This window comes from Eurosta solidaginis, chromosome X, assembly GCF_040869045.1.
Source record: "Eurosta solidaginis isolate ZX-2024a chromosome X, ASM4086904v1, whole genome shotgun sequence".
NCBI classification, from domain to species: Eukaryota; Metazoa; Arthropoda; class Insecta; order Diptera; family Tephritidae; genus Eurosta; species Eurosta solidaginis.
Window position 1 is genome coordinate 107019221 of NC_090324.1, and position 72089 is coordinate 107091309.

General features: G+C 38.7%; 3 pseudogenes; all 3 read right to left on the minus strand.

Annotated features, from left to right (window-relative positions):
- Positions 1 to 5894: 5894 nt before the first annotated feature.
- On the minus strand, positions 5895 to 7262 carry LOC137235072 (GPI transamidase component PIG-T-like; annotated as a pseudogene).
- Positions 7263 to 10842: 3580 nt separating this feature from the next.
- On the minus strand, positions 10843 to 29447 carry LOC137235504 (uncharacterized; annotated as a pseudogene).
- On the minus strand, positions 19473 to 20415 carry LOC137234323 (mitochondrial import inner membrane translocase subunit Tim23 pseudogene; annotated as a pseudogene).
- Positions 29448 to 72089: the final 42642 nt, after the last annotated feature.

Here is a 72089-nt window from a genome sequence, read left to right on the forward strand (position 1 = left end):
CACCATCTGCACAGGTAAAGGAATCATGTTCGATTAACTTAGGTCCGCTGCCTCAATTAACAGGGGACCTTCCGACTTGCCAAGTGAGCGCAACGACTCAGCAAGCGTTCCCTGATTTGATTCTGGCGGATAAGAGGTTCTTCATTAATGAACCAGTCGACCTCATACTTGGCGGCGATATTTATCCCCACATCGTACTAAACGGTATACGGAAGAACGTTCTAAATACGCTTCTCGCCCAAGAAACCGTCTTCGGTAGGATTTTAACCGGTCGTGCAGATGCACCTCACCCAACCAATACACGAGTATCCTTTTTTAACGAAATTAGCCTAGACAAGCAACTAACCGCTTTCTGGGAGATTGAAAACATACCAACAAAAAAGCCCTGACGGAAGACAATGCCTATTGCGAGGCACTATATAAAAACACAACGGAAAGGAATTCAGATGGAAGATATACCGTCGCCCTTCCATTCAAACAAAGCTTCCCTAAAACCGTCTGTTTGCGCCCATCTCTCAAGAGCGTCTGCTCTCAGTTCTATCGGAACGAAACACGCCTAGCCAAGACACCGGCCCTACAGACGGAATACAATAGGGTACTGACAGAATACGTCACGTTAGGGCACATGTCTAAGGTGCGCACCGTAGTACCACCACAATCATCTGATTGCTACTTCTTGCCGCATCATGCGGTTATCAAAGAGAAAAGTACAACGACTAAAGTGAGGGTCGTGTTCAACGCGTGGTGCCCGACATCCAATGGCACAAGCCTGAACGATGTTCTATACACCGGCCCAGTACTTCAATCCGACTTAACAATACTGCTCCTCCGATGGAGATTCTACAAGTACGTCTTCAACAGCGACATTGAGAAGATGTACAGGTAAATTTGGGTAAAGGAAAATCAAACCCAATACCAAATAATAGTTTTTCGACTCAAAGCAGAGGACCCTGTCAGCGTGTTTGAGCTCAACACGGTAACCTTTGGGGTAAACTGTGCCCCCCATCTAGCGATCAGAACCCTACATCAACTTGCTGATGACGTGGAGGCATCTCTGCCAACCGCAGCGCACATCTTGCGAAACAGTATGTACGTCGATGACGTCGTTGCAGGGGGGCATAGCATCGACGCAGCAATCGCGGCTCGCGATGAAATCACAGCTGCATTAAAGTCAGCAGGATTCCCTCTGCGAAAGTGCACCTCTAATTGCAGTAGGATACTACAGGGCATACCCAAACCTCATAGGCTTACGGAAGACTTTCTGGAGTTCGAGGACGCGAGCATGGTAAAAACCCTAGGCATCCGTTGGAACGCGCATTCCGACTATTTTTATTTCACAGCGAAACCAATCGAAAACCAGGACATCTTAACAAAGAGGCGATCCTATCTGCCATCGCCAAACTCTTCGACCCGTTAGGCTGGCTTGCTCCAGTTATCATCGTAGCCAAGATACTAATGCAGAACATTTGGTTGGAGGGGACGGATTGGGATGAACCGGTATCCGCAATCACTTTAGATCGGTGGCAAGCCTTTATGCAGGAGTACCCCACCATTAACCGGATTCGTATACCTCGGTGGGTGCACTTCACCCCAACCAACGATATAGAAATTCACGGCTTCTGTGACGCGTTCGAAAAAGCCTACGGGGCTAAGGTTTACGTGCGAGCTAAGATCAACGATAGGACATACGTGAGTCTACTCATGGCAAAAACGAGGGTGGCACCAGTAAAAACAATTTCACTACCATGATTGGAGTTATGCGGTGCTGTCTTGCTGGCGGAGACTTTAGAAAATGTGATGGAGAACCTGCACTTAGGCACATTTAACATTCACCTATGGACAGATTCGACCATCGTCCTAGCATGGATTCGAAAACCACCGTGTTCCTGGTCAACATTTGTAGCTCACAGGGTGACAAAAATCGTGGAGAAGGTAGGAACGAAAGCATGGCATCATGGCGAGTCCGCATCAAATCCAGCGGACTTAGCCAGCAGAGGACTTCCAGCCACGGACCTAGTCGACAACTCTTTGTGGTGGCAGGGACCTTCTTGGCTGAAAGAAGGCAAAGCGGAATGGCCATCTCAAGGCGAACAGGAGTACCACACAAACATCGAAGAAAAACGAGTACAAGTGCATGCAGGAACGAACCTCAACAATAGCGAAGATATTCTTGATCGGTTTTCCGATCTATCAAGAGCGTTGCGGGTAATCTCCTACATTATAAGATTCGCCAATAGAACCCATCCAAAAACTAAAACGTCCTTTAAAGCAGAGTCGCACCAGATTTCGCCTCACGAAATCAAGGCTACGACTAGCCGCCTCATCAGGATATCCCAAACAAACCACTATGCCGAAGAAATAAGCTCCCTGAGAACTAGGAAACCCATCGCGACCAAAAGCGAGATCCTCTCTCTAGACCCCTTTATCGACGAAGATAATGTCTTCGGGTGGGGGGTCGTCTCAACGCATCCAGGGACGTTCCCGTCGACGAGCGTCACCCGATAATCCTCTCTTATGCCTGCCGACTCACCCGTCTCCTACTCCAGTTTGTCCACACCATTTCCGTACATGGCGGAAACCAACTGATGCTGCGGCTCCTACGCACGCAATATTGGATACCTCGGGTCAAAAACATGATCCGATCCATCATCCACAACTGCAAGGCCTGTACGCTATTCCGCAAACGTTCCCCGACGCAACTTATGGGAATTCTCCCGGCGGAACGTACTACCTTTTCTCGGGCATTTACCAACACCGGGTGGATTTTGCCGGACCGTTTGACATCAAGTCTTACAGCGGACGAGGATGCCGCATGTCTAAAGGATACGTCTGCCTATTCGTCTTCTTTGCGACTAAGGCGATCCACTTGGAGGCGACTAGCGAACTCAGCACCGCCGCGTTTCTCGCAGCATTTAGCCGGTTTGTCACCAGACGAGGATGCCCGAAAAACCTCTATTCCGACAACGGGACGAACTTTGTCGGTGCGTCGAGGGCTCTCCGCTCAGAGCTCAAGGCATTCCTCGTTGATGCGCGCGACCAAACCCTCTCTAAATACGCCCACCAAACCCTGACATGGCATTTCATACCAGCAGCTGCTCCTCATATGGGCGGGCTGTGGGAAGCGGGAGTCAAGAGTTTCAAAACTCATTTCAAAAAGATCGTATCGGATCATAAATTTACTTTCGAGGAGTTTAGCACCCTCCTATGTAGGATTGAATCCTGTCTCAACTCCCGACCCCTAAGCCCATCTTCAAATGACCCGTCCAACCTGGAGCCACTTACCCCCGGGCACTTCCTAGTCGGGGGCCACCTACTAGCGCCACCCGAGATTGACGTCAGCGAGAATCGCGCTTCACTCGTCAATCGATGGGAAAAACTTAAGGCGCTGCATCAAACCTTCTGCAAACGGTGGAAAACGGATTATCTCACCGAATTGCAGAAGCGCGTTAAGTGGAAGCATCCACAATCAAATCTCAAACCGGGGGACCTAGTCGTCATTAAGGAGGATAATCTACCCCCCAACGAATGGGGAATAGGTCGGATATCCAATCTTCACTATGGCCCCGATAACCGAGTTCGAGTCGTCGAACTGGATACGGCAAGGGGACAAACGACCAGACCAATCACGAAATTGGTCCTGCTACCACCCTCCAGTGAGGGTGAGGGAGACTTGTAACTCCCAACCGTTATAACCAACCCCCCTAACCCAGCTCACCTTCACCCCGAACGAGGCCAACAACTCGCTCAACCCAGATCTCGTTCACCCCGAACGAGGCCAACACAATCCTAACGCAGATCCATTATCTGCCACAGAACACCAAATATCATTACCCAAAATGATTAAAAAACATTGAAATTTAAAAAGCACTTTGCGACTTTTTATGAAAGATTAAAATTTAATCACCAAAGGGCTTCCAAAATGATTCCAAATAGTGAGCGAAATCTGCTTCAACCACATTGTTTACGCAAGGGCCAATGTTCATCGAGTCATTGGCCAACAACAATAGCAACTCCCAAAAACCCCTAATGCACATAGGGATCTATACAATAGTCATCACGGGTGCAGACAATCCCAAATCTAAAAGGACTCAGCACCACCATGACCAACACACTCTCCCCTCTCATCCACTGTAACTACCCCTAAATGGTGAGCTATCAGCATTGAAAAGACAATTAAATACAAATTAAATAATATACCGAACATGTCACCTGGTAAGATGTGGTGAGCGATATGATCACTATACATATCAAAAGGGCAGACACTCACCTTCTCTTTAGTGAGCAATCGTATCTAATCATATAACAAGGGCAACGCTGCGAGACGATGTGTGGCTATGTCGAGCTAAAGAATTTAATGCCAAGTTTCAACCCGGTGACGCATGCATATTAACCGGGATGAAAGTCATATCAAATTGAGTTAGCCGTTAGCCAACGTTCTCGCACCGTACCTATAAATTGCCTCTTTCAGCTTTAGAAAATTTTTGTGGGCCAAAATCAAGGAAAATCATTGCTCTGGATTACATGCATAAAGTTTCGTGGTTTGGGAGCCAGACATTTTTCATTTAATACTCACCCTGAGTCTCCCTGTCAGGCTATATGGTTGCTGTAGGGAGAAATCGGTTCTGTCCCCCCCTGACAAAAGCCGCACAATCTACAACAGCGTCTTTTCCATTGACGTATTAATCCGCGTTCAACATCCCACCAACATTGTCAACGGTTATGAGCGTTTTGCCGATATAAACGTGATTAAGTGCTCAAAGGTATCACTGTCGCTCTTTACGTAGACGGAACCCGTATGCCAAAGCGTCAGCCTAACTAGTAAGAAGAAGGAGAAATGTTGTATTCATTATGGTTTGAGCTAATGGATTTTCGCAAAACCTACCTTGCCGAGTGCCTAGCCCAGAGATGCCACGCACAATTAACCTTTTTAAACTGACGTTGTCACTCCCAACACGGAGTTTCTTTGTACCTATCACTCGGCTTGTGATAGGAGATAAAACCTGGACATCTGTACGACCCATTGGTTTTCCTTGCAAAACTTTTCCCTTTCATGTAGCAATTTTTGGATCAGATACGCGGAGGAGTGGTAGAACCAAATCTGTACCGCGTAAGCCATACGCCGTGAAATAATATAACTTATGCGATACCCCGAATGCAGGTATTCCAGCTTTTTGCGCGCGTTCAATACCCATAGCATCGGGCTTATTCGATATAACTAATACCACATCGGCATGCACATCCTGCGATGTATCACGACAAGTGCTTGTAAATCGCTACCCGTACCAGATATGAGTACTGCAACACGTTTGCTTGGTTTATTTTGTAATTGTTTTACAAGTTGTAAACAACGTTTGAAACTTTTCACAACAACTTGCCTCGAAGGCAAAGCGCTTTCTTCAAAGAGGTTTTTGCAGTTGGACTTATCTAAACTCAGTCCTTTAAAAAGTAAAGCATATTCGATTGCGCTGCCACATCAGCTGGGGATTGGCGTGCATACGTTCACCAGTTGTATATAATTTCACCGATAACGTGCTGTAGGGTTGTGGTGGGTGTAATGTCCACCTCTACCCAATACATAACTACATAGAATTTAAGTAATATTACGTTGTATTGCAATGAATTGAGTAGCCTTTATAATTTTTAATTGCTGATGGCTTTGCTTCAGCGGCATTCGGCACTGGTGGACATAGCTCTCAACAAACTTCATATTTATCAAAATCACGTAAATTATACTTATATGTAGCAGCGGTGTTAGCATATAAGCCCATCATTACTTTACGCAACCTTTGCTGCGCTTTAGGCAAAAGCTTCGTATCTTCAGCATCCACCAATTCCCTGGCGATTAGTGACTGCTGCAACCGTCGTACAAGCTCAGTGGAGAATACGGCATTACCCTACCGGAAATGCACTTTAGCGAACGGCTTGACATGCTTGTGGCAATATATTAACACCGGCTTGATTCCATCGGGTGGATATTACAGCCACCCGGAATATATAATCAAAATCAAAAGATATTTGCACTGCACTTAGAGCAGGTATTCCAAAAACCAATTCTAAATGATATGGACGTACACGTTGAACACCTGGTATGTAATGTATTACATTTGTTTTTAAAATGTATTCCGCACCATTTTTAGTTTGCACACTCAACTTCAACCTATGCATATAGGAAGGTACAAACCACGGTATATTTTCTTGCAGGATGATAGGCAATGTTGACTAATGGGTCTTTGTAATTTGTGTTACTATTTGACCTCCTTCCTGTCCATGCCCAAGTATGTAACGATGCGCATAAAGTGGAGAAGGTTGTGCTAATCATACTGTTCACTTGATTTGCTTTCGGCTTATCCAAGCGATATTAAATTGTATATCAGTAGCACCTAAATTTTGTATATCGTATACGCCGTAAATTGTTTTACTACCACCACGCAAAGAGGTAATATTATATGCTGGTGCTAGTGTTAAATCATAAGGTTGATCATCGAGATGAACATAAATCTTACTACTTTTGCCAAACTGCAAGATCCATTCCAACCTTGTCCAAACAGACGTCTAGATTTGCCGTTGCAGTAAACTCAAAAATGCAATTGCTATTATAACCTTTACGCATTGTACGCATTCTTTATACCCAACGAGTGGTAATTTGTATTGTGAACATAGCCTGAATTAAGTAAAGGCGCAAATCCTAGTTTGCTATTGCATGGCAACAGTTTTTTCCATGGTGTCAAATTTTCTGTGCAAACGATTTCTCGAGGCAAGCTGGCATAACGTATAAATTGTGGTATTTTTTCTTTACTACCAGTTACAAATTGTGGTCGAAAACTAAATTTAGGCTCCACACTATTTGTTTTGTCAATATAATTTAAGGAGGCGCATAGTATTCCGGAGAAGGTGCTTGCAAGTTTTATCCATTGATCATCTATTATGGTTGATGTCAGATTTTTTCCCGCAAACCATGCTCTTACCTCTGCGCCCGGTGCTAAGTCCAATACTGGATATCATAAAGTTTCATATCTGCAAAGTCCTTGTGTCAAGTCGATATGTAACTCTCTAACATCGCATAAGGGCAAGGTTTCTGCAATGGGGCATGGTATGATTTGGGTGTAATGTAAATTATGTTTATCGCCATAATGCCAAAGGCTTGCAACCTGAAAATACGTATTAACATGTCCATTTGGCAGGGGCCGAATATAAAGTTCTTCATGAAAATCGTTCGACTCTGGCACAGCTTCAATAGACCAGATCAAAAGGATGATCAGATAAATAATTCCGAATATTCGTAGTATTTAAAAGCGTCCTTAGAAATTGACACAGCGAGTTAATGCCAATAAACCAAATCCGTATCAGAAAACGGAAGCTGTTCCTCTTAACACTCTTTAAGAAGCTATTACCAGCTGATGTATAGATGTGAGGTTGTGCTAATAATACTGTACGCTTGATTTGTAAATTTGTGCCGAACACCTTCTCCAACCCGGCGATTCCCATGGTAACAATCTGAAACGAAAAGAAAAAAATTATATTAATCTAGCTAGCCAGTAACTTAGAAAAAATCCACGTTTCTTGGAAATTCATTCTAAAATGTGTGTATACTCACTCCCATGAATGAATGACATTGTGAATGAACGAAACAAGGTTGCCACTCGTGACATTTGCTTTTGTCTTTTCTTACGCGGGATCCAACAAACTCGAGTGTTAGTTCCCGAACAACCTTACTTTCTTCCGACAAATGAAAATTTTGTTTTATTTTGACAATGTGGTGCATAAAAACACAATCAAAATCAACTTTCTTGTGAAAACAAAAGGCGAACCACTCGAGACCGAAATAATTTTCGCGGTTTATTTGCATTGTTCTCATTGTTAAAAAGGGTGGTGCAAATTAAAATGTAAAACATAAACAAAAAAACCATGGCACACTCAATAGTGGTCTCGCTTTCATGATAGAAATTGTTTTTTGTGTATTGAAGTTCCGATAAGTTTCGTCATATATGTGTGGATAATGTCATATATGCTTTCGATAATACAAACAAGGGAGAAATTAAAATTTGTAGTAAAGACTATAAAATTTATGTCGCGTCAGAACTCTTACACGAGCTTTCCCTAAATAAATACATGACATGACCATTATGTATCATTATACTGCAATGGGCAGCACCGCACAGCTGTCTCATTTCAACGATTGGAATGACAGCTCTACAAATTACCACTCTCGATAGTGTAGCCTATTTCCGCCAGGATGTGTTGAAATCAACAAACACACCACAATTTGTGATTCTCACACAACATGGCCCAAATCAACACAAAGAGTGTTCCCAGACAGCGAATAAAGGCCTCTTTACATCTGTCGCACATTTTATCAGCACGGCGTCATTTGACTAGTCATTTTACAGTCATTCATAGGTTATATTCATAGTCACATTTGCATGGGCGGGGGTAAGTTTTGTGACGAAATTTTTGTAGGGCAATTACAAGGAGCCGTGACAACACACGGGTTTACCGTGATATACCGTACATTAGCGCGTGTTGCCTGCCTCAGGCAAACACCAAAAAATATAGTTCGCCCTAAGTCTATACCCTGCAAAAACGCTCCACGTCATTTTACTAGTCATTTTACGGTCATTGTGACTTTCTGCAGCGGTTATATTCATAGTCACGTTTGCATGGGCGTGATGAACTTTTGTGACCAAATTTTCCGTTTCGTTCCTATTAATGTGATCGTGCATTCCGCTCCCACTTATAGGATGTGAGCATAGCACTGTGCTGCTCACACACGTCACAATGCTCGTCAAATGGCGGTAATTTTTCCGTCATTTCACTCTACATTTTCGAGCCATTTGACAATCAATTTTACTGCGGTTTTACCATTTATATAACCGCCATACAACGTGAATTTTACCTGCAGATTTACTTTACCTGGAGCAGCCATATGAATAAAATATGAACCAAAAAAATTGAATTTTCAGTATTTATTATTTTCAACATTATTATATATGTACATGAAATTGGAACTTATATTAATCCAGTTCATATAAAACAGAAGAACTTTAATAATAAATAAACTCGCTTAATTGGTTTTTGTTTTCCAATCTCTTCTAAGCGAGCAAAAAAATAATATTAAGCTTTAGACAAAACTCCAATTATTTGAATAATCTACAACTTAAAGCTTAGTAGAAATTCAGATCAAGAATATTCAAAGGTGTCGTGGATCCGATTGCTGTCGTAATTGAAGAACTTAAAAATGTACGACTATTAATTGAGTCAGACTTATTATTGTAACCCTTAGCAGGAGTATTGATTGGTTTCAAATCTAATTCCGACAGCAATCATATCACGACATCCCTTATTATATATGCACATGAAATTGTAACTTAAATTAATACAGTTCATATAAAGAAAAGTAAGTATTTTAATAATAAATAAACTCGCTTGATTGGTTTTCGTTTTCCAATTGAAATCTTTTCCAAGCGAACAGAAAATAATTTTAAGCTTTAGAAAAAACTCCAATAATTTGAATTAATTTAAATCTACAACTAAAAGCTAATTAGAAATTCAGATTAGATTTACTCTTTTTTTTTCAGATCAAGAATATTCAAAGGTGTCTTGGAATCCGACTGCTGTCGTAATTGAAGTTGAAAGTAATAAAATAAAGTAAAATATGAATTTAAAAATGTAGGACTAGTAATTGAGTCAGACTTATTATTGTTCTAATCATTCCAGCAATAATTCTGCAACCCTTAGCAGAAGTATTGATTGGTTTCAAATCTAATTCCAACAGCAATCGTATCACGACATCCCTTATTATATATGAACATGAAATTTTAACTTAAATTAATACAGTTCATATAAAGAAAAGTAAGTATTTTAATAATAAATAAACTCGCTTAATTGGTTTTCGTTTTCCAATTGAAATCTTTTCCAAGCGAACAGAAAATAATTTTAAGCTTCAGAAAAAACTCCAATTATTTGAATCAATTTAAATCTACAACTTAAAGCTAATTAGAAATTCAGATTAGATTTACTCTTTTTTTTTTCAGATCAAGAATATTCAAAGGTGTCGTGGAATCCGATTGCTGTCGTAATTGATGAACTTAAAAATGTACGACTAGTAATTGAGTCAGACTTATTATTGTTCTAAATCTAATCATTCAAGCAATAATTCTGCAACCCATAGCAGGAGTATTGATTGGTTTCAAATCTAATTCCGACAGCAATCGTATCACATCCCTTATTATATATGTACGTGATATTGCAACTTAAATTAATACAATTGATGTAAAGAAAAGTAAGTACTTTAATAATAACATAAACTCTCTTAATTGGTTTTTGTTTTCCAATTGAAATCTTTTCCTGTGCAAGCACATCACTAACCTGTGTTGGCAAAATATATGATTATACTGTCTTCGATAGATAGTCGGACGAGCCGTTACTCGGCGAAGTAGAGGTGACCGTTGTGTCGGTGGCAGCTGTTACAACAGCAGTTTCTAACTTTACCCCATCCGTACAGTGTGATGAATGCTTCACTGCCTTTTCCAATTGCTTGGCGCCAGCAATTTTCGCTGTTTGTAAAGCTTTAGCTGTAATGCAAATATATAGATGGGTTAAAGTGATTTTCGTATGGTATTCAACAACTCACCCTTTACCATCATCACAGCCTTCTCATCGATTTTGAATGTGTACTGTTTCAATATTCAGACCTAGTTCGTTTGGTGCAATATTTTCGATTTAATTATGTATACTATCCGTTAGGCAGACAATTAGGGGCGTTCGATTCATTCGTATACTGTGGGTATTTGAGCCGTAGACGCAATGGCAGATATTTTGATTCTTTTTGAAGTGTAACATTTATAAACAGCTGGGTTTCTCTGCTGTTACCATCACCACTAGAGAGCTATTGAAGAGACGCTCCGAGTCACGCTGTGGCCACCTTGTCACAGTTACTGATGGAGATAATGCGAAGCCATCTTTACCATCTAATAAGTAAATTGAACTGTAGAGGTAGAAACATTTTTTAAAATTTAATAAAATCAAAAAATGATAGTTGTGTCAAAATGGGGTAAATTATTGTATGTTAAAGTATAGCGAAGTTTGAATAGGTTTTATTCTTCATTCTTAGAAACATGTACGAAGGTACCTGATAAGATATTAAAAATCCTCAACGTTTTTTTTGCAATAACTTAAAAAAACTCATATTCTAACTTCTGCTTAACTTCTACATATCAATAGCTACCTTTACCACCAGGAGTCACTATTGCTTCTACGCCTATGCTATTGTTTCCTACACCGATGAGCTTTGTAATAATATAAACAGCTATCTCCCCAATCTCTCCAGTTTTGTCGCCTCGCGAAACCTGATATTGTAACCAACCAAATCATCTGTTTAGGCCACCAAGCTAAACCCAAGAATGAGCACTGCCAATAGTGACCCAGCCTAATGTAAACTATTTGTGTTTGCTTCTATCTACTTTCGCGCACTAACACCAACGCCTATATATATGTCCGTGCAGGCGTATGTGTACGTGTTGGTGCGCGACTTTCCAATTTAACTTTCCAATTTAACTTTCGTTCTATTACCCCTCAAAACCGCTTTTCGACGGAATTGAAGGGTGAACGCGTTTTACAAGAAAGAAACTCTTTCACTTCTTTTTTGGAAAGCTCCGCGATCACTGCAGCCATCAGCCCTGTTCTAGGTAAGATTTTCTTCTGTCTGCATACTTTAACATATATATATATATAATTAATTAAACTGGATTAGCTTTTGTATATATTGTGAGTTAGCTTTGAAAGTGCAAATAATTAAATTGTCAAATTCTTGAATTTTAATCTGCTGTGTGTTTTTTCCCGTTTTTTTATCTTTTTCCAACGAGCGCAAAAACCCCTTGGGAACTCACTTGAGCTATCGAAGCCCCAAGAGGTTTTTTCATGGTCCTACTACGCCGGAATAATTACAGACACAATTGAATACCAGCGACCGACTGGATAAACACAGCCCACCTGAGCGTTTCAAAAGTATTCATCAATAACCACACAAAAGCGTTTCAAAAGTTAGCAGTTGGCACCACCTGAGCGTTTCAAAAGTATTCATCAATAACCACACAAAAGCGTTTCAAAAGTTAGCAGTTGGCACCACCTGAGCGTTTCAAAAGTATTCATCAATAACCACACAAAAGCGTTTCAAAAGTTAGCAGTTGGCACCACCTGAGCGTTTCAAAAGCGACAAGCATTACACCAGCAAACAAAAACGAGCGGTCAAACAACACAAAGGTACGTGGTTTGAGTTCAATTTTTTTTGTTTGTTTTTTGCACAAGTAGGAATTTACTTATACTAACTTCTCGGCGTACCAATATCGCGATTTTATTAAATAAAAACCAGATAATTATACGTATGTGTGGCAGTTAAGTCACACAGATTTACTTAAAGTCTTTTGATTTAGTATTTTGTTTGCTGTAGCGCATATTTTCGAGTAATATTGCAGCCAGCTGCACAAATTCAACATAACCCCACTTTTTCACTGTAGTGTGGCAATTTCTTTGCAACAACACTTTAACGCACTTTATCACAAGTCACTGCCAATACTTTAGAAACACTAGACACTTAAGTGTAATAAATTGAACCAATTCATTAGGTTCTAACGTAAACCAGCGTTACTACCATTAAATCAAAGTCACTTAACCATATTTTCTTGTATACACAACACTAACACTGCGGTGAGTTGGGTGACAAGAGTGTTCGCATAAAAGCACAATCAGCTGAGGAAAAAAAAAAAAATAAAAAAAAAAAAAAATTATTAAAAATTTGCGTGTTTACCCCCTTGGCGGCAATCCATTATATTGGGCATATACCCACTAGCTACATCGTCCTATCTTAAGCTGAACGTGCCTTCGTGAACTACCCTATTAACAAGTTAGATCCATTTTGCCCTTAATCTCAGTACTGATACCATGTCGAAAGCGATGGAAAGTTACATCAGGATGGCTGATGAAGTCATAGAGTTTGAAGCTGACTTCAACTCCACACCCGACTCCGAACATACCAAGTATACTCTGGCTATCCAGCAAGAAGAGTTAAAGGCAAAGTGGAAAAAAGTAAAAACAGCCCATGATGAGATATTAGCTGGGGACACTCTAGAGGGAAAAAATATATCAGCTGTTAAGATAAAACACAAAAGTGCTTATGCAGTCTACTTGCGTTGCATGTCAAACATATCAACGCGACAGGCCACATTCAACAAACCCGACCCTAAGCCCGAAGAACAGCACGAAAGGGATACAAATATGCGTCTACCTCCGTGTGACACTGATGTGTTCAAGGGAGATTACTTATCCTGGCCTACATTCAGAGACCTCTTTACGGCCATATATATTTTAAATAAGCGACTCACTCCGGTAGAGAGATTGTACCACTTGATACAAAAGACCCAGGGTGAGGCTAAAGAGATAGTGCAAAAGTGCCCACTCACAAACGAAGGTTTCGGTATCGCGTGGCAAAATCTGGTAGACAGATACGAAAACAAACGCATACTAGTGAATACTCAGCTGAAGACATTGTTCAGCTTAGAGGCGGTTGAAAAGGAATGCGGCACTTCAATTAAAAAGCTGCAGCGAGACATCAACAACTGTATCGCATCCTTAAAGACACATCAAATCGACGTGTCCAATTGGGATGCGATTATAACTTATTTGTGCTCAACGAAATTACCAAAAAGCACACTAGCCTTATGGGAGCAAACGGTTCAAAATAAAACAGAAATATCCAAGTGGGAAGACATGGATAAATTTTTACAGAACCGTTTCCAGACACTTGAGACAGTCTCTGGCATAACTGAGGATAGCCTGGAAACCAAGAACCCGAAAACCCATAATGGTAGACAATCCACTGAAAACTCTCACAGAAAGCTAGGTGCTTTTAAGACGAGTGTAACCAAAGGTGCGTGCAAGATGTGTAAATCCACTGAGCACAAACTACAACATTGCCAACGGTTCCGCACATTGTCGGTTTCCGATAGAATCACCTTCATTAAAAACAAGAAAGGGTGTATTAACTGCCTATCCTCAGGACATACTGTGTCTAGGTGTTCAAGCTCCTACAATTGCGCCACCTGCAAGCAAAGACACAATACGCTCCTACATATTCAGGCAACGGACACCAACCAAAACGCAAACAACAATAATACCAACCCTGGCCCATCTGCCCAATCGCAACAGAGGCGCACCTATTCCAATAACCAAAGCACTGGAAATAACCAAAGCAATGGAAATAACCACTTCAAGGCCTGCTTTACAAACACAAGTAAAGGGGTTTTACTAGGTACGGCCCGCATCAATATATTCCACAACAACACCAACTTCTCCGCGCGGGCACTTATAGATTCGGGGTCAGAATGTACTTTCATAACTGAAAGACTTAAACGTCGCATAAACTTGCCATCTCAGCGGATGTCTGCACATGTGTCAGGCATCACCAATCAAGTGTCAGCACAAGTAAAGGAGGCGTGTCATATACAACTGCGGTCTCCAATTGATCCGACAATAAATATTGCTACCACCGCGCTTGTGCTGCCGCAATTAACTGGCAATCTACCAACATGCAAGGTGGATGCCATGGCCATGCAGGCCTTCCCGAACTTAATATTAGCTGACAAACGTTTTTTTGTCAATGAGCAAGTCGACCTGATATTAGGAGGCGACATTTATGCACAGGTGATGTTAGGGGGAATAAAGAAAGACGTGTTAGGAACACTGCTAGCCCAAGAGACGGTATTCGGCTGGATATTGACCGGCCAAACCGAAACAATCTCACCCAGCGAGAAATATGTGTCCTTTGTCAGTGAAGTGCAATTAGACAGAGAGCTACGATCATTTTGGGAAACAGAGGAAGTCCCCAAGGACAAAACGTACAACCATGATGACAAGTATTGTGAAGAATTGTATAAGAACACAACGATTCGAAATGATAAGGGTAAATATATTGTATCCTTGCCTTTTAAACAGGAATTTCCAGAATATAAACAATTAGGTCCCTCATTAAAAATTGCGTGTTCACAATTTTTCCGAATGGAAACGCGTTTAGCTAAAGACCCACCATTACAGTCAGAATACAACAGGGTCTTAGCAGAGTATGAAACCTTGGGGCATATGTCCCGGGTACCAACACACATCCCCGCTGAAGACTGTGATACCTATTTTTTACCACATCATGCCGTCAAAAAGGAAGAAAGCACAACAACCAAAGTGAGAGTGGTGTTCAATGCGTCATCATCAACTGCAAACGGAGTCAGCCTCAACGACATCCTCCATCCGGGGCCAGTTCTACAGAATGATTTAACCATTCTCATATTAAGGTGGCGTTTCTTCAAATATGTCTTCAATAGCGACATAGAAAAAATGTATAGACAGATTCTGGTACACGATGATCACACTAAGTATCAACGGATTGTATTCCGAACAGAAAGTACGCAGCCCATACAACTATATGAGTTGAAAACGGTCACCTTCGGAGTTAACTGTGCACCGTACCTGGCAATACGAACACTGCTCCAGTTAGCGGACGACGTGGAACACAGCTACCCTATAGCATCAGATATACTACGAAATGAAATGTACGTTGACGACGTGCTAGCAGGAGGCCACACTATTACCGACGCCATTAAAGCAAGGGATCACATAACTACAGCCCTGGGGACAGCAGGATTCTCCCTGAGGAAATGGACCGCCAATTCGAACAAACTACTTAAAGGCCTACCAAAGGCTCACCTCCTAAACGAAGATTTCCTAGACTTCGAGGATACCAGTATGGTTAAAGCACTTGGCATCAGGTGGAACGCCCACGCAGATACCTTTTACTTCAAAACGAAACCCATAGAGGAACAGTCTAGCTTTACAAAACGGAAAATTCTGTCGGCGATAGCAAAATTATTTGACCCATTAGGGTGGCTGGCACCATTCGTGGTTACCGCCAAAATGTTGATGCAAGGCATCTGGTTAGAGGGAACAGGATGGGATGAAACCGTGTCGCCAGTCTCGCTGGATCGGTGGCAAAGTTTCATTGAAAGTTACCAGCACATAGAAAAAATTAAGATCCCACGCTGGGTACACTTTTCACCAACAGCCACAGTGGAGATCCACGGATTCTGTGACGCGTCAGAAAAAGCATACGCAGCCACCGTCTACCTGCGCGTCAATATTAATGAGCAAATATTTGTAAGCCTGTTGTTAGCCAAATCAAGAGTCGCGCCGGTAAAAACTATCTCCTTACCAAGACTAGAACTTTGTGGAGCAGTTCTCCTTTCAGAAACCCTAGAGTCTATCAACAAGAACCTTAATTTAGGCAAACATAAAACCTTATTATGGACTGACTCAACTATTGTCTTAGCTTGGTTACGGAAACCTCCGTGTTCATGGTCAACCTTCGTGGCCCACCGTGTGACAAAGATAATAGACCAAGTTGGGAACACGGACTGGCGTCATGTGGACTCAGCGTCCAACCCTGCAGACTTAGCCAGTAGAGGGCTTTTAGCGCAAGAACTAGTGAACAATTCCTTGTGGTGGGAAGGCCAATCTTGGCTGCAGCAAGATGGCAAAGAATGGCCAAACCAGGAAATAAGCTACACCACAACCATGGAAGAAAAAAGGTTACAAGTCCACACAACCTCGCTTAACCGAAAAGACGAAGATATTGTAGACAGGTTTTCCGACCTTTCCCGGGCTTTAAGAGTTGTGTCCTATGTTCTACGGTTCTACAAAAGGACTCATCTGAAAACCTCCTTCAATGAAACATCACTGACGATTTCACCCATCGAGATTAAAGCAACGATGTGTCGACTGATCGTCAATGCTCAACGAAGCCATTATGCGGAGGAGTACAGAACACTCAAAGAAAAAGGCTCAATCAGGCCAAAGAGCGATTTACAACCCTTGCACCCATTTCTCGATGAGGACGAGACAATCAGAGTCGGGGGGCGGCTCGAGGCGTCCAAGGACCTCTCGTATAACGAACGCCACCCCATAATTCTGCCTTATCACAGTGGACTGTCTCGTCTCATCACACGATTTGTCCATAAAATCTCGTTACATGGGGGAAATCAGCTTGTGCTGCGCCTGATCCGCACACAGTACTGGATACCTCGCGTGAAAAATATGATACGATCAGAAATTCACAAGTGCAAGGTATGCGCAGTGCATAGGAAACAGGCGCAAACACAATTGATGGGCATTCTACCGACCGAGCGAACCACCTATACCCGGGCATTCACTAACACCGGGGTAGATTTTGCCGGCCCCTTTGAGATAAAGAATTATCAAGGGCGAGGCTGTCGCGTGTCCAAGGGATATGTCTGCCTCTTTGTGTGTTTCTCCACTAAGGCCATCCACTTGGAAGCGACTACCGATCTGAGCACCCGGTCATTCTTGGCGGCTTTTGCCAGATTCGTCGCGCGACGAGGCTGCCCGAAGAATGTGTATTCCGACAACGGAACCAATTTTGTCGGGGCATCCAGAGCCCTCAGGGCGGAGTTCAAAACCTTCATGGCTGACTCACGCGCCGAGGTAGTAACAACCTATACATACCAAAACCTGAACTGGTATTTTATTCCTGCGTCTGCTCCTCATATGGGGGGATTGTGGGAAGCTGGAGTGAAAAGTTTTAAATATCACTTCAAAAGGGTAGCATCAAACCTTAAATACACCTTTGAGGAATTCTCTACCCTGCTTTGCAGGATAGAATCCTGCCTCAACTCCCGCCCCCTAACGCCCTCTTCAAATCAACCGTCCGACATAGAACCATTAACCCCGGGGCACCTTTTAATAGGGGGACACCTATTAGCACCCCCGGAGCCAGACGCGAACGAAAACCCCGCATCAATTATTAATCGATGGCAGCGACTAAAGGCCCTACACCACACCTTTTGTCGACGGTGGAAGACGGAATACCTCGTCGAACTTCAAAAAAGGAATAAATGGCGCCAACCTAAAGCAAACATGAAGCTTGACGATCTAGTTGTCATAAAAGAAGACAACCTACAACCTAATGAGTGGAGGCTCGGGAGGGTTATCAATCTCCATCCGGGATCGGATGGACGAGTACGAGTAGTGGATCTTATGACAGCAAAGGGAAAGGTCACAAGACCCCTCACTAAACTAGTGCTACTCCCATCCAGCGAAGAGGATCAGGGATCCAGAGAGCAGTAACCGAACCCCCGAGCCAGACCCCAAACATACAACATACGAACACCATCCGCCCCCCCCTTTTTTTTTTCCCTTTTTCAAATATAAAACCAGAAACCCACACAAAAAAAAAAAAAAAAAAAAAAACCGTTCACTGCTCAAAGACAGCACCACAGTATAGACACTAAGCCATGTTTATCAATAACAAAAAAAATTGTAAATGAATTGTCAGACAAAATGAAGCCAAAGGCAATGTAACCACATTCAAATTTGGGGCCTTCTGCCGAAGATTGGAATTAGCCTTCATTCCCAACCATGGAAAAATTCTTGGGTCAAATTTGTCGTACTCAAATGAAATTTAGAGATACATTCTCAAACATTTGCTCTCCAATCTGTCACACTTGTGCAGGTAGATTTTGTCCATATGAAGTCAAGAAATTTCGAAGACGCTAGAATGCGTTCTGGACCTTCCACACTGGTGATTCTAGTTGTGGAAATAATTCAAGAATTTATGAAATGTTTGAGAATTTCAAAATTCCAGGCACCCATTTGAGGAAAAGAACAATTAGTGAAACCAAATTATATCACAAACACTAACCGAACCCTGAGTTTAAACAAATACCTTTATATCTCTATTGAATATTTTTATTCAAACCCTTAAACTACAACTTTACACACTATTGAGAACTTGGGAATCTGGTGGAAGGAAAACATACATGTGCCGCAAACGACCCCACCTGTAGGGGCTTGTAACATGCTTTCATCTACAGCAACCACTAATTTCCCAAACTACCTTTATGTAAGTTAAACTACTATAATAAATCTTAAATCACATACCCAAAATTCCTGCTCCGAATACGAAGTTTTTGGCATCTCCAAACTTGGCTGCAGGAATATTGTACTAAGCACGATCCCCTGTAAAACAAAAATATTATGTTTATCTAAAAAACTTCGTAACAATTAATGTACCTGCAAAAATTCAGAAGCACCCAACAATTCATAGGTATGAGCGCCGAAGTAATCACGTTGCGGTTGTAGCAAGTCTACGGGCAGTATCTCTGCACGATAGCCATCATAGAAGGAGAGCGCCGTGGATAAAGCTGGCACGGTAATACCTCACAGAAAAGCGTTAGTCACTACTTGACGCCAAGAATTCGTCACACTTCAATGGCCTTGTTGAAAAAGTCATCTGACAATACGTTTGAGAGCTGCGAATTGCGAGTAGATGCTGCTGTCGCACTGCCATGTACACTAGCTTTATGAAGCTTTAACTCGCTTTCACTGCGATATACAATCGAACATATATCACATACCAAGCAAAATGTATTCGGTGTTTGTTTGTTCAACTTAAATCATCACAATTTAATAACTAATAAAGGTAAAAAATAAAAATTACAAAACGAGCGCTACTTAGAACTTAGATTTGCTATGTAGTACGTTCGAGTGCGTTACATATAGAGCAATATAACGCAAATCCATTCCATCCAATCTGGACGAAAAAATTGGAGTTACATACTAAATACCTAAGTCACTACTACGCGCAACCAAGAAATTACCTTACATGCATACAAAATATTGTAGTCAAATCATTATATAATGTCTACCAGTCCAATTTTGCACAGCATTTTGTGTATGGAATTACAGGAATTTCAGACCCGAACCACCTGCATTCGTTCGCTTTAATTGGAAGAGGCAATAAAGCGTCGCAATGCCAAGCCCCACACCACCACCGATTGCACATTTCAGCAAACCAGCAGTCGATTTGTATAGTAAACCAGTCGCTGTGCCTGCAATGAGCGTATTGATATCATCATCTTCACCACGTACATTTTGCAATAGCACACGAAAATCTGAATACATAACAGCAAGTGTCCCCAGTGTATTTGCAGTGCATGAGCCTTGTTTCATTATATGGTTAAGCAATTGCGTCCGCTGAAGTTTGCCCGTCTGTTTTAATGCTGATGTTACTTGTAGGCCATTATATAATCCAGCAAGACCACCTACCCACGCACCAATCATTACTGAGCTTCCAATCTGTGAGAATGTCAATTCGAAACGTCCACGTTGGTTATTTGCACCCTCAGGAAATATAAATTCAGGTTGTTGCTGTTGATGGAAACGTGGGTCGTAGTTTAAATATGGTGATATTGGTGTGCCGAACGCTGTTGTTGCTGATGTCACACTCCATCGGTTTGGCCGTGTTTCATCTGCGGTAGATAGGCCCAGCGATAGTGGTTGACTTAAGTAGTCTTCGCTCATTATTACTTTTGCTGTGATTTATTTGCAGAACTATAACTTTTTATAAAAATGTAACCAATATTTGCCCTACTAAGTATTGAGTAGAATTTTCCCCGGACGGTTTCAACCAGACATATATCACATTCAAATTGTTTAGCAATCATTTAATCTTTTAATAATGGATTGTGTATTTTGAACATATGCACTTTTAGGCCCTCTTCATATGCAAATTCAGCATCACATAATTTACATTTAATAAATTGTACATTACGTATTTGAGGATCATTTATCATACGGAAACGATAAGATTTCCTTGAAGAGAAGCGACGCTGACAGAGACCACAACAGCACCAACCATACGCTGTGCAGAAGATGGTAAATCGTATCTGGAATTGGGCTGCAGTAGTCCACCCCCCACTGCCGTTAGTGTTAACAGCGTCGTGCCGCATTCACCACCACCTTTCACTGGAATGCATCTTACAACAAGTCTGGATGCGCGCCATCTTACGACGCGACATCCTTATGATCACTACCCCTTTCGGGAATCGCAGTCTGGCCGAGCCACACCACACCCTTGTCAACCATCATACCAACTACATTTAACACATTTATAGGTCTGCGGCAATTGATCGGGATGTTTCGATTCCATGTGACGTAGTACATTGTTATAATTGTTATATTGATCACATATGGGGCAAGCTTGTGGCATACGTGAGAAATATTTCGATTTTGGTTGATTTGAGGTGGTGGCTTATAGACTGCTGCGTGACTCATCTGTGGATGAAGCGCCACCCAAACCAGGTGTAGACTTTTTGCCCGGTGAATTATCTGTACTCATCGCGCTAATATTATGGGCCACCATATGTGTTGCTTGTTTGCCAAAACCAGCTAAATGCTTCTCATAAACATGATCTAAAAATTTTTGATGATTATCGAACGTTGCATTGTATTCTTGCGTTGCATATCGGCATGCTCGTCATAGACATGCGAACGGAATTCCAACTTAACCTTTATGTTGCTCCCAAACTATGCAGCTCGCCTGAAAGGAAAAAGAAAGAAAATTAATAATGTGCATAATAATTTCTAGTGATGCGTACCTCGTTTTTTCTTTCTCAATGACAGGAAATTCATTGAAGGGTAATACAATCCACTTACAATAACACAATGTACACTACAAAATCCATATGGTGTTGCCAGATGCTAAGGCGGCGCAAAATCGGGAAAAACGCAATCACATTTTTTTCCCCTTTTCCTTCTTCCCTTTTGGACCGTGTTTTACGGATTTTAACAAAGGTTATTAAAATGCTCCCACTCGGGGGGATGATAACTTAACCCCTTTTGAGGCAAAAAAAAAAAGGGGAAATTTATAACCTGAAAGAAATGATCTTCTCCAAAATATCCTACTACCACCCAGATCAAATACACCTGATTTCTTATAGTGGGGTTAATGTACAATGTATTTATCACACTTTAGAATAGTTTTGTTTTGATTACACTATACAAACATAAAGTTAGGAGCGGAAATGTATAGTCAGACGTAGGGGCGTATATGGGCGGAACGCCTCAACCGATGCCCCCCCCCCCCCCCCCCCCCCGAGGACGGCGGCAGGCCAAGTAACCGTCGTTTTACACAAATAGGGCTCGGCTTTATAACCAAAGGCAACCAGTGCCGGATCTCCGGGCGAGTATAGTACTCGAAGAAATAATTCTTCAGGATCCGCTCTTCCATCACCATGTCACCAAAAAAATTCAGACCAATCGCGTCACGAATGCCCCCCAATATCTTTCGCACCACCTGGGTGCAATCAGTCATCGCCTGAAAGAACTCAAGGGCCACGGGACAACGCGATAGATCAAGTGGAGTCGGATCCCGAAGAAAAATTCCCCAATCCGAGAAAGCCGGCCCCAGAACCTTGCCTGAGCACGTGCGCCGACCCCGACCGGCAGGTGTCCCTGCCCCTCGTGCAGGCTCCGCAGCTCCCTTCCTCCGTCCAACTCGTGGTACTGGCTTCACAATCTATAGAAAACAAATGAAAAATAAGAGAGTTTTAATCTATGCTTATCTCAGATTAAGGAATAAATAAAACTTACCTCTGTTTTCTTTGGCACGTTCGGCATCCTCGATGCTGCTTTAAAATGATTAATTACCCTGCAAAAACGCTCTCGTCATTCCACGTCATTTGACTAGTCATCTGACAGTCATAGGTTATTTTCATAATCACATTTGCTTGGGCGCGGGTAAGTTTTATGACCTAATTTTTTGTAGGGTGGCCACACAACCAAATACGTTCCACAAAGTCATCCCCGTGCGCCATCTGTCGGCAAAATACTGACAGCCGGCCGAAAGCTTACCGCGTGGCTACACTTAAAGCCAAATCTGTCAGATCGCACACGAAGCGCACCGTCATAGAGAAGTACTTGCCATTTTAAACAAATCGCGTGGACATAAAGATAATTTACATAAAAACCACGTTGTATACCGAATTTGTGTTCAAAATAAATCCAAAAAAAAAAAAAAAAAAAACAAAATCAAGGCTCTTGTGCAGCTAACTGCCTAAGTAATTGTAGCTTGTTGCCAACCTCTTGCGAATATCTTCTCGACACCCAACTCCCCTCACGCATGATGAAATCCCCTCAAATTCTAAACCCGGACCAATGACAATTACCCCTTTTCAGGTCCAGTATGACACGGTATACGACTCTACGCAGGAGGGCGGAACGCATGGCCCAGCGGTACCCGAAACCATGCCACCTGTGCGACAAGCGACACCCGATCCGGTTATGCCCGGTCTACCGAGCCAAATCGCCCGAGGAAAGGCAAAGAGAAGCCGCATTAGGACGGTACTGCGGCAATTGCCTGTCAGTAGCACACCGCACCGCCGACTGCACGAGCAAAGGACGTTGTCACCAGTGCCATGGGGACCACCACACCACGTTGCACCAGAGCTTCGACAATCCGGAGCCACAGGAAGTTGATACCAGGCCATGGAGCGTTCAGATGGATAGCGAGGACGAACATATTCTGTCTCTTCAAGCATCAGAAATAGGAACTGACAGCGGACCACGCGAGCTAGAGGAAGGAGAGTTGGACGAAGCTGGAGCGGAATCACGGCCTTTCCGCCCGGCCACCAGTAGGAAGGTGGAACCAAGGAAGTTCCGGCCCCCACTCGCACACGAACGCCGCAAAGATGGAGCGGAATCACGGACTTTCCGCCCATCAACTACACACCAACGTCACCAAAGAGCGAGGAAGCGGGGCTCAGATCGTCACAAGGGAATAGCGGAATCACGGACTTTCCGCAGCCCGAACCGGCGTCAACGCACACGAGGAGCGGAATCACGGACTTTCCGCCCCCGTCAAGGATACGAGTTAGAGAGAGTAGGTTCGCAGGGCCAGCTTGAACGACATTCTCGACGACTGCCAGCGGCCTTCAGAACTGGGCAAATTACGCGGGAGATCGTAGCACTACGGCCCTTTACATCGATATCGCCAACTGCCGTGATCAAAATCGAGGCGCGAGGGCGATTGCACCTGGTACGCGCACTCATCGACGCGTGCGCCACAACTTCAATAATTTCACGCGACCTGGCTCGACAGTTACACCTCGACGAGGAAAACTACGGATCACAACGAGGGTGCCTCTTGCGAATAAGGGGTAAACATGGGCAGAACCGTAGGCTCACGATTCACGCTACGATCGTTCCCAACTACGTCCGTGTGAGTCCAAGCGCGAATGTCGACCCCTCGGTCGCAACACCGTATACCCATATGAAGCTCGCCGATCCAACATTTTTTGTATCAAGTCCGGTTCGACTCGTGTTGGGAGCCGATATATATCCGGAGCTGATACTGCCGGGCACATTGCCATCTACGTTTGGCCCTTTTTTAGCGCAGAGCAGTATATTTGGCTGGCTCTTGTCTGGGGCATGCCGCTCCTAAATCTTCCTCAACCCTCGAACTAGCTTCACGTGCCATTCGTGTGAAGAGAGGTGCAAAAAATTGAACTCAACCACGTACTATTTCCTAACGTTTACTTTTTCTTACTACAGCTCCACGATTTACGGATGGAACCGAAATACCAATTACTGTATCAAGCAAAAGGTCGCCATGCCGCTGCCCTTATTGGGACATCCATGAATTTTGTGCATTTAAATATTAGTTAGTATTAAGTTGATCAGGGGAGATGGCCGCAGGGATGTTGCTTCTAGCAAGGGGGGCCGGCATGTTTAGGCCACCAAGCTAAACCCAAGAATGAGCACTGCCAATAGTGACCCAGCCTAATGTAAACTATTTGTGTTTGCTTCTATCTACTTTCGCGCACTAACACCAACGCCTATATATATGTCCGTGCAGGCGTATGTGTACGTGTTGGTGCGCGACTTTCCAATTTAACTTTCCAATTTAACTTTCGTTCTATTACCCCTCAAAACCGCTTTTCGACGGAATTGAAGGGTGAACGCGTTTTACAAGAAAGAAACTCTTTCACTTCTTTTTTGGAAAGCTCCGCGATCACTGCAGCCATCAGCCCTGTTCTAGGTAAGATTTTCTTCTGTTTGCATACTTTAACATATATATATATATAATTAATTAAACTGGATTAGCTTTTGTATATATTGTGAGTTAGCTTTGAAAGTGCAAATAATTAAATTGTCAAATTCTTGAATTTTAATCTGCTGTGTGTTTTTTCCCGTTTTTTTATCTTTTTCCAACGAGCGCAAAAACCCCTTGGGAACTCACTTGAGCTATCGAAGCCCCAAGAGGTTTTTTCATCATCGGTGATCTTATTTAAAACATGGCCGCGCCAAATGTCGACCATATGACATTACCCTACCGACTGTCTTACACGTTAAAATTTTGGGTGTGACTTTCGATCAGGATCTACATCTTCGAGAGCATGCACTAGCACGAATACTAGTAACGAAAATCCAGAGCTGTAACAAACATTTAATATAATTCGATAAATCGGCAGTACTTGGGGTAAATATAAATAGACGTTTGCATGGTACGCGTCTCCGATATGGTCGACAAGCATAAAGGTTACTCACTGGAAGAAAATAAAAAAAAATGCTGCCCCACAAACAGACGTCGGACCTTTATGCTAGGAATTGCCCGGTGAATCTATTACTCAAAGAACAGTACCAAAAACTAGCGGAAGATCGCGTAGTCCCCAGAGAAAAGCGAGTCACTCTAGCTCAACTTCGTTCTGGATACTGTAACAGGTTAAACTCTTACCTATTCAGAATCAACCCCGACATACAAAATGTATGCCCCGCTTGCAATGTGTCCCCACATGACACCAACCATCTCTTTAATTGTAATGTGGAACCAACGCCTCTAACACCCCTTTCCTTATGGTCCACCCCTGTTAAAAACAGCAAGTTTCCTTGAACTCCCGTTAGACGATATTGATGACAATTTGTGATTAGTCAGACCTATTGGATGGGGCCAAGCACTGTTACAACAACAACAACAACCAGTGCTAAAGTTGATTTTATTTTAATTACTTGCAGTTGGGGTATGTCCTCATTCTCTACTGTGCTCAAAACTATCGCCTCCAAATGGCAATCCAATCAAGATGAGCTAAGTAACAGGCAAACATGTTATAGCGGCATGAAACCTTCAAGGCCATTCCGCCCTCTCACCCCAAAAGCTATGAGGTCGCCAGAGCTCCAGTTGTTAAAGAAACAAGCTGAACCATGCTTAGGGGAATTTGACAATTGGGTTGTAGTATCTATATATTGCGCTGGCAACCCCTTGAATCAATTTGGTATTTTAGTCGCCTCCTCCAACAGGCACACCTGCCGCGTCTATATTCTAAGCCCCCTAATGCACTGGGGATAATAGTGCTTGTTACCGGAGTGTACGCATCTATATCCGAAAAAGGATCATCTACATCGTTAACACTCCCTAAACCTTCGAGTGTCTTTATCGCTACAACATCAACATCTTTAATGAGATATGGTATGACTTCACAAGGTCTTTAGGATTATTCCAAAAAATTATTATAAAAATAAAAACTCTTGCCTGCATACCTTTAGTGCCTGTTACAACAGCTGTAGGTTTTCCATTGATAAACTTTTTAGCTGGCGAGCCACAGTTGCTTTTTGCTTTTTTCGGCGAATACGTAAATGTTTTTTCACGTTCCTGTAATGGTTTCACCACCATTTGGGTTTCATTTACGGTTGGTGATAGATTACCCAGTTTTGTTGTAGGTTCAGCGGCTTGCATATACTGCATACCTTTTTTCATCATGTACTCAACTTCTTCCATGGTATCATTGACGTGCAATGATTTTTCGGTACTCTCATTGATCAAACTACGATTTTCAAATGATTCTTCAAAGTCAATAGAACTTTTGTTATGGTAATTACTGAGCATGCTTTCCGCATTTCGTGCTATTGGCTCTATTCCAATTTCCTTCTGTTGTTGTTCTTTCTCCTCTTTAATAAAGACACTTTTGTTTAAATTTCCGCCCGTTTCATCTGATTCATCATCCGACAACTCGATTACTCCTAAAGAATCATCAAAGGACGCGCTGGAAGATAGTTTTTCACTGCCATGCATATTTTTATTATCATTCAGTCACAGTTGCATGCTCATTTGCTGGCGGCTCTAGTGTGTTACCTAGGTTTATCAATATTATACTTTTTTCCAGTTCATGCGATTCTTCGGAGGACTCGCTTTGGGTATAATGTGAAACTTTCCTGGGTGCACTTGCACCTGTGGTGTCATGTGCTGTTTCATAACAGCTTGTTGTCGCTGAAGTTTCACTGCCTTTTTGAGCGCTTTGAAAGCTTATGTGTGATGATACATCATCACCACCCAAAGAACTATTAGACTGATCTTCGCAATTTTCCTCTAGTATAGTAGATGGTCTGAGAAGTCTCACCATTTTCAAAGGTGAAGTTTGTAAAGTGGTATCGCCCACTATTGTGGAGTCCCACATTTTAGATGGCGCTTCAATATCTTCTAGGAGTGTTACTCAATACTTTTTAAAGTAGTTTCATTATCCAATTGATGCTGCTCCTGTACGCATAAGTCATGCAATAGACGTTGCAGTGATTGTGCTTCTTCATCTATTTCTTGTAGTTCTAAGATTATATTATTAAATTTATACCACGCAATCTTATCAATTTTCAATATGTTGTATATTCGCTTACCTTGTTTACAAGGGATTTTAAAATAGTTTCCATCGGCGCTGCGCTTTTTAGCATCTTCTTTAACCATATCCTTGTTCTCGCTATGTATGTACTTAAATAGTGTGCTGTCAGGATCGGATGCTGTTTTATCACACATTTTTTCCAAAGCCATAAAACTTTCATCAGACGTACGTTGCTGTAGGCATTCGAATATAGTTTCGTCACAAGATGCCTTAGTTGAAAAATTATAAGGAATCCTCTTTTTAGTGTTTGCATTGTTGGATTTATTTTCATCCTCCATTTCAAATATTTTGTTCATTGCATTTCCGCTAACAGCAACGTTACTTTCGTGTTGATCCACATTCGCTACACGAGGAGCTACGCGTGCTTCTAGCAAAGTTTGTAGATCCTCCTCTAAATCCAAGCTAAAGCGTTGGCAAGATACCGGCTCTTTAGCAGGCGTTGTAGCCTTTCTAAATGTGTTCGTGAATCGAGAAAAAAATGTTGAAGATATTGTTTGTATTAATTTTTAATAATAGGTATATATTACCATGCTAAAGTGATTTATCTTTTTAAAAGTAAAGTAATAAAGTTCTACAAGCTAGTAGCTACTTTTTAGTCAAAGATTTGGAAAAATTTCAAATTCTTATATAGTAAGCCAATTTACTCTACAGTATTTAAAACATCCATCTCCATGCTCACTCGAATGGCTCATCATAAACAAGCATACAATTTTAATGATATATTTATAAGCGTTTACCGTTGCATGACAAGTAATTTCTTGACTTTTGCACGCCAAGCTTTATTTGCTTGAAATTTTTCCAATCCAGACATTTGTATTCAGGAAAATTGAAAAAGAGCAACAAACATCCAAGTTATATTTTGTTGAACCACAGCAGACAAGGCGCGGTAATCTTCCAGGGTTTTCGTCACGAAATATCTTTTCCAGATAAGCTTATACCACTTGAGCACGCTACGTTGTGTTATTATTTTATCCAATAGTTTATTAATGGTTGCCCCATCATTTGAAATTGTGGCCTTACCACTGGAATCAACAATATGCTTGTCCATATTACGTGAACCCAACGTAGTGCGTACAGCGTCCACAATTGAATGCGAGGTATTGATGTTGGATATGATGAATATTTTTTACATAAAAACTCATGTACCCAATACAAGTTCAGGCATACCGCCGATAACACACCTTTTAAACGACGTTGTGTGTCCAAATCACTTAGCGGTTTTTCTTCTATGATTTGCAGCAATTCTTCAACAAACGTTGGATCATGTATGGGATGCGACCAAAGTGGACCGCCCATCTATACTTGGGAATATAAGAAACAATTTGGTGTGAACAATTGGTGCCAGTTAACCCTCTGAAAAAGCGACTGACGTGCCTTTTTGAACGGACATAACCGTTTAAACGGTTAAGCACCAATTAAGTAAGAAGGAAATAATTTGATTTATTCGAGTTTAAATACTTAAGTGGGATAGTTGAAACTTACATGATGTTTATCACCGCAATGCGCACAATTTGTATTAACAGTTGGTATACCGAATTATACTTCCGCATTGCCTTTATCTGAGATCTTGCTTTTTACAATACCCATAGGCTGTAGCGTATAGGTATCACAACCAGTGCATTGAAATACCATTCATTGTTTGCTGTGTTCATAATATAAAGATATGGTAATTAATTGGATTGTGGTAAAAGGCCAAAATGCTGTATACCAACCTCATGCTATATTTACACTTCGCTTGACTACTATGCATACGCACAAATACGCGTATATAAAAATTGGCAGAAATGCTCAAAAGTGGCTCAATATATTTTCCATAACGATTAGAGTGCGTTTCAATGCAATGCAATAGTATACGCAATCCCATCTCATGGCAGCATTTCATACGCAAAGGCACAGAACTATTTTTGGCATTTCAGGCTTCAGGCGTATTGCCTGCCAGCACAGCCATACCATTCGCAGTTACAAGTAATGATCCCCCACTCGTCAGTGATTGTATAGCGCCATCCAGAAAGCGATTCGGACAACCATAAGGATTTAGGTCTATAACATCGAAACGCTTCTCATATGAAGTTGAAAGGTACATGAGAGTCCTATTGCGAATTTTATTATTGATTATTACAGTTAAATCACTAGCTATTGATTCGTATATCAAACCTACATTGCATCCCCTTCGCTTGGCACAATTAAATGTTCCACTCCATTGTGTCGCATATTTACGCTAATGGAATCTACTGCCACCTTAGATAGATCATTTGCAACAATTTCACGCAAGCCTGCTACTTCTTTTGCATAACTTATGCTACGTAAACCTGTTGCAGCAAGCGCTTCCAATATTCGCAGTCCATCGTCGTATTTTACACCACCAGCCGTGTATGGTTTCTTGTCATTAGCATTGCTTGCTTTCCTTTGTATTTTGTGGATTTTTATGCGCCGCCGCTTCCCGCTCTCTTATCAACCGCTTTGAGTAGAGCTGGGTCGTTTCGTTCTGAACTTGTTCAATTGAACGGGTCTCTCAACTGAACAAGTGAACTAGATCTTCGATTTCGGTTCTTTTTGTTCTTTAAGTTCATTTGTTCTTTTAGTTCGTTTTATCTAATGTTATTCTTTCTCTCTTCTCGTTCGCGAACATTGTAAATTCATACATACATACGCAGAAATTCACAGTGAGCACGAATGTCGATGATGCCACTTACACTAAAGATATGTGTGGTTAACTTTGTGTGTGGCACTGCCACAACAATATATGTATGGACTATTTATGAAAAACATGCTTTATAAGAAACTAATTATTACATTTATTAAACTTTAAAAGTTCATATTTACAATTTGTGTCTGTACTCTTTCAATTTCCTGGATCTTCCGAAATTTGTAACTTTTTTTGAAGTTAATTATACATATATATATTAACTTATTTATTCATTACTCATTTACTCATTGTGTAGGTAACACAAAGCATTGCTGCATACACACCCCCATCTATACTTGTTGGCTTTTTTCGCGGGTGCGAGCAGCAATCAAATTTGCTTGAAAAAAAAAGAACAGATGAACAAAGAGAACAACTTGTTCGTTCATCAGAAAAAGAACGAAAGATTCGAATCTCTGAAATGAACGAAAAAGCACAACTCTAGCTTTGAGTATACATTAAGTACTGAAATACTTAAATCACGATTAAATTCTTGTACTGGATTGTAGAATACGGCCCCGCCGGCAATAATTTCTGTAGTGCTTTCTTTGATCACACGTTCGGGTGCTTTGTCGTTCGTAGCGATCTGTTAATTCATAAAATTTAAGGCGATTTTGTTAATAATGCGAAACATATATTTACCTTATTTTCAGATATTTCCTCAACTTCCATTTTAGCTTTAAACTGCTGTGCATCCAAGTTTTTGTTATCAGCTGTTCGGTGGTGGCATACGCTGGCTGCTGCTTTCGTTGAACAGTGAAACGTGGAAATTGTTTCAACAGAGGAAATATTTAAGCATTAAAGATGCACAACACTGTTTTTTTATAAATCAACGATGATAGCCAGCCTTGGGAGGTTGTTGCTGCTGCTATCGTGGCCTTGCATTACCCGGTTGCTCTTGTGGTATATACCTTGGTATAACTGGATGTGGCGTCATTGCCCCACCTGGTCCAGTTGATGCGGACCACGAACAACAACCACCACGACCTACACTGTTTGGGTTCACTTTGCTGCTGCAAACACACCTCCGTCACAATAATTAATGGAGACCATGGAGGGGTATCTCAACAAGAGAGGCTATTTTATTGCACACATAGCCGTTTTTTTACACCGAATTTTCTAATCTTTTTTTTTTCAATTTTGGATAATAAATCTTAATGGTAACAAGAATTTTTTTCTTGTATGTATGTGGAAATCAAAATTTACTATTCTGCATTAGAATTGCTCACGATTATTTATACTATGCAATTACATATTTCACTTTCTTTCTTTATAAACATGCACACATTGATATGCGTTTTTTTTTGCTAAAACACACTTTAGTATACCAAAAAATATTAAAGAATGCGTATATGAATTTCTGCAAAATGTAATTCACACAAATTGAAAAAAATTTCAACTTTTCTGCAGAATTAGAAATGGCGACTTTTTTTGCACGCAAAAATGACGTATTTTGCTATCCCTATGAAAATAATAGGTGCGAGAGAGCACGATACATTGTGGGAAAGCAAAATTTGTCAGCATGCTATTTCATTTGCACAATTTTTCATTCCAAATCGTCACCCCTGTCCAAAAATTATTTGGCTGTGTGCGTTTTTGGTCACACGATTTTTGCAGGGTATTTAATAATTCTTAATCTTACTGTTGGTGGCTTTCCATATCAGCATTTTCATTCTGATGAAACTATTTTCAAAACGAAAGATAATTTTAGGCGTATGTCAATCAAAGTTTACTAAACCTACCTCAACCACTACACGTCACTACATCGGCATAATAACTTAACCAGATTATTCATCCCAAATAAACCCTTATCCCGAGTACGCCAACCAATATGTCAGTCAGAATCGACCCCTGGTCTCCGGCAATTAGCCACCCAACCAACCTATGCAGAGATATTACTAAACGCTAAACCGCACGGAGTGCGATTGTGCCCAATTTACCGTGGTATGTCGACTGAGGAGCGACTACGTGCAATACTCATTCACCGTTATTGTCCCAACTGCCTATCCCCGTTCCACCGCCTGGAAATCTGCCCCAGCCAAGACCGATGTCGACGTTGCAGTGAACCACATCACACGACGCTACATATGGACGAGGATCAGCCGTCGCCGCCTCAAAGCAAGCACGACGCCGACGATGCGAGCTCGGATGGGGTCCTCTCAATCCACGTCACGGAGCGAACGAAATCATGGGCCCAGCAAGTCGAGGAGGAAGAGGAAGAAAAAGGCTGGCCAATGCAGCAGAGGTAGCCCAATCGGGCAGCTTGGAAACGCCGCGATTCCGGCCACCACTACGTCACGAGAGACTCGAGAACCGCTCGCCTATGCACGGCGCTTTCGCGCGCTTACAAATCGGGGATGGCGCGGAGACACGTCCTTTCCGCCCATCGCACCGCCCTACTGGTAAACAGCGTGACGACGCGGAACCGCGTCCGTCCCGCTCGTCACGACAGTTCACTGGGAGGGCGGCCCCTAATAAGATGCGCAACAACCATCGTGCTCTCGTGAGGCAACAACAAACCCCCACTTGCTTCAGGAGTGGTAGAGTCCGGGACAATTTAGCGGCACCAACTATAACTCGAGCATTGATCGCCATCGCGCCGACCGCCATAGTCCGAATTGAGGCAGGAGGTCGTTTACACCTGGTCCGCGCCCTGTTAGATGCCTGCGCTCCCACCAGCATTATCGATGCCAATCTATGCAAAGATCTACACTTCCAGCGTAACAATACCGCACGTCTTTCGCGGTGCACCGTCGATCTTCGCGGGAAATATGGGGTAGCAGGAAAGATCACGACCCAAGCCACCGTAATAGCAAACTATGCCAGGTTAAACCCCACGGCAAATCTGGACCCGTCGGTAGCGGCCCCATTCCAGTTCATGAAGCTGGCCGATCCGACATTTTACCGATCGTCGCCAGTGTTGCTCACTTTGGGTGCCGACGTCTACGCCAGTATTATGGTCGGAGGCACACTCACGTCGACTGTCGGCGGGCTCCTCACCCAAGCCACAATTTTCGGCCTCGTCGTGTCTGGAGCCCACCCACTATAAAAAACTTTAATTTTACCACAAGGTGCATTTTAAACCAAGCAACCCCACGTACTTGATTACCAACGCTTTTCTTTTTCATCCACAGTTCAGCGAGGCTGCATTACTGCGAGCACGGATGTTCGCCGGAGATCGTACTTACGATCCAACTATACATACACATCATAGTTTTAATTTATTTATTTTATCCTGCCTTGGGAATGTTGCTGGCGTACTCACCAGTTTTTCTTTTGCTCTTTCGAGTTGCTCGCCGCAAGGGGGCCGGCATGTTTAGGCCACCAGCCTAAATATTCGCTACCACCCTAATGCACATTTTTTGGCAATATTATTATTTACCGGTAACGGCCCACCCCTGCCGAGCGCTAACTTCAAGGGTGAAAACTCGACGAAAGTTAGCTATCAGCAGGTGGTGCGGACCTTTTTCGTTTTTAAATCGTTCTTTCTAATTTGGAACGTTCAAGAGCCAGCAGCTAGCCCCAGGTGAGTTTCCTAATTATTTCGAGTGTATACCTTAAACTTTAAATTGTGGTCTAAATTGTGAACTGCCAAGGGAATTTATTTTGTATAATTTAACTCCTTGCCATTGTCACGAAATTTTTAATTTTCAATTTGCGATTTGCAAGTAATCCCTTGCATAAATTTGAACGTGTTAAGTGCATTTTGTAGTTCGATTAATTTCTTTGCAATTGCTACGTCCTTTATACATTTTCAATAAACTTATATTTTGTAAACAAACTTGTGGTTACGATTTACTAATTCGGTATTTATTTTCTTTTATTTGCAACGCACATGCCCGACTTCCCCGGGTCCACACTGCCCTGCAAAACACAGTCTAATATGCGTACATTAACTTGATATATAGAAGGAGGTATATGCTCACAGAGCTCAAGAAGAATTGCTTAGAGACAAATAATGAGATTACATCTCTTTGTAAATGACCAAATATGACATTGACCATGAAAGTTTTTCTGCCCGGAATTTACAGAAGAGATCGCAAAAAAAAACTGAAAGCAACAATGTTGAGGAGATTAGTGGAGAACAAGTGGGTGAAGATTTCCATACATATGTGTTTGTACATCACCTTAATTTTTAACATGTATATATGAAAGTGTATGCATAAGGCATATAACTAACATTCAGTTTTGACTAAGCAATGGACTATGTGTATGCATATTTTTTTTGTTGTAAAATTTAGTTTGACGCTTCAGATTAATTTGGAATCAAATGCAAATGAATCAAATATTTCATAATGTTTTTAGGTACAGCTTATCAAATGCAAATGAATCAAATATTTCGTAATATTTTTGGGTACAGCTTAAATTATTTAAGGTTAGTATTGATTGTCACGGTAAGTATTAATCGAAAGATTATCCAAATAGAAATTATGTTTATTATAAGTTTCGCTAGCGCAACACTTATATACGCTATTTAAGCAGAAATAGTAAGTTATGGTATTCAAAGGCGAACATCATGCCCGGGAGAATCTGATTATAGAACCACGTTTTTCCTATTTACACGATGATTTCTTTTAATAAAATATAAATATGAACTCTTCTAGACTTATCCTGGTTGTTTATCAAACTTTTCCTGGTAGGTGTTGAAGATGAGGCTGCAAAGTCTTTGGATTTATGCCGGTTGTGGTTTCATCTCATCATCGAATTAAAAGTTGCTTTCAAAGATTTTTCGACGGAATTATTCGAGTTGCCAAACACTGTGATAATTTTTTCTGGTTGTTTTTTCACTACAACTTTTTAGTTGTTAAACTATTGCTGGTTTTTCAATATTAACGCGTGACTTGTACTTAGGAACTTTATATTAACTTTATGCTAATTAATATGTTTTCACTGCACATCCGTTCTCCTTGCTGGTCCAATTAGAAAAGAAAGAGGCTGCTCATTCTGATTGACAGCTCACTCTATTTCCTGTCTAAACCACATATCCGCCATATGGTAATGACATTTGGTGTGTACCAATTGGAAAATTGTAGTAGATTACATTTATGCTTTTTAGTATACCAGTTCGCTTAGTTTTGTTTTGGTACTTTTTACATGTTACCATTTTTATTTTTGGTACATTTTTTTTGGGCGTATTTTTCCGGTTGGTTTTGCTCAACTACGCATAGGGATTACATAAAAAAAAGATATCTCTAACTCGAACGAAATCAATTCAGAGTATTGTAGACAGATTCTGATGAAGAATTACGGTGTTAGCTTCCTTTCCCTCGGATACTTAGCTATTTCTACAATGTTCATTACAAACAAGATAATGCGATAACTTGCTTCCAGAGCATTAGCTTGAAAGGAGGACACTTAGCTTCGTATGTCTTTAGCGTGGAACGTACCTATTTGCCTACCTTGCAGGTCTTCTAATAAATAATATGCATTACCGATTTTTTCTTTAATTCGTGCTTTTAGAAACGATGGACTGAGTTTCGCATTGATGTTTTTCTCGAAGTTTCTTTGGGAAAAGTTCCTACGGAAAACTTCTTGTCCTACCCTAAAGGATACAGGCTTCGATCGGAGATCATATTGTTGCTTGTTTTGTTCGTATGCTTTAGTCATCCTTCCCTTTAATTTTGTTCTCATTAGGGAAAGTTCATCGTCCCGGGACAGTCTGGTGGTCGGCTCATCCAACTGCTGAAGTTTTCTCAAGAGTTCGTAGGGGGACCCATGTGTTATCATGTCAAAACCGAACAAGGCATGATAGGGTGAACAGTGTAATGCTTGTGGTAGGGAATTTCGGAGCGCGCAACTAATGGAACTTATATTTCTGTCCCATTCACGGTGATCGGCTTTCATATATGCCCTGATACCCGCTATCAAAGAACGATTTACACGTTCAGAAGCGTTTGGTTGGGGAGAATACAAGGCTGTGAAAACATGCTTTACGCCATGTTCCGTAAGGAAGGCTTCAAAATCATTAGATTTAAATTGAGAACCATTGTCGCTAACAACAATTTCCGGTGTCCCATAAACGCAGAAAATCTGAGTTTTTAAAAACTGTACGATGAGATTGGTAGTAAATTTTTTTAATGGACAAAGCAAGTGAAATTTATATAAATGGTCCATTACAATAAGTAAACCAATATTACCTGACTTACTTCTTGGGTAAGGTCCTAAAATGTCGACATATAGCCGTTGGAAGGGTCTTTCTGAAATCGTTTGATTACCCATTGGCGGTCGTAAAGTCGCGTTTGTGTTTTCGTCATTTTACAAGTATCGCATTTTTTTACATATTCTTTGACATCTTTTACCATTCCTGGCCAATAAAAATTCCTACGAAGTAAATCTAAGGTCTTAGCGATCCCACCATGAGCTGCAATCATGTCATCATGTGCCTGAGATAGTAAATCTCGACGCAGTTCTAGAGGAATCCAAAGTTTCCACGCATCTTGTTCCGTTTCCTCATTACCGTCGTAATGCTGAGTCCGAATATAAACATATTTATCAACAATCTTTATATCTGGATACTTTTCCGAGTTTTGAAAAATGTTTGCTTTTAACTCTGCAAAATCTTTGTCATTGAAATGTGAAGAATCAAGATCAATTTGTGGACCCATTTCTAACGCGTTCACTTCTTCGTGCATTCTAGAAAGGGCATCTGGTACTATATTATCTTTGCCTTTCCTGTGGCTGATAGTAAATTTAAAGCTTTGCAACTTTAAAACCCATCTAGCTAATCGACCACTTAATTTTGCTTGACGCATTAGCCATAGTAGAATCGAGTGATCGGTAATTACCTCGAATTCTTGCAATTCTAAATAACAGCGGAAACGTTCTATTGCCAGTACAGCAGCAAGACATTCACGCTCAGTTACGCTATAGTTGCGTTGTGCGGAGCTTAATTTTTTTGACATAAAGGCAACTGGACATTCATCACCACTTTCATTGAGCTGGACTAGGACAGCGCCAATACCAAAATCACTCGCGTCGCAGCGGACGAAAATTTTTTTTTCAAAGTTCGGATTTTGCAAAACAGGAGCGGTAGTAAGCAGACGCTTCACTTTTTCGAATGCAGCTTGTGCTTCATTCGTCCACAGGAAGCTATTTTTGGTCGAAAGGACCTCAGTGATCGGAAAAGTGACTTCCGCGAAATTTTCAACAAATCGCCTGTACCACCCTGCTAAACCAAGAAATCCGCGTACTTGCTTGAATGATTTAGGCGTTGGCCAGTTAAGAATAGATTCTACTTTTTCTGGGTCTGTTGCAATGCCACCATTACCGATAATATAGCCAAGATATTTAATTTTTTTCACACAAAATTGACTTTTATTAATATTTATTGTTAAATTTGCTTGCGAAATTGTTCTGCGACTCGTAACAAAACCGAAAGGTGGGATTCAAAAGTATCCGAAATAACACAGAGGTCATCTAGATATCCGAAGACACAATGTTTTAGGTCGGGTGGAATAATTTCATCCATTAATCTACACATGGTCTGTGCAGCATTACACAAACCGAATGGCATTACAATGAACTGGTACAGAGGCCGACCAGGTACCGTAAATGCAGTCAGTGCCTTAGACCGTTCTGTAAATGGTATCTGCCAGTAGGCATCTTTTAAATCAATTTTAGTCAGGGATGCACCTTAACGTTAAGCTAATCGTTTATCAAAAAATTTCCACCGTTTCCGTTGAAACACTTCGAAGTATTATCGATAAAGAAATTATCAAGATAAATTGTATCTCGTTTTTAACCGAAACGAAAAGCTTTCGTTAACGTTAAAAACGTTAACAAAAACGTGATACTTTATGTTTGAATTGTGCTGGCAATGCTATAGCCATGGTGAAGCCGTAAGGTGGCAACAACGAGCGCACATACACACACAAACTCTATGTAATTTGTTTGTGTAATTCGTTGGTGGTAATGTCAAAAATACTCTGAGAAATGTTTGTACTGTCAAAATTCATGAGAAAAGTTGCAATCAGCTTGGCTAATGCTTTCACCTTTAATGACTCCGCCATCAATCAGCTTTGCCAGCATAGTTTGAAATTAATAATCAACATAAACGATTTGATTTCGTTTTGATATGGCAGAAAACGAAACGAAATCATTTCGTTAATTTGACGATCTTAACGTTAATAAACGAAACGAAATGACTTCGTTTCGTTTATTAACGTTGATTATCGTAACGAAATGATATCGTTTCGTTGGTTAAGCATGCCTGATTTTAGTTATGATGTGTGCTTTGGGCAACCGAGAAAATATACCTTCTATTGATGGGAGTGGATAAGCGTCCTTGCAGGTTACTTCGTTGAGTTTTCTAGCATCCAGGCATAAGCGAACTTTATTTGGCTTAATAACCATGCGCATTGGCGAGCTCCATGCGCTATTGGATTTTTCAATTACGCCTAAATCAAGCATTCTGTCTACCTCCTTGTATATGAGCTTCCCCACGGCTGGCGAAACGGGATAGAAGCGTTGCTTAACTGGCTTCGCATCACCCACGTCAATATCTTGAGTAATTAAGCTTGTTTTACCTAAACCTTCATTTTCAAAGTTGGGAAAGAGAGCTTTAGCCGCTTCAAGCCGTCGACTTTGACCCTCGGTCAACAGACATGAATTGCAGTCGAAACTCCCAGTATCCGTGTCCTTCTCCGAATTATCTAAAGATACTTGAGAAATGATGTTTGGCGCTAAGACAAAGGTTTTCCAGAAATCGACGCCTAAAATCAAATTTTGATCTAACGACGGTATGACAAAAAGATTAAGTTTTTTTATCTGATTTTTATACTCGTTATCAACGAGTATACTACCTTCCACGGGATGTGGTTTACCATCTGCTGTCTTGACATTCGAGTGTATTTTCTTAAATTGTGGCCAATCAGCTAAGTTTTCTTTTGCGAGTGACGAACCCACGCAGCTAATGTTTGCTCCAGTGTCCAGCAAGCCGAACACTGTGCGATTAAGGACTTTAACTTCCGCATAATAAAGCGAGTCTTTGTCGTTTAAAACTGCTGAAACCAGATATTTTTTCGTTTCGCGTAATGCTTTCCAAAACTGTCTTAATCGTAAGGTTGACCTCCGAGGTTTGCGATGAGAATCCAAACTCTGAGGAAAGTCTTTGAAGATGCGCGCTTTTGCCTGAATGTAATTCCGCATGCGCTCATGAAATTGGTTAATTGGGTAGGGGATTTTAACTGGTGCTTCAACTTTCTTCTTTCTTTCCAATGTTTTACAGGGCAAAGAAGCGTCAAATAGTTGTGGTAGGCCTGAGCTAGCCGGTAAAGTGTGTGAGGTTTTTTGTAATATTATTGGTGTGACATTCTTTTCTTCTCGAATGTCACCTTCGACGAGTTTTTTGATCTCGTGAGATATATTTCGCACTGAGGCTTATAAACGTTTTTAGCTCCACAGCCGTAGCAAAAAACTTTGCGTTCTTGAACGCACATATCCCACGCGTGTCCTTGAGTATCGCAATTCCAACAAAAGAGCACATTATGGCCGCAACCGAAGATGTGGGGTTTGCATCCAAGTCACCAGTTTCTTCCTCAACATCTTCTTCACGCAATGCTGCTACATTACGTCTGGACGGTACTGTATGAGCTTGTGGCAATCGTCTATAGGACTCTTGGCTTAAAAGATGTTCGCGCATTTGCACAAGTTTGCGGAGGTGTGCTATGGATTGAATGGGAATATATAAAAGTTCGTGCCGTATGTCTGACCTTAAATTTCTTGTGATCATTTCGATCAACTCCGATTAGTCTAAAGGAACGGGTAACCGATCCACAATTGAAGCGATGGAGTCGTAGAACTGCTCAAAGTTCTCTCCAGGGCGTTGCTTTCGGTTCCTAATCTCTTCACGAATATCATAATTCGTACGATAATCTTTAAACTCGTACTTTAGCGCTGCACAAAATGCTGGCCATTCTATTCTAGGTACTTGTTTATGATATCGCCAAAACCATGATTTAGCTTTACCAGAAAGTATAATATGCAGGTTTTTGCAGACCGCTGAGAAATCATTATTTAACGTTAGAGCCGTAAGCGAGCGAATTCGGTATATAAATTCTTCTACACTCAGGCCTATTGATGAACCGTCAAAACTAATGCGCCAGTTTTGAATGGTGGTAGTTACTCTATCTGGCCTTAACAATCCTGCATTGATATTGGATCCCATTGGTAACTGATTAGATACTAGACTCTCCCCGATAGTGCCGTGTGGGGTACCTGATTGGTTCGGTTGCAAATTCAGATTCACGAGCAACCGTTGGACTGTCGTCTCGACCATTTGTCCAATATGTCGATAGTCAATTGCAGTTTGGTTTTGAATCGGCATAATGTTTTGGTTATACTGATTTTGCTGGTATGAGCGCGATTGAGCACTGTTTGGTGCCGAATGCGGTACGTTGTTATTCTCCTTAATGGTTGGTGAATTATGGACATTGGTTACGGGAAGGGAAAGATTTCGGTCATTTTCACTTAAGTTTGATACTTCTTCTGCATTTGCTGCATAAAGTCTACGATTAGGTCGTCTCATGTTATATCGTGGCACAGCTCCTTGAGCTTTACCTCTACCACGAGCTGAATTGTGGGAATTAGCCACTTGAGGTTGTTCTTGTGAGCTTGGCTTTAAATTAAGTTTTTTTAGATCCCGTTGCTTGCAGGTTCGCCTGCAACAAGGGCATTCCTGAGAATCGCTTAGCCAATTTGTAATGCATTGGTTATGATAAACGTGATTGCACAGCGTTATCAAACAGTCTTGTCCGGGTTTCATGCCCTGAAGACAAATTGTGCACGCACACATATCGTTGTCAACAATAGCTGACAAATTCTCGTTGCTATGTACAACTGCCATTTCATCAACGAAAACTTATAAAGAACTCAAGAAAAATAATTTTATTAACTTTAAATATTAATAACCTGTTACAATGTTTTCCGTAATTGGTATTTTGTGAAGGGTAAGTAAGAATATACCAGTGTACAAACAAGGGATATAAAGGATAGTTAACTGGGCTATGACTTGTGAGTTTACAATTATTATAATTCCGCTGGTTTTGACTTAAGATATTGTTGGACTAAACCTTGCTACCTGGAGCTAAAATCTAGTAAATCCGAAACAAGCAATGTCTTTAAAATGTTTTCTTTTTTTTTAAACTTGGCAAACTCACTGATACCTGCCAAAATTTAGATTAACTTAGCTAAATCCCTAAAGGAGTTAAAAAAAAAAACTACAGAGAGCCAAGCGGTCGAAATCTGTCTGGTCTTTAATACGCCAGGCAGTCGAAGTTCCAGCGGGGATCTGTGATTTATTCCAATACCTCTGGTCTCTTAACAAAGTTATTTAAAGATTGGTATACTATGAAATCTTCATTTGATTTTATTACAAAGTTAGAAAAATACATAGCCACGGGCTGAAGCAACGATGTTGGCATTTTAACAGAAGTCGTTTTGTAACCCGAAGGTTGGTAATTGATTTTACTTGCCACACACCCGCCTTACACTTGGGCGCCATTTTGTAATGGTATTACATATTTCCAAAAAAGTTTTCTTTTTTATGGTTATTATATTCTCGTTTGTCTCCACACTAGTGCGTATCTATCTTTGCCATGTCAACGCTTTTTGTGGGTATAAAGTTGCGAATTGAAAGCTGATATTAAAGGGGTATGTCGTCTGTCTACATAAGATTATTTAAGGTTTTGATCCTCGGAAGCGAGGTCTTTCGGGGCCCGTCCATGTGGAAGGTCCTGATAAAGGAATGCAAACGAAACGTTACAAAAATTCCAAAGTTAACGTTTGAGTGAATTCATAGTAACTGTGTTTAATATAGTAATTTTCGGTATACAAATGTATCTTTCAAAAATAGGAAACCACCTTGGACCTAACAATAGGTTTATTTATTCAATTTACAATGTTTTCTAGAATTCAATTAGATATGATCATATTATTGCTAACATGATTTTTTTGGTGGTAGCCCAATCCCTGATCTACCTCAACATTGTTTATTGCACATATGTGCGCCGTCACCTACTTTTGGTTGTCATATGTATCAATGTAACAACATTATGCACCTATATATGTCTGCAAACTAAGATCAAAAAAAATGCAAAAAGAAGCTCAGCTGCTTCGATCTATATGGTGAGGTATGTACTTGATGAAAAATTCCAATACAGTGTCGTCCAATAAAAGTTATCAATATAAGGTAATGTATAGCAAAAATTGAAAGACTTTATTACTGATTTAAATAATAAGACGACTGGTCATATATAAGGAACGTAATGTGGATAGTGTTCAAAGATAAACAAAGTAAAAAAAACAAAAATTGCCATTACCTCGTTAATAAGCTGAAGGAAATTCCGAGAATATCTATTCACCGTATTAAACCATACAAATTGGTGTTCTGAAACTCAAATTTGGCTTTTCGGAATCACGTATATATAAACAATTTAAAAGTTACGCTTTACGGGATTCCACCACAATTTGCTTTCATATCACACATATATAAATTAAATTGAAAAATTATGGAAAACTTAAATATGATACATAAGATTAATACAAAGTACTTACGTTATTATCGACGATGCGTAGAAGGCCTTCCATGATCGTCGTTGTTGCTAGTTTATGGTAAAAGTTTTCCATCATTTAATTATTAGGGTAACGCATGGCCTTTTTTTTTTATAACTGAACTTACGAGTTTTATGTGGTTAAGTATGATAAAGAAAACCAAACTTTATACTGAACCACAAGCTCTCAAATTCGCAAAGTCACTATAACGATTTTTTTTTTTTTTTTTTAACAGTCTAATATGCGTACATTAACTTGATATATAGAAGGAGGTATATGCTCACAGAGCTCGAGAAGAATTGCTTAGAGACAAATAATGAGATTACATCTCTTTGTAAATGACCAAATATGACATTGACCATGAAAGTTTTCCTGCCCGGAATTTACAGAAAAGATCGTAAAAAAAAACTGAAAGCAACAATGTTGAGGAGATTAGTGGAGAACAAGTGGGTGAAGATTTCCATACATATGTGTTTGTACATCACCTTAACTTTTAACATGTATATATGAAAGTGTATGCATAAGGCATATAACTAACATTCAGTTTTGACTAAGCAATGGACTATGTGTATGCATATTTTTTTTGTTGTAAAATTTAGTTTGACGCTTCAGATTAATTTGGAATCAAATGCAAATGAATCAAATATTTCATAATGTTTTTAGGTACAGCTTATCAAATGCAAATGAATCAAATATTTCGTAATGTTTTTGGGTACAGCTTAAATTATTTAAGGTAAGTATTGATTGTCACGGTAAGTATTAATCGAAAGATTATCCAAATAGAAATTATGTTTATTATAAGTTTCGCTAGCGCAACACTTATATACGCTATTAAAGCAGAAATAGTAAGTTATGGTATTCAAAGGCGAACATCATGCCCGGGAGAATCTGATTATAGAACCACGTTTTTCCTATTTACACGATGATTTCTTTTAATAAAATATAAATATGAACTCTTCTAGACTTATCCTGGTTGTTTATCAAACTTTTCCTGGTGATGAGGCTGCAAAGTCTTTGGATTTATGCCGGTTGTGGTTTCATCTCATCATCGAATTAAAAGTTGCTTTCGAAGATTTTTCGACGGAATTATTCGAGTTGCCAAACACTCTGATAATTTTTTCTGGTTGTTTTTTCACTACAACTTTTTAGTTGTTAAACTATTGCTGGTTTTTCAATATTAACGCGTGACTTGTACTTAGAAACTTTATATTAACTTTATGCTAATTAATATGTTTTCACTGCACATCCGTTCTCCTTGCTGGTCCAATTAGAAAAGAAAGAGGCTGCTCATTCTGATTGACAGCTCACTATTTCCTGTCTAAACCACATATCCGCCATATGGTAATGACATTTGGTGTGTACCAATTGGAAAATTGTAGTAGATTACATTTATGCTTTTTAGTATACCAGTTCGCTTAGTTTTGTTTTGGTACTTTTTACATGTTTTCATTTTTATTTTTGGTACATTTTTTTTGGGCGTATTTTTCCGGTTGGTTTTACTCAACTACGCATAGGGATTACATAAAAAAAAAGATATCTCTAACTCGAACGAAATCAATTCAGAGTATTGTAGACAGATTCTGATGAAGAATTACGGCGTTAGCTTCCTTTCCCTCGGATACTTAGCTATTTCTACAATGTTCATTACACGATCTTCGTAAACGTAGAGAAAGGAATTTATCTTCGGATACCAAGGGTTTCTCATCAACAATTAGTTTAGTGCCGCCCGAATCGGAATGGGAATCACTAGAACTTTCCTCACTAGGTGTGACCGTGAAACGCCGACCTACTTCATCTGGATATTCTATACGTTGAGCTTGTGTCAACACAACACACCCGTTGTAAAGTTTATTACCACCCAAAATAGGCGAGTAGAAACTAGATTTGTCGGAATGAACTCTGTCGGTACTTTGCGCTATCGACTCTTTCCTAGTTTCTGGGCACTTACCTGTCCTCGTTGCAGTCTTTTGGTTCTTCACAATACTCGCTTGAATACGTGCACAGCCGGCGAGGGTGTTTTGCGATTAGTTGAATATAAGTGGAGATGTGCAGTTGATGTAGCAATAATGTTAATGAAGCAGTATAGGTGCTTGACGCCTTTGCTGTTGAAGTTGTGCCAATAGATGTTACACGATCCTTTGTATAATCACCGGGCCGCCAAAAATTAGGCTCAAGCAAATCACAAATGCCGGAAACTCATGGCAATTTTCGCTCGTTGTGGTTTCTCAATTTTTTCAGACTTCTTCTTGCATGTCATGCCGGAAACTCATGGCAATTTTCGCTAGTGATCGCCGGTCTGTTTTTTTCTTGTTTTCGATACTTTTGTATCGCAACTTTCGCCCGATCGCCAGTCACTAGGTGTGTACGCTCGAACACGCTCCCAAGTGGACCGTAACCGTCGACCATAACAGCAGACCGTAACAATGTGTTCTAATTGTATACAAAATTATTATGTATTATTGAATTTGTGTCAATTCCTGTTAAAAGCTAGAGATGGTCCTTACGCCTTCGATATTAAATTTTTAAGCAATAATTACTGATGTTATATTATCAGGAATCACAGGTAAACTGTGTAAGATTCACCACACACGAAGAAAAAAGCATGTGCAATATTTGCAGCCATGCGTAAATATCAAAATCGTTTTGATTTTAGCGCAGTTCTCTGCGCAAATAGCGCAACCAGTGCAGACACCGGGCAAATCCTTGTGCAAATGGGTAATTGGCACAAGGATACTTGAGCCGTGTAATTGGCGTATAAGGAAGTTTAATTTGGCCTTTAAACCCATCAACTCTTACAGCCTCATTCTGTTTGGCGAACGATACGCTCAACGAACGATACCTGCTTGGACGATATCGTGTGCTTATGGTATTCTGAATCTTACGTTGCCGTTTATCGTGTAGCTTTACGTCGTTCGTCAACTACACGATAATCAAGTGTCAAACATGCAACTCTGTGCACATATGTTTTGTTTTTGCGCACGTTCATAAAGTTATCAAAATAAGTGAAATAAAAATAAAGTTGCTAATGAAATAAATACAGTAATATAAATATAATAAAAATGTATCAAGATATTGCTCTATTAGTGTCCCAAGAAGAAGAATTAAAAATCCAAAGGCGGTTATTGGGGACCGCTCGAACGTTCTTCACTTACCGGACGCTGAGTAAAATAACAAATTGCGCCTGTGTTGACATTGTTTACAAAATAATTTTATTTGTAGATTTGTACAAATTTTCGCGTTAACAAAGAAATATTTCAACATATCTTTGACGAAATACAAATATATTTCAAAGATGCATTTCATAGCATGCATTTACCACTCCACCTAAAATTATCCACGTTCCTGCGTTTTTTGGCAACAGGCAGTTATCAGAAATCAGTTGGAAATGAAAGCGTTTCATCTATGGCCCAGCCTACGGTAGCGAAAGTCATTGATGAATGCTTATCCATTTTTGAGAATCATTTCAGCCAAAAGTGGGTAAATTTTGAGAGGAGTGAGGAAGAAGAACGTGCAGTAAAAGAGCACTTCTTAACCAAATTCGGCATACCGGGTGTTGTTGGGTGCGTGGATGGCACTCACGTGCGGATCAAGTCACCTCCTGCAGATATGAAGCACCTATATTACAACCGGAAAGGCTTTTATAGCTTAAATGTGCTGCTTATAAGTATGTATACTAATAGGCTACGTTCACTATGGTGACAGCTTTTTTTGTTTCCTTCTATAGATATATGACCACAATATGGCCATAACGTTTGTGGATTCAAGGCATCCAGGGGCAAACCACGACTCATTTATATGGAAGCATAGTGAAGCAGAACGGCATATGAGAACACAATATCAAAGTGGAAAAAGGAATTTTTGGCTACTAGGTAATTATAGTTTTTAATTTCTCTATGAATTAAGAAAAAACAAACAAACATTTTTTGGCAGGCGACTCCGGATATCCCTTGCAACCTTATTTAATGACGCCATTTAGGCCCCTTCAGAAGCGGTTCAAACTCGATACAATGAGGTACATTGTAAAGCTCGAAACCTTATCGAACGCTGCTTTGGAGTGGTGAAAACCCGATTTCGCTTTATCATAGGGTCGAGGGGACTTCATTATTCGGCTGAAAAAGCGATAAAAAATAATAAATGTTTGCTGCGCAATCCACAATATTTGCATTTCGTTTAATCATGAACTGCCTCTGAGTTTGAACAGCGGCAATCTTTCGGAAGTATATCACGATCTCCTACCCGATGAAGAAGCGTCGAGTGCAGCTTTGATTGTAAGAATGCAAATAGCTGAAAACCTCATTTAAAAGAGATTCCGCGTGCTTTCGTGTGTTTAAAGCAACGAAATTGCCGATGGACCCATGGCGGAACGATACAAGGTGGCAGCAATTAACTACTTGTTTATTTGTTTTCGAAATGGTACCGTCGCAATATACCAGTAAATGCTTCTTTCTTTTCAGTTGCTCTTAAACAAATATAATAATTCATATTTGTAGTTATTGAAACTACGTTTTTATTTTATAGTAAAAATTTAAATTATATTTTTTAAACAGCCTAAAAGTATACGTCAATACTTTTTTATTTTTTACAACGAAAATTTTTGAAAATTGGAAATCAATATTAAAACTTAAAATATTGATAATACATTTAAAAATTAAAAAGTTCAAAGTAACTAAAATAAAAAGTTGACTAAAGATTATAAGAACCCTACATTACTCCCCCTTCAAGAAAATGTATCATTAAACAAATTGAATGTAACTCTCTTTTTATGTAAATTCTTGGTGTTGTTTGTGTCTGTTGTCTCAATTATTGCAGGTTTTAATCTATCAATAGGAACAGTTTTAATATTATTATCTATTTCAAGTTTAAAACATTTTTGGTCTTTTTCCACAATTTTGTAAGGTCCTTCATATGGTTGTTGTAATGAATGTTTATTAATGACTCGAACGAATGCAAATTTACAAGTTTGAAGATCTTTTGGAACATAAATTCCAGTATCAGCATCTTTATGATGACTTAAATTTGATCTAACATTTCGAAAATGTTCACGTAAATTACTTAAAACTTCAGTTGATGAGAAATTTTTAGCTGATGGCACAACAAGTTCCCCTGGCAAACGTAAATTCTGACCGAAAACCATTTCCGCTGGTGTAGCCGAAATATCTTCTTTGTAAATAGATCGCAAACCAAGTAATATGACAGGTAACTCGTCATACCAATTATTTGTGTCCTCTCTAGCTATTATAGTAGTCTTTAATTGTCTATGAAACCTTTCAACCATACCATTTCCTTGAGGGTGATATGCGGATGTTGTAATTTGGTGACTACCAAGTAATTTAGTTACCTCTGAAAACAATTTCGATGTAAATTGGCTACCTTGATCAGTTGTTATCTTTAACGGAACTCCAAACCGAGAAATATATTCTCTAAAAACTTATTTGCAATTGTAGTTGCTGAAATATCTTTTAATGCATATGCCTCAGGCCAACGGGTAAATCTTTCAATAATCGTTAAAATATAGCGATGTCCTTTTGAAATAGGTAATGGTCCAACTATATCTAAATGGATGTGTTCAAATCTATTATTGGGAATTTGAATTTTGACAACAGGGGATTTTGTATGACGATAAACTTAAGACTTTTGACAATTAAGACACTCTTTTGACCAAATATTAATATCCTTATTCATATTAGGCCAATAATATTTTTTAACTATGAGCCGTCGTGTAGCTCTTGTACCCGGATGTGCTATTCCATGTAAAATATCAAATACTGCCTTTCGCAAATTATTCGGTACAAATGGCCTAGGAGTTTCTCCTGAAATTTCACACCAAATATCAAAATTTAAAATGGGAATATTAATTAACTTTAAATTTAGATATTGAGAATCAGATACAAGTTGATTTAAGTCATCATCTTTTTGTTGTTCAGTTTGTAAGATTTTAAAATTCAGTTCTGTATTATATATTGCATTAACCTCAAAAGCTCTAGATAGCGTATCTGCTACAACATTGGATTCTCCTTTAATATATTGTATGTCATCAGTAAATTGTGCTATAAATTCCAAGTGTCTCGTTTGTCTAGGACTTCGTTCTGTTTTTGAATTTAAAGCAGTAGTCAAAGGTTTATGGTCCGTATAAACTGTAAATTGTCGTCCTTCCAAAAGATATCTAAAATGTTTTATATTTAAATAAATCGCCAATAATTCCCTATCAAAAGCACTATACTTAATTTCAGTTGGAGAAAGTTTTTTAGAAAAGAATGCAATGGGCTCAATTTTATTATTGTAATTTTGTTGTATAACGCCCCCAATCGCTGTGTTAGATGCATCTACTGTTAAAGATAATTTAGCATCTTTGCTAAAATGATTTAACAATATCGTAGATGCAAATTTATCTTTAATGCATTCAAAAGCTTCATTCGAATTCTGATCCCATACCAAAGTTTTGTCACGTTTCTTATTTACTTTGCTAATTAGATCATAAATTTTGTTTGTAAATTCTGCTAGTTTTGGAATGTATCTATGATAATAATTTACCATACCAATAAATTTCTGTGCCTGCTTAACTGATTTTGGACGTTCGAAATTGCGAATAGCTGATACCTTTTCATCGGAAGGTCGAATACCTGTTCCAGAAATATTATGTCCTAAAAAATCTATATTTGTTACACCAAAAGTACATTTACTTGGTTTAATGTTTAAACCGTACTCTGTAAGGCGTTGAAAAAGGATACGTAAATCTTTTAAATGTTGTAAGTCGTCGATGTAAGCATATACAAAATCTAAGTCACCTACTACCTCGTTTATGAATCTTTGAAAGGTTTGTGCAGAATTTCTAAGCCCGAAAGGCATTCTCATGAATTTAAACATACCGAGAGGAGTTGTAATAGCAGTTTTGTAAATATCTTCTTCAGCCATAGGAATTTGGTGATATGCCCTAACTAAATCTAATTTTGAAAATATATTTTTATTATGAAGGTTCATATTAAAATCTTGAATGTGAGGTAAGGGATAACGATCAGGAACAGTTACAATATTCCATCTTCTAAAATCACCACATGGACGCCAATCATTCAACTCTTTTTTAGGTACAAGGTGAAGTGGTGATGCTACTGAAGAATTTGAAGGCCTACAAATGCCTGTTTTAACTAAGAAATCAAACTCCGTTTTCGCGACTTTGTATTTTACCGGATCTAAGCGCCTGGGCTTAGAAAATGGAAGACTACCTTCTGTTACAAGTCGATGTACTGTTGTATGTTTAACAGGTTTAGTATAATCTGGCTCTGAAATAAGTGACGGAAACTATCTTAATAATTTTGTATATTTATTGTCAACCACAAATAATTTAGGTAATGGAATATCACAAAAGTAGGATACTGCATTAACTGAGAGATTGGTTAATGGATCTACTAAACGTTTATGTTTAATGTCAATAAGAAGACCATATTTACAAAGAAAATCAGCGCCAATTATTGGCTTGGCTATATCCGCAATCAAAAATGTAAAGGGAAATTCACGTCTTAAGCCTAAATTTACGTTTAAAAGCCTTTTCCCGTAAGTGGCAATTGTTGAGCCATTAGCTGCAGTGAGAATTATGTCTGAACGTTTCGTATGAGGAAATTTAGACGCGGGTAATACCGAAATTTCTGCTCCACTATCAATTAAAAAATTTTGTTTGTTTTCTCTATCAAAAATAAATAAGCGACGCGTCGAAAATTCTAAATTTCCGTTGTTCGTCGCTGCAACAACGGAAGAATTTAGTTTTGTTGAATCTTTGTTTTTGTTATAAGAACAAGGTTGTTCACAACTCTGGCATTATTTCCAAATTTGTAGTGAAATCTGCACAACCAATTTGGATTATTACGCGAGTTAGAACGATGCCTAAAAGAATTTCTAAAATTATTCCTAGAATTAGAACGCGACCTAGATTTTTTTTTATACACTTCTGTTTTAATTTCTGCTAACTCCAAAGAAAGTTTCTGAAAACTTTCACACATTAAAGAAGTGGTTTTAACTAGATTTTCAATAACTGAATTTTGAGCTTTTGTATCTGATATTGTATTTTCTGAGAAAACTTCTTTTTTATTCATAACTTCAAAAATGTTATCCGCTAATTTTACTAATTCATTAATATTATTAGAACTTGAACTAGCTAAAATCATACTCAAATTTTTAGGAAGTTTACGCATCCAAATTTTCTTTAAAATATTTTCACTAAAATTTGATCCGGCTAATATAATTAATGAACGATAAAATTCTGATGGTTTACGTTCATCCATCTCAGAATCATTTAAAATTTTATCAAGTTTCGAATTTTCGCTAAGTGAGTGTCTTTCTATCAACACTTTTTTAAGTTCAGTAAATTTGTTATTAATGGGGGGATTTTGGATAAAATCCAAAATAGTTATTATCACTTCCTGCGGAAGTGCTGTAATGATGTGTTCGTATTTAGCGTTTTCTTGTGTAATGTTTTTAGTACTAAATTGTGTTTCGGCATGAATAAACCATGCTTCCGGACAATTAGTCCAAAATTGTGGTAGTTTTACTGAAACTGCCAAAATTTCATTTTGAGTAACATTTGTATATGGATTTGTAATTTGTTGTTGAGAAGTATCATTTGATAAATCTATCAAAGAGTCATTTAAATTATTAGTAAGTGTAAATGTTTGTGTATTATGTTGTGGTGAACGAAACATTTTGAATTAAATAAAAAAAGAGTTCACTAACAAAACAGTAAAATAAACTAGTAATTCTATAAAAAAGGAGTTTACAATAATAATAATAATATTTATATTTTAATATACATACATAAAAAAATATTATTATTCAAATAAAATAAAAAAATAAATGTAAGGCGCGATAACCTCCGAAGAGATCTAAGGCCGAGCTTCTCTTCCAATTTGCGTCGTGCTCCTCTTGATTTTCCCTACAAATTGGCCGGACGGGACCTACATATTTTATGCCGACTCCGAACGGCATCTGCAAAGCAGATGAGTTTTCACTGAGAGCTTTTCATCGCAGAAATACACCCGGAGTGCTTGCCAAACACTGCCGAGGGGCGACCCCGCTTAGAAAAATTTTCTTCTAATTGAAAAATCTTATTTCTAAAATTTTTTTTGATGTTGCTCTGCCCGGGAGTTGAACCCAGGGCATACGGTGTGATAGGCGGAGCACGCTACCATCACACCACGGTGGCCATTCAAATACTTGCGGATATTTATTTATTTATGCAATGGCTTTTGATGATGTCTTCAAATTAATGGCTTTATAAGATTTGCAATGGCTTTGTAAGAGTTTTCGCTCAGTTGTTACGTAATCCACTTTTTAACTGTTGCAGACGTAGAATGTTTAGTACATGTGGGAAAGGGCAAAGTAATTTCAATCACAGTGAACGTGTTCGTATAAGCAAAAAGAAAAAAAAAAAATTTGCCTTGATATTTGAACGTTGGCCCAATCAGAAATTGGCTAACGTGGCGCTTATTGATTTGAGTTGTCTTGCAATCCTGGGACCAGGAAAAAATATGTTTCAGCAGTATTTGACCAAAGCGAAAAACATGTCAGCAAGATGATTTTTAAGATAATACGTCGATACACAAAAGTTGGTTATAGTTATTGCAATCACTGTAACAGGAATCAGTTGATGCAAATCAGCATTATACTTCGGCTAAAATACAAATTTCACACTAATGCTGCATATGTTGTCGATTTATTCACAAATTCTTTTTCCTCATTCATCACTGATGTTTTTGGAACTATGTTTCTTAGGCAATGTTCAAATGTTGTGGGCCACACTGAATCGAAGCAATTATTAATAAATTGCTGCTTGTGTTGTTGGTAATATTGTGTTGGCGCTTGCGGGCTTTTTGTAACTCATTAACAGTTTTATCAATTCGGTATATAGATTTAAGGCAGAATCGCCAATTGTAGTTATTGAAACTACGTTTTTATTTTATAGTAAAAATTTAAATTATATTTTTTAAACAGCCTAAAAGTATACGTCAATATTTTTTTATTTTTTACAACAACGAAAATTTTTGAAAATTGGAAATCAATATTGAAACTTAAAATATTGATCATACATTTAAAAATTAAAAAGTTCAAAGTAACTAAAATACAAAGTTGAATAAAGATTATAAGAAACCTACAATATTCAATAATTATAAGCTGGCGTTAAGCTCATGAATTCTTAAATATTATTATTTTTGCTATTGACCAATTTTACGCCTTTTTTGCACCCAACTCCTAAATTGATTTAACATATCTGATGGCAATGAAAGTATACAAAAAATAACCTTGGGGAAAAAGTATTTAGTACTGAATGGAAAAAAAGTGTGCATTAATTTCAAGTTTACATTCATTAAAGATTGGGAATGGTTCTTACATTCACATTCTATATTGAATTATATTTTACCATTCAATAACACACACACTTTAGCTTTGAGTTAAACTATTTTAAGCCATTCAGGAATGGAGATTTATAATATGCAACCAAAAAATCACAAATTTTTAAAAGAATGCTGATAGAATGCACACTCAATTGATTCAATCTTTTTACAGCTCTGATTGATAGCTTGTATCAATTCATAAAATTCATTTCATAAAAACAAGAGCATTTATATCGACGTTGATAAAAAAACTTGCAAGATTTAACGTTAAATCTTTTCAGAGACCTAAATCCCGAATAAAGCCTAGGAAATATGGTCTGACTATGTGAATGAATAGTTATGATTGATAATGAATTTCTACAAATTTCATTGTTTTATTGTTTTATTTGCATAAGCTATTAAATCCATGTTTGTAGTATTACTTATATCTAAATCTTTATATCTATACTTTATATAAAATAAATATGTTGTGAAATCCATGTTTTATAGTACATTTTTACTCTTAGTTGCGAACACAAAAATACCAGTGCCAATTTTTGTAAAATTTCAGCAAGTTTCGCTTCAGTTAAAATATTTTTGCAATTTTATTTATAGAAATATAGGTCAATATATAATTAGACGAATATAAGTTGGAGCTTGAAACTTTACTCAAAAATCGGGAAAATCCAGCGGAGTCTCATGAAAATTTGCAACTTTTTACCAAGAATTTTTAGAAATTTTCTGAGAATTCAGTTTTGTAGCTCATTCTATTTTAGTATTGGCAATTTTTTTTCTAACGGACCATCGTATTTTTTTCCTTTTATAAAAAAAAATTACCTTCTAAAATTTGTATGGAAAAAAATTCGAAGGTCCGTTAGAAAAAAAATTGCCAAAAATGAGGAAGTCATTAGCACATTATTGGACTAGGTCCCGAATCAGTTCCTCGACGTACGAGTAACAGAAGCATAAATAGAAGCAGCAACAAAAAGAGGATCAACACTAAAAGCGGAAGAAAAACGAAAATTAGTCGAAGAAATCAATAGTGGATATTCCAAAGAAGTAAAAGTCGAAATTTCCAAATGAAGAGGGACAATAGTTTTAGTGAATCGCAAGGATCAGCTCAAAATATAATCTGAAACAGGGCGTTCTTCAAACAATGCATAGTTAAGTGGTTCTTGAAAAGTGCACTGAATTAGCACTAAAATTATTGTCCCTCTTGATTTGGAAATTTCGACTTTTACTTCTTTGGAATATCCACTATTGATTTCTTCGATTAATTTTCGTTTTCCTTCTGCTTTTAGTGTTGATACTCTTTTTTGTTGCTGCTTATTATTAAGCTTCTTTTACTCCGGTACCTAGAAACAATAAAGTTTACAACAATTAAGTTTAGGACTCACATACAAACTCTGTAGTCATATTTGATACTATAGCTTCTAATGCCTCAGACTACCGAGACAAAATAGCAACTAGCTGCTCTAACGACTTGGCAATGGAATTTGCAGTATCTGCTTGTAGCATAGCTGCTTCAGCTAAATTTTCCATTGCCTTGGCCTGTGCCTCACCCACGTCAACTAGTGCTTTGGTTGCATCGGCTTGAATTTTCGCCGAATCGGCAATGCGATGTTGGAAGGTTTGAGTCTGAGTGGTTCTGCGCTGCGCTCTGCTCGGTATCACTACAGCGGTCGTGCTGGTATTAACTTCCTCTGTGGAATTTGGCGTTGCACAAGTAGATGGTGACGTCGGGCACACTGGGCCTGCTATAGCACTCACTCCTGCGAATTCAAATAGCGCCGCAGCTGTGGAAGACGTTGCCCTCGATGACCTTGACACACCAAGTGTCATTCCGCTTGGCGCTGCTCCTTTCGTCATCAGCAGCATTCTGTCTATAACCTCCTCCACTTCGTTGAGTGGAGACGGTTGAAATGGTCCGTCACATGTAGCACTCATATTTGCCGCGTTTTCCGCATTTTTTTTTTGTTGCGGCATTTGAGGTCGGCAAAAATCTATAAAATAACATAAAATAATAATATTTGGATATACATATGTATGTACATATAATACCTTTCTCCATTCACTCGCTCTTTTTTGAGTTGGACCGTGGGCATTTACTTTTTGCGCAATTTTGGCCCATTGCTCATCAAATAAAGTTTTATTTGCGCCATATACCGGTGCTTCTCTGGCCAGATCCACATTTTCTTCCAGCTCATGAACAAGCACGAGTAATTGGGCGCTAGTGGTCTTTTTTTTGTTTGTGTCGCTCATTTTAAACCAAAACGATATGTGAATACCTGTTGTTTGTTTTTGACACTTTGTTTTCGTATTGGTAGTAACTTTTCGTGATACAGAATACCAATCGACGAGCACTTTCGTTACGTAAGAGTCAGCTGTTATCATTTTGTCTATCGTATTGCAATTCATAATACGAACACACGAACGATGATCGTTTTGGAGGCGATATCGCCAAACAGAATGAGGCTGTTAAATTGAACATACCTCATTCTGTAACCCAACACTGCCACGGCATGTCAGAACAGCTGAAAAAGAGAGAAAAATGGAGGTTTGACGCGCAAAAAGTCCGTTTGCTCCGCCATTCCATCGGCGGATTGACAACGATACACACTTTTTATAATTAATTAATTAATTTATTTATTTATTTTTTACAGTCTATGGTGTTTCAGGCCTTACAGACTATATAACAGATTTTAATTTTACTTAATGATAAACTAAAATAATTACAAACTACTTGTATTGTAATAAATGGCAATAAATTTACAGATTACACAGAACAAATATCACTGAGTATTGGTTTAAAAGTGTGCTTTGGCAAAGAAAAATCGATGGCTAAATAATTTGAGATTAGATTAAAATCAGTCATGGCTCTAAAAAAGGGTACATTAGAAGCATAGAGGGTCCTGGCATTGTACGTATAAAAAGTAACTCTGTTACGAAGCGGCCTGCTCGGGATACGAAAACGGATACTCGCGAGGAGGCAAGGTGCATCAACTTCTCCGCGAATAATGTCATAGAAAAAAGTGAGATAGATAATGATTCTTCTACATTGAAGAGACTGTAGGCTTATAAGTGAACACCTGTCTTCATACGAGGGAATCGGATCAGAGAAATTCAACGATCGTAATGCGAAACGAACAAATGTTTTTTGCAAACGTTCGATCCTCTTAATATGGCACTCGTGATATGGCCTCCAAATAAAGCAAGCATATTTAAGCTTATAGCGAACAAGCGCAGTGAACAATAATTTAGGATACCAAATAAATTGCAAAACCATAAAGTTTAATTTTTTTTAAATCTGGTTTTCTTGACTCACTCATCAAAAAGAGTGGGAAAATCCTATCGCGGCTGTATTGCGAAAAGCCGCAGGATCGTGCCTGCGTTCATATTTTGGGGAAAATTCCATTCCTTTCTAACAAAGAAATAGAGCGTACATCGCATATGTATCAACTCGCTTTCAGTATCCAGTAGAGTGCCGCCCGCTTATCTAAAGATTCCTTGGTAATAAATCTGCCAAACAATTCGTCAGAGAAATAAAAATGAATTGATCTTTGCGATCCTGAAGGCTAAGGTTGTGATTGGAAGGACATTTCACGTAGTTGGTGATGATTTGTATATAGGCTTTGGCCGGAAGATTCATTGTGTATGCTCGCGCCCGGCACGATATAGCCATGATTAAAATGATGATGAAAATAATTGAACGATTTTAGAAGCTGATCGCCAATTGCTTGGTCAGATATCGCCACCCACCAGACAAGGCGCAAGAGTGGCTCGTACTAATTAAAGATTTAAACGAATTTTCCTTTAAGCATAATTTACAGAAAATTGTGTATATAAGAGTGCTGCAAGTTAACTATAAAAGCTCATCTTAAATATGAAAAGAAAAAAAAAAAACATGCGAAATATAATGGAATCTAAATAAATATTTTTTGTTTAATATTTCAATTTATAGCTAATTAAAAGCGAAGTTAAGAAAATGCAAACAAATTTGATTACAACACGACCCTATGTTTAAGCGATTTATAGTCGCAAAATATATTTCAAAATGTTTATTTAAGAACTATGCAAAACAAAAAATATTCACGTATGTTTGTTTAATGGTGTGTTCAGTTTATACTTATATTTAAGAATTCATGAGCTTAACACCGGCTTATAATAATTGAATTTCAAGTATTATGTTTTTCTAAGAGAAACTGAAAAAAAAAATATTCACAATAATATAAAAAAAGTAAAGTCAAAGAAAGAAAATTTAGATCTTTAATAGAAAAGTGTGCTTATGTATAGTTATTTAAGTTAACTAAATAACGTAACATTAGCTGTTTTTTTTCACATCTATAAACGTTTACGTTTAAACTTTATATGGACTGCTAAGCGACAAACTTTAAATACACCTCTGAAATTGCTACGCATAAAATTAGTACTACTCAATTTCAATACGCATTATACTCAGATGTAACTGAAATATGTGTCAATGTTTCACCCTCTGCACTAATTCTATGTATTCTATGAGCGTCCACTATTTATCACAACTGATTCAACTATATGTTACACACAAAAATACAACAGAGGGTTGTGTCTCCGCTTTTCGGTACACCCTATTGCTGTAGCTAGCTGTTTAACCACAGCCGCTAGATGGGTCTCCTAAGCATTATCTAAGCGAGGATAGGCGTTTTTTTCAGGCGCAAACGAAAGGTATACGCGTGTAAAAAAACACGGCTATTAATAACGAATTTAACTACCACCGGACTATCTACAATGGAGCCCTACACCATGGTTGCGCAAACAACGTTGGAGCACCCTCCGTAATGTAAGTTTAAAGCATCAGTTACCCACCGACGTGTGTAACGTAGGTATACGTATTCCGTACGTACACACATTTGAGCGAAATTTATGCCCGTAGTGGCAACGAAAAAAATGTTGCCATTGACCAGTTTGAATGCATGCTTATGGAAACATCAACTTTTTCTATTTTAATTTTTGATATTCTAAAAGGCTGGAATTAATATTAAATAAGTATAAATAGATTAGATATTTTTAAATTTTTTAGAACACCTTTTGACCGAACCAATTGAGTAAATAAAAAAGGAAACACGTTTAATTAACAGTTGAACAATTCGCTTTTATGGAAAGAAAGTTTTATTGAAGTGCTTCTTCTATAAACGTCACATTTCAACTGTAGTTAACGAAGGTAAAAATAGTAAAATAGAATACAGAAAAAAGGGTTGCCATCTTTGTTTCGACAATGGATAATTCCAATACTCCCACTCATTGTTGTAAACAAAATCGGCGACGTTCTCTTATGATCTCATCTCCATCAAATTGCACAAGTATTTATGGCGATTCCTATTCCATGCTTTCGTAAATATATCCGCGATCTGCTCATCAGTATTTATATATTCTAAGTTGAATTGACCATCTTAACATTTTTTCCTGCCCAGCCTTGCCCAGCTTACGACACCGGACCCAATATTAAAAACATACCCACTCGTCGATCGTCTTGTTTCGCTATCGCCAGCATAATCGGCATCACTGTAGCCGACCAAATCAAGAACACAATAATTTTTATAAACAATACCCATATCGATCGTGCCCTTAATGTACTTGAATATGCGTTTCACCGCGGTTACGTGTGCTGAGCTAGGCTGTTCCAAATATCGACTTACCACACCAATTGCGTAGCTTTTATCTGGTCGTGTCCCAATAGCCAGGTAAATTAAGCTACCGACCGCTTCACGATATGGATATTCAGCATCATGCTCATCTCTTGCGAAATCACCAAGGTTCTGACTGTTATCCATTGGAGTTGATACGGTTTACCTTTCAATTATACCAAACCGATTCAATAACCTTTTAGCATAAGCCTGCTGATGTATGCGTATTGAACCATCCTGACGTTGATCAATTTCGAGACCCAAAAATCGCTTTGCCTCGATAACTTTTACTTCAAAACTCTCTTGCAAGTGTGAAATTATCGAATTAATTTCAGTAATGTTATTTGTTACCATCAACCCATCATCTACATAAATCGCGATGATCGTTATTGTCTTATCCTTTCGCCGAATGAAAACGCATGAGTCTGAATCACTTTGTGTGAAATCAAATTTGCAAAGAAATGACGTAAATTTTTCATTCCAACATCGTGATGCCTGTTTCAGACCATATAAACTTTTGATCAGCTTGCATACGCGTCCACTGTTGTCATTATAGACGACTGGCTGCTTCATAAAAACGTTTTCTCCGTACAAAAATGCAGTTTTAATGTCGAACTGCTTTAGCCGCATTTTATTCATTGCCGATAGAGACAGAATTGCACGAATCGATGTATATTTGACGACAGGACTAAAAGCCTCTTCGTAATCGACACCGTATTGCTGAGTGAACCCACGTTTCACAAGACGCGCTTTATATCTCTCAATTGAGCCATCAGTATTTTCTTTGATTTTAAACACCCAACGATTATCAATAATTTTCTGATCATCAAGTGGCTCTACTAAATCCCATGTGTGATTCTTGATCAATTAATTAAACTCCTCATCCATTGCACCCTTCCATTGTTGTGCATCGGGTGAGTTAATTGCCTCTTCAAATGTTTTTGGTCCAACAATTGTTGCTGAAAATCCACTTTCAATTAACCGATCTGGACTCTTTACACTTTCTCGCAGATCGTAGCGTTGATTACTTCTCTGGGTTCGAAACTGTTCATAAGTTTCCGGCGTTGATTCTCCTTCAGCGTCGAGAAAAACATCATTATTATCAGCTGATTCAACGACGATTTCATCTGAAGCATTTTCAGATACTTCTTCATCATCAGTATCAATGTCATCCCGAAGTACAAATTTTTTTGATACTTGCTCATTAAAACGGGCATTACAGCTGGGAAATATCTTTCTGTTGTTGGGATCAAATAGTCGAAAATTTTTGGTTGTGGGCTCAAATCCAATCAAAAATACTTTCTTCGCTTTTGGATCCCACTTTTGTCGACCCGCTTGTTTTGGAACTTAAACAAAACATTCTGTCCCAAATATTTTGATGTGATCCAAACATGGTTTTCGACCAAACCATTTTTCATAAGGTGTACTCCCTGGACACTTGCTTTTTGTTGTGCGGTTTAATAAATACGTTGCTGTGCGAACAGCTTCAGACCATAGATATTTTGGTAAACCACTAGCAATAAGCATAGTTTTTGCACATTCTTGAATTGTTTGATTATCACGTTCAATTCTCCCATTTTGCTCTGGAGTATACGGTGCAATATATTCGATTTGAGTACCTTCATTTCTTAACAATTTCTTGACTTCTTCGTTGACAAATTCAGTACCGTTGTCGGAACGAAAAAAATTAATTTGAAAACCAAAAGCCTTCTGTACCATTGGAATGAAAGAGCTCAAGCATCAATGTACTTCACTTTTCGACTTTATAAGATATGTGAAACGAAACGTTGTTGCTTCGTCTTTAATCAACAAAAAGTAACGAGCGCCACCAATTCCAATTTCTTCCATGACACCACATAAATCTGCATGCATGTATTCTCCAGCAACTGATGGTCGCTTGATCGATTCCTTATGAGTGGATCTCGTCATTTTTCCGTATTGACAATCCTCACAAAAAAATCTTTCACTGTTGGATAAGTCGACACCTGTAATGAGACCATTTTTAACCATTTTTCTTATTGAATTGATTTTGACGTGGCCCAATCGGCAATGCCACTGCTCAAGCGAAACAGCTGCAACATTTGCAAGTTCATTTGTACGTACACGAAATCCCATGCGTATTTGTTTTATTTTATCACGCTTACCTAGTGCAACGATTTTACGCTGTTGATCAAGTATTTTGCAACCACCACTTTCAAATAAAACTTGAAAACCTTTATCTGTCATAACTATTCTCGAAAACAAATTTTCACCAAGTTCTGGAACATACATCACGTTTTCAAGACGACGCTGCTCCCACTGATTGTTTACCTTCGCATCTATAAGAATGGTACCAATTCCATGAACCTGCACACGATGGCGATCGGCTAATTTTACTTGACCACTATGTTCTCTTAGCTCTGAGAACCACTCACGACGAAAAGCCATGTGACTTGTTGCACCTGAATCAGCACACCAGTAATCTGGATTTAATTCGTTTGATTTGTCCGAATATACTACTGTACACTATGCCAATTCGTTTTTATTTGCAGTTTTATTGCTATTCGACGAATTTGTTTTCTTTGGAAATTTTTTATCTTTTGCCCAATGGCCCATTTGACCACAAGCATTGCATTTCGTTCTCTTCTTCAATTCATCAACATTTGGCTTTGGCTTGAAATCTTTTTTGGAGTCTTTGTGTTTATTGTGTTTAAACCTAGCAACAAATGCCGCATCTGATGAATCATTCTGTTCATTGTTCATTCGATTCAAATTATCCTCCTCTAATTGCAAAACTGCCATAAGCGTATCAATTGTACGAGTTTCTTTTGTATTATACCAAACAGTTTTATAGTTGTTGAACTTTACAGGCAAACTACTAATAATACGCACCACCTTCAATTTGTCAGACAGTTTTTCACCCTGTTGCTCAATATCTGATGCTAAATGATTTGCTTTGGCTACGAACGAAGCGAAAGTTTCATCATCCTTCATCTTGAGTGAAAAATATTCTTCAAACAAAGTCATGGCACAAATTTCCGAATTTTTTTCGTACACACTTTCCAATTTGTCCATCATTTCTTTAGCGGTTTTGCATGTTAGAACAAGATTTGCGCGTTCTATATCCAGCGATTTAAATATAGCATTCATGGCTTTACCTTCATTTCTTTCAAAAATATTCCTTTCATCCTCTGGTGCATTTTTTGCCGGTACTATCCCTTCTATATTCTTGGTCAAATTACGTGCTTTTAAGAAAGCCATTATCTGGAATTTCCACAAGCGATAGTTTGAACCATTTAATACGTGTCCACTAAAATTGTTTTAATTTTTATTTCCATCCATTTTAACCGAACTTTAGTTGTTGTGCGACGACAAAGCAACTTTACATAAAACTTGTTGTTGTTGTGCCTACTAGTCTGCGAACGAATATATGTACAATATTGTATGCACAAACGTGATAACGGGAATCCTATAATGTTGATGCAATTTTTTTTTAAGGTATTGAAATTAGATTTTACCTCATGCGACGATGCTTTCTTTGCTCTGTAACACAGCAATTATTCCCACATGCTCTATGTTATTTACGCTACGACGAGACTACTTTTTTCTAAACGTGCGCCCAACTTTATACAGTACGACGACTTGACTCAGTTGTATTAATCTCTTTTAATTTATTCACTGAAGCTCTCTGGGCACATAACCTTTTAAATGTTTTAGAAGTCCTTTTGACCGAACCAATTAAGTGAATAAAAAAGATAAACGCACAAAGGAAAACACGTTTAATTAACAGTTGAACAATTCGCTTTTCTGGAAAGAAAATTTTATTGAAGTGCTTCTTCTATAAACGTCAACTATAGTTAACGAAGGTAAAAATAGTAAAATAGAATACAGAAAAAAGGGTTGCCATCTTTGTTTCGACGATGGATAATTCCAATAGATATTTATAATCTGCATTTTTACATAATTATTTCGAATTATTTTCACAACTTTTCAAACCTTAATTAGGTTTTTTTGCATAAAACTGCAAACGATCAAATATTAGCGCACAAAGGGGCAACTCTGTCTAGTGAGAGAGCGATCAGCTGACACGTTTTTACGGAAAAAATCAAAATTGTTTTGATTTCTACGTTCCGGGCTACGTACGTACCTGCGTTGAGCGTCGGTGAGTTTTCGTTTACATTGCACATTCATAAGATAGGTCGTGTCAGTTGACACGTTTTTTGTACGTACGTTCGTGGGTAACTGCAGCTTAAGCCTAACGTATATTTATATATATCAGAGCTGTAAAATTGTGCAAACATTTGAAATTTTAAATCATTGATTTAAGAATGCTTGCTCTTCATTCATTCATTCCTTGCTAAGGAATATGGCTTAAAAGTCAACCCGTTCTTCATTCAGTAGTGGAAAAAAGACTGCACTCCTGAATTCATTCGAAGAAGGAATGAAGTAATTGAATGAAACACAAACATTTTTCAACACAGAATAAGCATTCAAATGAATGCAGCCTTTGCTGAGTGTGCAAGTTAACACACAAACCTTACCATAACTGTAAACAAAATTGATCTTTCCAATCAATTCATGCTGCCAACTGAAATCGCTTTTTAAGTAAGCACAAGCTCGCCTCTTTGTTATTGCAGCTGCAAATGGTAAACAATTTGATCTTGAATCAATGATTCAAGCTACCCAAAAATAGTTTTATGATTCATATTTGTTATTGTAAGAATACAAAGTATCCTGATTTGTTACCTTGATCGAATACTGGCGCATCGATTTAGACGTAGCTTAACTAGAGTCATGATGGAATTTTCCATCAAATAGAAATTTCTTTATTTCAAGGCCAAGGTATTGCACAATATGATGAAATTAGAATGTAAGCAAGTGTTGTAATCCTATAAATAAGAGCAAAATGCAAATAAAGTTTTAGTTTTTGAGTAACCGTCATCATACTTGGATAAACTCGGCCTCAAGGACTAAAATAAAAAATATTTTTTAAAAGGTTGAGCCCAAGGCCACAACCTTAATTGGCGCCCAACGTCGTAAGGCATGAAAAATAACGCGAGTGTTCGGTTGAGCTATTAATAAAAAAGGACAAAAAGAAAAAGGATACAAAATTATCCTAGTCCAAGTTAAAAAGAAAAAAAGAGGATAAAAAATTATCCCAGTCCTTATAAAGGACAAGTGAGTTTTCGACATTAAAGAAAAGGACAAAAAGAAAAAAGGATAAAAAAATTATCCTAGTCCTTATAAGGGACAAGTGAAAAAGGAAAAAAAAGAGAAGAAATATATCTCAATTAATAAATTAAATTCCTAAATGGAAAATATTAGTGGACGGTGTGTCTTATGTGGAAGGAACGCCGTAAGAACGTGTCAAAGGTGTGGAGATTTTTATTGTACGTTATTGTGCCAAGAAAGGGATTGGCACCGGCATCGCTATATATGCTCCCCTATGCCACCTCTAGTGCCGGCTCCACCAGTCAGTATTCAGAACGGGCAAGAAATTGAAAGTGATCAGGAAAATTGATAATTTGCAAGAATGGAGGGACTATCCGGTGATCCATATAGGGAATTACGGCTATATAATACGAAGGATTATAGAGTAAGAAAAATTTTAAACCAATATTGGTAAAAATGTTGAATATTTGAAAGAATGGGAAATGTTCAAAATAAGGCTAAGTATTTCAGAATAAATATTGTGATTATTGTGGTGGGGAACATGATATTTTGAAATGTCCTAAATTATGTAGGAAAAATTAAATAAATCAAATTAAATCTGAAATTGATGATTTAAAATAGGCCAGATATTAGTGATAATTTTGAATTTACTCCTGAAAAAATTGATAATGAAATAAATAAAATTACTGAAGGTTTTGAACCTGACGAAAATGGTCTTGTTTTAATACCGTGTTGTAACTCAGAGTTATCCCTTGATGAATGTGATGAAATAATGAAAATTTTGGAAAAATTGGAGCAAGAAAATAGTGGTGAAACTTTATTTAGATAATTTTTTTTAGAAAAGAAAGAAAAAATGGCAAATGATAACGCCTTGAGTGTCGATTTAATCAGTAGATTAATCGCAGATAGTACTATTTCCTTAAGACAGGAAATTGATCGGTTGCGTTCTCAATTGAAGTCTAATTGTTGAAATACAATTCTGTGTACAACGTACATATTCATGCAACCCTGAACTTTGTCTGTTCTTTTTTCTCTTTGTATCCATTTTAATATTCGGATTCTCAATTTGAGCTGCAAATGAATAAAACGCATAATTTGTAAGCATTAACTTGTCTGTGCTTGATTTTTTCACTTGGACATACAAAAGTAAGATAATAAAATTCCAACAGGTTATGGGCCCAGGTGCAAATTCCTGCGGTTCAAGTGAAAAATAAAATAGTTTAATTGTTTTAAGCAAAAAAGCGAAAATGAGTTCATCACTTTTTAACATTGAGAAGTTGCATGAGTCCAACTACGACTCCTGGAGTATACAGCTAAAAAGTGTGTTGGTACACCAAGAGCTATGGTCAATAACGTCAGGTGAAGAAAAATGTCCAGATGGGGATTCAAACGACAAGAAAGTGATGGAGTGGAAAGTCAAAGATGAGAAGGCGACGGCAACTATAATGCTGAGTATAACAACCATGCAGATAGCTCATGTGAAGAATTGCAAGGCGTCAAGTGAGGCATGGAATACTCTTCGTGAGATTCATAGGCCAAAATGACCGGTACGTAAGGTAACTTTGTTTAAGAAGCTCCTTGGTATGCGTATGGGCGATGGCGAGTGCATTCAACAGTATGTCTGTAAATTCACTGCGTTGGCAGAAAAGCTTGAGGAAATTGGGGTAAGTCTCCAAGACGAATTTTTCATCATTATGCTACTAGCAAGCTTGCCAAAATCTTTTGAGAATCCGGTTGTCGCATTGGAGTCTCGCGATGAATTACCCGAAATTAATTCAATAAAAATAAAATTAATAGAAGAAGACGAACGACGTAAATCTTGTGGTGCGGAAAACCCCGAAAGTAGCGTACAAGCGTTTATGGTTCGAGAAAATTCTGTAAAAAGAAATAGTTCTATGAATTCGAAACCAACTGATGCTTGCAACATATCAAACAACAAGAACAAACGACAGAACATGAAGTGCTACAGTTGTGGCAAAAAAGGCCACTTCGCTGCTCAGTGCAAAGAACGAAAAAACTCACACGTACAATACAATGGTGACAACAACAAAAGCAATGGACTATTTGCGGCGGTTAACAAACTTGTGTTACATACTGATGCTTGGTGTATCGATAGCGGCACATCTTCCCACTTATGCAGTGACCGCAACAAGTTCTGCGAATTCGATGAGTATGAAGAAGAGATCATACTCGCTGGCAACAACAAAATGGTAGCGACTGGGAAAGGTGTTGTTCGTTTAAAAACAAACATGTTCGACGTCACATTGGTTGAAGTATTGTTTGTACCAGGACTACAATGTAATTTTATATCTGTTTCGAAGGCAGTTAACAGTGGATATAAAGTTGAATTTTCAAAAAACAATGCAATGATTAAAAATAGCACGGAGCTATGATTTTGAGTGCTAATAAGGTATGTGATCTGTTTCTTTTTGAGCCCAATAAAAAGAAATTGTTTTTTGCATGCAAATCTGATGACGAGGCAATGAAATGGCATTCAAGATACGGTCATCTGAATTTTGCTAGCTTGCGTCAGCTGAGCAACAACAATATGGTTCGTGGAATGAAAGTGAATATACAAACGGACGTAAATTGTACTTTGTGCATGACCACTAAATGTGCACAGCGGCCATACAGTAAGTCAGATAGCAGGGCAACAGATATTTTGGAATTGATTCACACTGATGTGTGTGGGCCCATGAGGCATGAATCAATTGGTGATGCAAAATATGTATTAACGTTTATTGATGATAAAACGCGATTTGTATTTGTATATTTTTTACAACGCAAAGACGAAGTATTTGATAAATTTAAGGAGTTTAAGCAAATGGTTGAGTGGCAAACCCAAAAAAGAATAAAAAAGCTTCGCAGTGATAATGGAACGGAATATGTAAACAATGCGTTTGATAAGTTTCTTAAGGACCACGGTATTGTGCGACAATTGACAGTGCCCTATACACCACAGCAAAACGGCGTAGCGGAGAGACTAAATCGCACATTAATTGAGATGGCAAGGTGTATGATTGTAAGCTCTGGTGTAAATGAATCTTTGTGGGCTGAGGCTGTTAATACGGCGGCATATTTAAGAAACCGTGCACCAACAAAAGCATTGAATGATATGGCACCATACGAAGCGTGGCATGTTTATAAGCCAGTAGTAGGGCATTTGCGTATATTTGGATCACGCGCGATAGCGGTAGATAAGACACAAAAAGATAAATTTAAACCAAGGGGCAAGGAGTATATCATGGTTGGTTACTCCGATACATCAAAAGCGTACAGATTATATGACAAACAAACACAGCGATTGATAGTGAGTAGGGACGTCTACTTTATTGAGTCGACATCAGCTGAATAAAATAAACAGTTGAATGTTAAGGTTGCAGAAAGTGTTCAAGAAAAAGGAATTGCATTTGATATGAAGATTTTTGACAACGAAGTGCAACAAAAATATATTGTGATACAAATTTAGATACATCACCGATCGAAAACAGAGAAGTGATGCTGAATAAACCAGAAAAGAGTGACGATGAATTTGAGTCAGCTGACGAAGCGCCAGCAGATGATGTTAGTTTAAAGAAGTCTCGTGGCAGGCCACGATTAGTTCGTAGTGAGGTACCTGGGTCTAGCTGGTCCAGGCAGCAATGTAATTACTTAAATTTAGTAAACCTCGATGACATAAAGGTACCAGAGTGTAGAACAAGCATTATCAAGTAAATATGCTAATAACTGGTATGAGGCCATGCAAGACGAGTATAATTCTTTATTAAAAAATGAAACGTGGCAACTTACAGAACTTCCTAAAGGGCAAAAGGCTGTAAAGTGCAAATGGGTATATGCGATTAAGAGAGATACGAATGGTAACGTGGAACGTTTCAAAGCTAGATTAGTCGCAAAAGGGTGCTCACAGGTATATGGCGTGAACTACAACGAAACATTTTCACCCGTCGTTAGGTATAGCACCATACGAATGATTTTTGCGATAGCAGCACAATATGGATTACATCTCCATCAAATGGATGTGTCCATCGCATATTTAAATAGTGAGTTAGGCGATAACATATGCATGAGTCAGCCGGAAATGTTCGTTAATAAACGGTTCCGTAATCATTGCTTAAAACTGAAAAAGGCCCTGTATGGACTTAAGCAGTCCGGGCGTCAATGGAACTTGAAATTAGATACAATTTTAAAGAAGACTGGTTTCCAACCATGTAAAAGTGAACCATGTGTATACGTAAATCACCGAAATGGGCAAATGAATATTATCGCGGTCTATGTTGACGATTTGCTGATAGCTAGTTCGGACTATAAGCAAATGCATGATATCAAAGCCAGTATAGCAAGGGAAGTAGAGGTAGTCGACAAAGGACCAGTGCAGCATTTTCTAAGTATGGAAGTGAATCGTAATGGTGAAACAGGTTCTATATCCATAGAGCAAAAGGCTCATATCAGAAAAATATTAAATGATGTTGTAATGATGGACAGCAGACCAATTGCTATTCCATTGGATGCAGGGCACCAGGTGAATTGCGATAAGGAAAATTGTAAGAAAGTCGACCAGGTTCAGTACCAATCTTTGATAGGGTCGTTAATGTATTTAGCTGTGTGCACACGACCAGATATTTTGCATTCAGTTTGCAAACTGGCGCAGAGAAATAATGATCCGCATTCCGAGCATTTAGCAGCAGCCAAAAGAATATTACGATATTTAAATTCAACGCAAGATAAAATGCTAACATATCATCGAACGGGTAAAGATGTGGAATGCTTTGTAGACGCAGATTGGGGCGGAGATGGTAGTGATCGTAAATCATATTCGGGATATGTGTTTATACTAGCTGGCGGAGTTTTTTCTTACGAGTCGAAAAAACAATCAACGGTAGCGCTTAGCAGTACTGAGGCTGAATACATGGCTCTTACATCTGCAGTTAAGGAGGCTGTATTTTTACGACACATTTTTGGTGAAATGAAGCTCGAGTTCCCTAAGGCAATCGTAGTAAATGGAGATAACCTCAGTGCTATGAATCTTGTGAAGAATCCCGTATACCATTCAAGAAGCAAACACACCGACATTAAATACCATTACATACGAGATATCTATAGAGGAGGCGACATTGATCTCAAATATTGTTGTAGCAGTGACATGGTTGCTGATATTTTGACTAAGAATTTGCCTAAACCTAGCCATGAGAAATTAATGATGATGCTAGGTTTAAATTAATTGAATGTATATTTTTATTTAATATGCATGCATATGAACGTTGAGGAGGCGTGTTGAAATACAATTCTGTGTACAACGTACATATTCATGCAACCCTGAACTTTGTCTGTTCTTTTTTCTCTTTGTATCCATTTTAATATTCGGATTCTCAATTTGAACTAAAATAAATAAAAAAATGTAAGGCGCGATAACCTCCGAAGAGATCTAAGGCCGAGCTTCTCTTCCAATTTGCGTCGTGCTCCTCTTGATTTTCCCTACAAATTGGACGGACGGGACCTACATGTTTTATGCCGACTCCGAACGACATCTGCAATGCAGATGAGTTTTCACTGAGAGCTTTTCATGGCAGAAATACACCCGGAGCGCTTGCCAAACACTGCCGAGGGGCGACCCCTCTTAGAAAAATGTTCTTCTAATTTAAAAACTTTATTTCTAAAATTTTGATGTTGCTTTTTCCGGGGTGCGAACCCAGGGCATACGATGTGGTAGGTGGAGCACGTTACCATCACACCACGGTGGCCGCCAATTTGAACTGCAAATGAATAAAATGCATAATTTGTAAGCATTAACTTGTCTGTGCTTGATTTTTTCACTTGGATATACAAAAGTAAGATAATAAAATTCCAACACTAATACACCAAGTGCTACTGACTACACGGCAGAAAAAATAGAAGAGAATGTTCAATGTCAGGAATCTCTTGACATAATTAAATCTTTGCCAGAATTTTCAGGAAAATCTAATTCCTATGTCAGCTGGCGTGAAGCAGCTCATAATGCTATGAGCTTATATGTTAGGAAGAGTAGACGATACTTTGCTGCTCTGACTATCTTGAGAAATAAAATAAACCATGATGCCAATGATATTTTAACAAATCATGGTACAGTTTTAAATTTTGATGCGATAATTGCACGTTTGGACTTTGCCTATTCAGACAAACGTCCCATTCATATAATTGAACAGGAATTGTGTGTCTTGCGTCAAGGCTCAATGACTGTAATTGAATATTATAATTTAGTCAACACGAAGTTGACATTACTAATAAATAAAATAATAATGACGCATGGTAATGGTGCAGAGATAACTAAACAATTGAATAAAAAGAATAGGGATCAGGCCCTTCGAATATTTATTACAGGATTAAATTTGCCATTAAGAGATATTATATTCTCATTAAATCCTCAGGACTTGCCAGATGCTTTGGCAAAGGCTCAAGAACTTGAGTTTAATAATCAAAGAATTAGGTTTGCACAAACGAAAAATCAAAATTGAAGCAAGATCATACAAGTAATAATTTACGCTTTCCTCGGCGAACAAATTCCCCAAGAAACCCACAATACGTTAATACTAAACCTGTGGACGTAGATCTATCCACCTCTAGAATGTTTAATAGAAACTATAATTACAGAGGTCAACAAAATACAAATTTACAAAATATTAAGCCAGGAGCGGCTAACGTAAATACAAATTCAAACGGTTTTCAAGCTCAAAGTACACATGGAGTAAAGCAACCAAGGGATAGCAATAATAGTTTCCGGCCGCAAGAAAAAAATCAAAGAGTAAATAATCTAAATGAAGATTATTTTTTAGAAGAAGAGGGGACGTCCTCCCCTACATCACAGTCCGAGATGACAGAATAAATAAAAAATTGAAAGCTCTTGTCGATACAGGAGCCACTTCTTGCTACATAAAGCAAGGAGTATATGAAGATAGAAATGAATTAGCCATTTTCAAAAGAGTAAAAACGGTGAATAGTTTTTCAATAATAAAATATTATCATGTAATTCGTTTATTTAGAGTGGATCAGGTTTTCTATGAGATAGATAACTTGGAATCAGATTTGCTCCTGGGATATCATTTTTTGAAAAAAAATAGAAGCGCATATTGACTTGCGCAAAGGAAAAATAATTTATAAAAATATAGATGATAAAGATAATGTGAAAAGAAGCATTAATATTAACTTTCGTAATGATAGTGTCGCAAATCTAAACCCCTTGGGACAAGAAAGTCCTAAGGCTCCCGCCGAAGTTTTTACCGGCATAACAAATAAAGAAAGTGAAACAAAAAAGGGAAATAAACCTATTAAAAGTAAACAATTAAACCCCTTGGGATTAAAAAGTCCTAAGGCTCCCGCCGAAGTTTTTACCGGCAAAACAAAAAAAGAAAGTGAAACAAAAAAAGAAAGTGAAACAAAAAAGGCAAATAAGCCTATTAAAAGTAGACAATTAAACCCCTTGGGATTAAAAAGTCCTAAGGCGCCCGCCGAAGAAAATACCAACAATAAGAAAGAAGAATTTGTAGGAGAGTGTGAAATATTAAACCCCTTGGGATGCGAAAATCCTAAGGCGCCAGCCGTAGAAAATACCGGCAAAATAAAAAATAAATTCGAAAATCAAAATTTGAACAAGGTACAAAGACCTTTTAGAAATTCAAAAAATGAAATAAATCCTAAAAAGGATATGCAAAATATTGTGGAACAAAAAGTTTCTACAAAGCCAGCTGATAACTTTACCGGCAACATTATATTAAACAAATATTTTATTTCGTTAGGACAAAAGGATCCTAAAATACAAAAAGAGGAACTTATGGGAAATTCATTTGATAATTGTTCTATAATAACTGAAAAAGATTCAGAAATAGCTACAATGCTCAGTGATAGGGATAATGACAATGAAGAATTGTCAAATTTTAAAAAAATATGTGAGAAATAAAAATAGTGAAGAAAATTTTGAAACATTAAAGATTGAAGGTCAAAATGAGAACTTTCGGAATTCAAAACCCAAATAAAAGAAAAAATTGCTAAAATACATTCAATTTGGGTGACAGAAAACAGAGAACGATAATTGGAAAGGAGGTTTCATCAGTGGTGGATGTTAACATTAGTTTACCACAAGGCTCGGTCTTGGCGCCAATAT